The sequence below is a fragment of the Dioscorea cayenensis genome, chromosome 19 (assembly GCF_009730915.1).
Source record: "Dioscorea cayenensis subsp. rotundata cultivar TDr96_F1 chromosome 19, TDr96_F1_v2_PseudoChromosome.rev07_lg8_w22 25.fasta, whole genome shotgun sequence".
Taxonomy (NCBI): Eukaryota; Viridiplantae; Streptophyta; class Magnoliopsida; order Dioscoreales; family Dioscoreaceae; genus Dioscorea; species Dioscorea cayenensis.
Window position 1 is genome coordinate 23,885,505 of NC_052489.1, and position 67,798 is coordinate 23,953,302.

At 36.9% G+C, this 67,798-nt stretch overlaps 11 protein-coding genes and 1 pseudogene across 13 annotated transcripts; 7 read left to right on the forward strand and 5 right to left on the reverse strand.

The window, feature by feature from the left end:
* The first annotated feature begins 622 nt into the window (after positions 1–622).
* On the forward strand, positions 623–3,984 carry LOC120249416 (nascent polypeptide-associated complex subunit beta-like). The gene is made up of 6 exons (XM_039257913.1): positions 623–734; positions 2,539–2,606; positions 2,894–3,042; positions 3,124–3,180; positions 3,414–3,452; positions 3,562–3,984. Exons 2-6 carry the CDS (start codon positions 2,539–2,541, stop codon positions 3,723–3,725), a joined length of 477 nt encoding a protein of 158 aa, XP_039113847.1. The 5' UTR covers positions 623–734; the 3' UTR covers positions 3,726–3,984.
* On the forward strand, positions 3,938–6,054 carry LOC120284186 (annotated as a pseudogene).
* Positions 6,055–6,820: 766 nt separating this feature from the next.
* Positions 6,821–11,748, reverse strand: LOC120249415 (beta-glucosidase 31-like). Of its 3 annotated transcripts, none has more exons than XM_039257912.1 (14): positions 11,615–11,748; positions 10,961–11,083; positions 9,516–9,579; positions 9,353–9,411; positions 9,173–9,248; positions 9,006–9,077; positions 8,800–8,887; positions 8,459–8,714; positions 8,216–8,331; positions 7,903–8,123; positions 7,763–7,794; positions 7,573–7,690; positions 7,399–7,501; positions 6,821–7,324 (listed from the first exon to the last, which is right to left on the reverse strand). In XM_039257912.1, the coding sequence occupies exons 4-14, from the start codon at positions 9,401–9,403 to the stop codon at positions 6,985–6,987; spliced, it is 1,473 nt and encodes a 490-aa protein (XP_039113846.1). In that variant the 5' UTR covers positions 9,404–9,411; positions 9,516–9,579; positions 10,961–11,083; positions 11,615–11,748; the 3' UTR covers positions 6,821–6,984. The 3 variants fall into 3 exon arrangements, with proteins under 3 accessions (XP_039113846.1, XP_039113845.1, XP_039113844.1); XM_039257911.1 differs by having other exon boundaries at positions 10,961–11,057; positions 11,615–11,729; XM_039257910.1 differs by lacking the exons at positions 10,961–11,083; positions 11,615–11,748 and adding an exon at positions 9,776–10,108.
* Positions 11,639–16,077, forward strand: LOC120249414 (pentatricopeptide repeat-containing protein At5g18950). The gene is made up of 2 exons (XM_039257908.1): positions 11,639–13,386; positions 15,941–16,077. Exons 1-2 carry the CDS (start codon positions 11,674–11,676, stop codon positions 16,046–16,048), a joined length of 1,821 nt encoding a protein of 606 aa, XP_039113842.1. The 5' UTR covers positions 11,639–11,673; the 3' UTR covers positions 16,049–16,077.
* Positions 16,078–16,251: 174 nt separating this feature from the next.
* On the forward strand, positions 16,252–20,914 carry LOC120249413 (protein FRIGIDA). The gene is made up of 3 exons (XM_039257907.1): positions 16,252–17,212; positions 18,857–19,029; positions 19,867–20,914. Exons 1-3 carry the CDS (start codon positions 16,285–16,287, stop codon positions 20,665–20,667), a joined length of 1,902 nt encoding a protein of 633 aa, XP_039113841.1. The 5' UTR covers positions 16,252–16,284; the 3' UTR covers positions 20,668–20,914.
* Positions 20,915–22,005: 1,091 nt separating this feature from the next.
* LOC120250622 (DNA repair RAD52-like protein 2, chloroplastic) lies at positions 22,006–24,528 on the forward strand. Its single transcript, XM_039259447.1, has 4 exons — positions 22,006–22,522; positions 22,604–22,641; positions 23,134–23,225; positions 24,232–24,528. The coding sequence occupies exons 1-4, from the start codon at positions 22,212–22,214 to the stop codon at positions 24,376–24,378; spliced, it is 588 nt and encodes a 195-aa protein (XP_039115381.1). The 5' UTR covers positions 22,006–22,211; the 3' UTR covers positions 24,379–24,528.
* A 321-nt stretch (positions 24,529–24,849) lies between these two features.
* LOC120249762 (UPF0664 stress-induced protein C29B12.11c) lies at positions 24,850–27,331 on the forward strand. Its single transcript, XM_039258396.1, has 5 exons — positions 24,850–25,064; positions 25,448–25,559; positions 26,577–26,648; positions 26,776–26,999; positions 27,087–27,331. The coding sequence occupies exons 1-5, from the start codon at positions 24,955–24,957 to the stop codon at positions 27,193–27,195; spliced, it is 627 nt and encodes a 208-aa protein (XP_039114330.1). The 5' UTR covers positions 24,850–24,954; the 3' UTR covers positions 27,196–27,331.
* LOC120249760 (aminoacyl tRNA synthase complex-interacting multifunctional protein 1) lies at positions 27,300–30,576 on the reverse strand. The gene is made up of 3 exons (XM_039258395.1): positions 30,052–30,576; positions 28,264–28,470; positions 27,300–27,651 (listed from the first exon to the last, which is right to left on the reverse strand). The coding sequence occupies exons 1-3, from the start codon at positions 30,511–30,513 to the stop codon at positions 27,508–27,510; spliced, it is 813 nt and encodes a 270-aa protein (XP_039114329.1). The 5' UTR covers positions 30,514–30,576; the 3' UTR covers positions 27,300–27,507.
* Positions 30,577–31,795: 1,219 nt separating this feature from the next.
* LOC120284187 lies at positions 31,796–32,618 on the reverse strand. Its single transcript, XM_039257767.1, has one exon. It carries the CDS (start codon positions 32,609–32,611, stop codon positions 31,796–31,798), a length of 816 nt encoding a protein of 271 aa, XP_039113701.1. The 5' UTR covers positions 32,612–32,618.
* A 1,071-nt stretch (positions 32,619–33,689) lies between these two features.
* LOC120249656 (eukaryotic translation initiation factor 4B3) lies at positions 33,690–38,661 on the reverse strand. The gene is made up of 2 exons (XM_039258236.1): positions 37,515–38,661; positions 33,690–34,113 (listed from the first exon to the last, which is right to left on the reverse strand). Exons 1-2 carry the CDS (start codon positions 38,600–38,602, stop codon positions 34,077–34,079), a joined length of 1,125 nt encoding a protein of 374 aa, XP_039114170.1. The 5' UTR covers positions 38,603–38,661; the 3' UTR covers positions 33,690–34,076.
* Positions 38,662–45,852: 7,191 nt separating this feature from the next.
* Positions 45,853–49,495, forward strand: LOC120249260 (monocopper oxidase-like protein SKS1). Its single transcript, XM_039257768.1, has 8 exons — positions 45,853–46,017; positions 46,089–46,198; positions 46,270–46,540; positions 46,640–46,742; positions 47,891–48,248; positions 48,312–48,677; positions 48,772–48,850; positions 49,277–49,495. Exons 1-8 carry the CDS (start codon positions 45,853–45,855, stop codon positions 49,481–49,483), a joined length of 1,659 nt encoding a protein of 552 aa, XP_039113702.1. The 3' UTR covers positions 49,484–49,495.
* A 1,562-nt stretch (positions 49,496–51,057) lies between these two features.
* LOC120249673 (truncated FRIGIDA-like protein 1) lies at positions 51,058–54,959 on the reverse strand. The gene is made up of 3 exons (XM_039258262.1): positions 54,107–54,959; positions 52,129–52,304; positions 51,058–52,038 (listed from the first exon to the last, which is right to left on the reverse strand). Exons 1-3 carry the CDS (start codon positions 54,897–54,899, stop codon positions 51,475–51,477), a joined length of 1,533 nt encoding a protein of 510 aa, XP_039114196.1. The 5' UTR covers positions 54,900–54,959; the 3' UTR covers positions 51,058–51,474.
* Positions 54,960–67,798: the final 12,839 nt, after the last annotated feature.

A 67,798-nucleotide genomic window follows, 5' to 3' on the forward strand; every position in this document is an offset into this window, starting at 1 on the left:
AATCTTTGAACCACTTGATTGTGTTATAATGCATGTATGGAATTTGATTATTTTATAAAGTTTCTTGATTTTTGGTGAATCCTGCTTTTGTGGTTATAAATGTTGTATTTTGAGTTAATTTGGTATGTACTACTGATTGGTGGAATGATATCTTAATTAGGTATAATCTTTGAATCACTTGATTGTGTTATAATGCATGTATGGAATTTGATTATTTTATAAAGCCTACTGATTGGTGGAATGATATGTTAACAGAACTCCAGGATCTATTGGCTGCTCTCTTGAGTTAATTAGGTATTAGCATTATTTCATGTGTGAATTTCACTTCATCTTTAATATATAATATTCCGAATGTTCATATTTTGTGTTTATACGAGTAATATGAGTGAGTTCTAAAATCAGAACCTTTACCATAAATGGTTGTAATTTATCAAAGAAACACCTGATTCTTCGATTGTGGTCAATGTTCGTTTTTACTGTATGGTTGTTAATTAAATTATAAGGTTTTTTTTTTTTAATGCAACTATTAAATTAACAAATTAATAATGCCTTTTTAAGTTATATTTATAAAATAAAAAAATGGAACTGGGCTCAATCCTTTGTAAGCCAGGCCCATAAACATCCCTATATATAAGGCAAGAGCGTATGTCCTTACTACCGCTGATCGAAACCCTAGCGGCCACCAAAGCCCTAGCTGGCTCTGCTTTCCTCTTCCCTTCGCTCGATTTATCAAGGTGAGATCCTCGTTATATCGTCTTTTTCTTTGAGTTTTGTTCAATCTTGATGTCAGATTGCTGTCTTTTTTTGTTGATTCTTAGGATATTTCATATGTTTCATTGATGTTTAGTACGCGTTTGTTCCATTTCATGCTGTGTCTATCTATAATCAATCGATTTAGTTGTTTTTCTCGTGGAATTGCGAATTTCAAGTTGATTGCTGTCGTGTCCGAGTGCTATACTTGTGGTCATGGTTTTCATTTATTTGTATTGCTTGGTCGAGTTGCATTTTTATGTATTTACATTGGATCTTTTTGTTTTGTGTGATTAGATTCTGTAGAAAAGTCATATTTTTGTATGCTAGTTCTGCACGTCTACTAGAGTTGTTGAATCTCCTGGCTGAATTAATCTTTCACTAGCTAATTTTGCCATTGTCAAAGAAGTCTTATTTAATTTCCTACGATTGATTTGAGCTAGTACGCCATTTGCTCGTGAAATCAGTGTATTAAGAATAGGGCCGGTAATGGGGCGGGGTCTCCCCGTTCCCATCCCTGTGAGAGTCTCGGGGACGAGGATTCCCCGTCCTCGACTCCCCATCGGGGAGAAGTTATCTCCCCGTCCCCGTCCCCATCCCCGTCCCCGTCCCCGTCCCCATGGGGATCCCCGTATACCTATAAGTTTTGATTGTATTAAAAAATTCTAATACTAATACACACTAACACACATGAAAACCATAAAAATCATTCAAAATAAAGCTCAACAAACCAACATATAAAAAGTTACAAAAACAAAATACTCCAAATGTTTATCAAGCAAAACATGGAATTTAGAATTCATATAAGTATAATACTACAATCTAATACAAGTCCGATACTCAAAATGTAGAATATAAACTATAATGCCTTCTTAAGTTAGGGTTTGGAAAATTGGAATTGGGATTTCTCATATCATGTTAGTTAAAATAATAAGATTATATTATATATTATAAATTATAAAATGACAAAACTGTAAATAATTAAAATTATATATATATATATATATTATTATTATTATTAACCGGGGACGGGGATCCCCACGGGGTGGGGATAGCAATCCCCGCCCCCGCCCCATTTACTAAACGGGGACGGGTTTGCCCCCATCCCCGCCCCCACGGGGGGAATGAACCGAGGAATCCTCGTCCCCGTCGTGTCGGGTCCCCGCTGGGATCGGGGATTCCCCGCCCCGTTACCAGCCCTAATTAAGAATAGGAAGAAATTTTTAATGTGATCTGCTACAGTCATACTTGGGCTCTGTCTAGTTCTATTAAATTATCATTGGTGGAAGAATGCACCCAAAAATTTCTGTATATATGCCGTAATAGAATATGTTAAAATGAGCCTTTATTTTAGCAATTATTGCTTGTGTGTTCGCATTTTGATTTAAGCAATATTTGATCCGTAAACCATAATGTAAGTTCTGTAATCTGAGTAGACATGACAAACATTAGCTAGTGAACAAGGGCTTTGGTTCTGTACTTGGCCTGTTCTATATATCACAGGTTCAGTAAGACAATTATTGAGCAATGTATGTTCACTTCACTTTTGGTTTTAAATATTCCACTTGTTTTAAAATGTACAAGCTGTATATTGAAAATCTACCATATAATTATCTAAATATGTATGCTTATGTCTGGCTTGTTTTGGAGGAGTTTCTACCATCTTTGAATGTAACATGTATATTTCTCTTTCTGCTTATGGTAATTCTCAGTGTCGTGTAAGTCATTCATTATTGTTAAAAGAGTGTTGTTTCCCTTTATGCACTATGCATTTTTTCCCCTTGACAGATGGATGTTGAGAAGCTCAGGAAGATGGCAGGTGCCGTTCGCACTGGTGGGAAGGGCAGTGTGAGGAGGTAGTTTTGACTTCCATAGACAGTCTGATGAACTTGGAATCTGATTTGTTCTATTCAAACTGTTTATAGTTTTGTTTTTGCAATATTTTTAGGTAGCTGTACCTTTTTTTCCCTTTGTGTTGCTGGAGAATGCTGGGTAAAAATTAATTGTTTTCTTTTGTTCACTTGGATTTAGGATTTGTATATTGGTACATGCAAGTGGTGGTGTTTGAAATTTTGGATCTACTTTATGACCAATGTGATGTTTGATTTAATTTATCTGGATTGGCATTTTGTCTGTCTACCAGGAAGAAGAAGGCTGTTCACAAGACCACAACAACAGATGATAAAAGGCTTCAGAGCACTTTGAAACGGGTTGGCGTAAATGCTATCCCCGCTATTGAGGAGGTCAACTTTTTTAAAGATGATTATGTTATTCAGTTTTTCAACCCCAAAGGTATTTATTTCCTAAGAGCTTCAGTCATATGAAGTTATCATTCCACTTTTACATACTAATTTTTTCATCTTCATCTTTCAGTTCAAGCTTCAATTGGGGCCAATACCTGGGTTGTTAGCGGTTCCCCTCAGACGAAGAGTATGTTATCTTATTACTTTCTATTAAAACACGTTGTCAAATTTGCTCATATTCCTTTAAAGGATCGATCACTTGGGTCCTATGGATCTAAATGGTTATTGAACTGACATGGGTCTTTATGACTTCTTCCTTTGGAGTTAGAAGTCTAGGGATTTTCATACATTGTAATTCCTGTCTACTTAACATGGTTTTTTCCTCAATGCCTACTGATTTCTGAAATAAACTGTTCACAGAACTTTCGGATCTGTTGCCATCTCTCTTGAATCAACTTGGTAGGCACTTACATTCTTTCTTGTGATAAATTTTTATGTGTACTGTATTCATTTGGATTTTTTTTGTCAACCCTACTTACAAATGTTTTCACTGGATTTATCTTTCCAGGACCTGATAACGCGGACAATCTAAGGAAGCTCACCGAGCAATTCCAAAAGCACGCCCAAAGCGCCGGAGCTAGCAAACCAGAGAATGACGATGACGATGATGTCCCTGAGCTTGTTGCCGGAGCAACATTTGAAGGTGTAGCTGATGAGAAGCCGTCTTCGTGAAAAGATAAAGATCTGTAATCGATCAAATTTAGATTTGATTCCTTCTGATGTTCAATGTGTTAATATATCTCCCAACATATAGCTAAGAGCAACAAGAAGCTGTTTAGACATGACAGACATAATTTTGCTCTGGTTGTGTTTAATTTGGACGTTTCTTCGGAGTGAACTTTTTTTCTGCAATTTTTATTTGCTGTCATGAATATCCAATTAAGATGGCTGCGGTGTTTTGGAAAGTAATATGAGGCTTCTGGATTGTCAATGCTGTGATTTTCCTTTAAGAACAGAGTGTCTTCTCCTCGATGGAGAAAAGTTCTTGTATTTGTTTATGTCACATAGATTTTTGTAGCTCATTTTCCTATTATACACTGTTTGCTGGTTAAGAGATACCTTTTTCTTGTATGTATGGTAAATGATTATGAATGACAGGCTTTTTCTGGAGGTCCCTTGATATAAGCTCTCAATTTTGCTGTCATGACTGGTGTGAACGCAGGTATAAGTTGTTCCTTGAAAAGAATAAGAGGTGTGGAAGACTTACGAAGTTGGTAAGCAGCAGCAGTATCCCTTTGGTGTTCTTTTTCATTGCATGTATCTATTTTCAACTGATATGCCTCGATGGTGGAAGAAAAAGGAATCTAAATGTTCAAAAAATAAGCAATTTATTGGTAATGCGAGTGTTTTATTCCAAATTTTTAGTTTTGGATGCTACTGTTATTTAGCACATCTGTATGCAATGATGACTGCTTGATCATGAACTCTATTAGATTATTGATGCATGCCTGCTACGTAAAACTCGGTTATCACATATGACAATGATGAGTATGTGTGGCTGACATTATATGCATATCCTCATTGTCATTTAGTGCAATGGTTGTTAAAACATTATAACATGAACAGGGGTTCTGTCAAACTGACTTTCCTAAATGGAAGTTTCCATCAAAGGTTTTCTTTTGCTAATAGTTATTCTAGTAGTAGAAACTGGAAAGAGCGGTTTTAATAGACTATAGTGGTTTTATGATTTTGAATGACAGTATCATTTCATTGTTACTTCAAAAACTTGTTTTACAAGTGTGGTGGCAGCTTTTGGTTCTGGAGCAACGTTTTCACTGGTTAGTGGATGAGAGGTCCAAATCAAGCAGGCAATGCAATAGTGTCTGGTCGTTTCTTGGCACTTGTTAATGGTGGCATTTTTAAGGTACAAGCAAAAAGTATCACAGCTCTTCAACTTTCAACATTTTAGGATGATGAGAGATGAGAAATCATTTGTTTTCTTGGTCTGGACTTGAATGTTGAACACTGTGCTTGTATGATTCTTGATCTTTACAAAGTAAAGCCATATGTTATGACTAATGAAATTTATACGATTTCCTTACTTGAGTACTACCAGACATATCAAGCATAGTCACTAGTTATTAAATTTGTTCAAATACATAATTTTCTTTTCATGAAAGTAAAGTTGATATATTTTTTTTGTCCACCAAAATTTGCAGTTCAGCCAGAAGTTTTCACAGCCACCGGCAGATGATATGTTTTACACCTGAACAAGGAGCATGCTATCAAGCCTCGACCTTCAAAAATATGAAAAGAACTTTAAGAAAGGCTTGCTCACTGACAGCACTTTGCCTCTTCTCACAGACAGGTTAGAGTTTCACACAATTTATGTGTTCATAATCAATGGTCATCTCAAAATATGCCACCGGACTTAAAACTCAAACAAATTCCTCTGTTTACTTTTAACATTGCACTCAGAGATGTTAAGATTCCTCCTGGACCTAGACTGCTTATTCTTGATCATATTCATAGGTACCGTATGCCAATTTCTTTCTTTTATATGTTACATGCTTCTTGCCGATTACCTTTTCCTGTTTGGGAATATGCAGGGATGATGAGTTTTGGAAGGTAAAGTGCCGAATGTAGTAACTCTTCCATAATTAGTTTCTCCTGCAAATTTCCTTAAGACTGTCTTGCCAGGAAACTCTTTGATAGATAATATGAGATAAGTGTGTTTATTCATTAGGGCAGAAGGCCAATAAATAGATACAGGTGTACATATGTTGGTATATATGAACGGAATATGTACAAAGTATATATATGTATATTTGATACATATACTCTAGTACTGTAACACGCTCCTTCAAACTCACGGTGGGTCATTAACTTAGAGTTTGCCAACTAAGAGACAACGTAAGGAATAAAAATACTGCCAGCAAGGCGACATACTGAAGTTCGGCGGGAATCTGGCGAGGTTGACTGTCGTCTGAGACCATGATAGATAATATGAGAGAACATGAGAGAAGTGAGTGGACATTAGGGCAGAAGCCCAATAAATAGATACGGGTGTACATATGTTAGTATGTATGAACATAATATGTACAAAGTATATATATATATATATGTATATTTGATACGTATACTTTAGTACTCTTCAGCATTTGACTGCATTTCCATGATTTCCCAGAGATGGATAATAAGCTCTATTTTTGTTTGTTAGCTTTGGTTATATGTCAATTTTTTTGTTTCTATGTGAATATTCTGCTGAAATTCTAATGTGTGTGATCAGATTATATGCCATGGTTTGTGTAGTAAAACACAGCAGGTGAAGCATAGTCTAAAAAAATAAAAGCATATATGCATGCCATGGTGGAATATCCCTAAAGCTGGTTGGATTGATTTTAATAACTTGATATAAATACTTACACTAGTGCATGTTTGAGGCTTGGATTGTTGACATTTATTATAAATAAATAAATAATTCCACTTTTTCTTTAACTAGTTAAAAGTAAGTCTTTGTTTATTTTTTCCTTTTTGCCATTTTTTTTTTTTGGGTAAGGTGCAAAACGTTAGGTTCTTTTATTATGAGCAATCTTGGTATAAAATTAGATGGAGATAATTCATAGAGATAACATGGTATCTTCCAAAATTATTTTGATTAAACCTAATAGACATGGACAAGTACAGGATATATTACTCTTTATTTTTACCTATGAATAAATAGGGTTGAAAATGTAATTAACACTCGTACGGACCTATCTTTTATCCAATATATTTAAATTATTTTCTTTTAATTTAATTACATGCTCATGCCACATAAGAGAATATCATGCTAAACAACATATCAATTTTATCCAAAACCAAACAATTATACCTGCAGTCAAAACCAAATAGATGGATTCAAAACCCAAAAAACTTACAGCACCAGTAAACCTATAACCCTTATCAGTTAATTTCTTAAGGTAGGAAGTGCAATGAACAATCAGAGGGATTACATTACGGCGCGAACAACATGAAAAACTAATGCACTTAGAAAAGTGGATGTGTTCATGAAGATTTGTTTCAGAAGCCGTTTTCTTTTGTATTGTCGACAAATCTTTGGGTCTAAATACTTGGTCTCATTTCGCTGGATATCAATTTGATTTGATGTCTGCATTGTGGTATTTTTGAGGAACTGAGAATACCAATGAGCAGAAAGCCTGGGGAATCTTGTTCTGTCTTCTGAATTAAAATCAACTCCATAAAGACCATATCGAGCAGTGTAACCGTATGCGAGCTCGAAACAATCCAAAAAAGACCATACGAAATACCCTTTAGTGTTCGATCCATTTCTGCATTGTATTCAACAAATAGATAATGTGAACTCAATTAATATTTCATCAATTCAGAGACATGCATTATTTACCTTATTGCTAGAAGCAAGGCTTCTATATATTGTTCTATGTAGTATGCCCTGTAAGTATCATTTTGGTTCTGAGTGGTCGAGTTGATATCAAATTCCGCGTAGCCTATATGAAAGCAATGCACATCAGTAAATCCGCGTAATAACCGTGCTTGAAAAGCTCTTTTTTTTTCCTACCGTTTTCATGAATTATAATTGAAGGATTCTCATATCGTAGCTTGACGTGCTCGAGTATCTTTTGAAAAGCCCATGGTTTTGCAGCAACTGGTGGCAGTTGTTGTTTCTTGACAAAATCCTGATCAAATTTGTACATTATCAGACAATGTGTAAAAACATACATACTTCACCATAACAGGTTGCATATTACCTTCGATGACAGCTCCTTGGAATCTTGATCAACTGCAACAGAAAGAAAAAAAAAAGAAAAAACTAGTTATTGATAAATTCACTCAATTGTGCTTATTACATAAACATGCACTGGCGTGCGCTCAAGTATAATTGACTTACACAATAATTTTACAGATGTATCTCTGACATAGTCCCTCCTTTTGCTATCCAAAGCTTGGGGGTAGGCTTTCACATAGAATACATTGTAGTGATTGAGTCCAATGTAGTCAAATGATCCTCTCAGCATTTTAGATTCTTCTGCAGTGAAGGATGGTAGTCTTGAGCCCGCAATCTCTTTCATGACAGCAGGGTAAGAGCCAAACACTAGAGGGTCCATGAGCCTGTTCTAATTAAATTACTGAATCTATAAGACCCTTTCTTTCTTCTCTGTTATCTTTTTGAAACAACTAGCTAAATGTGAAGAGGCACACACCATCCAATGTGAAAATCAAGCAATCTCTTTGTTGCAGCAATATCCTCTTTGGAGTCTGTATATGGCTCAAACCAGAATCCTAGGACGTCCAATCCTATATAGCCTCTTTGTGATACCTATGTGCATACAGGTTAAATCCCATGCCAAGTCTAGAAATTCTAATTCACTAAATTTATTTATATTCATTGGATCCGAATGCCGAAGTTTTTAAGAAGATTAGTGTGCCGTAAAGTTGAAAGTAACCTGATACTTTTGCTTGTACAAGGAGACTGCTGAGGCATGTGCAAGCAAGATGTTATGAACTGCAATGTATGGTTCTGTTGTGGAGTCACCCTCTGAACAACTGATACCAAAAGGATAAGAGCAACGACCAGGTGCCAATAGCCCGACATCGAAGCCTCCAACTGCTTCAATGTTGGGCTCATTGAAAGTGCCCCAGTATTTCACTCTGTCGCCAAATTCTCTGAAGCAAACGTCAGCGTAAGCTGTGAAATCCTCTCTGCATCAAAACATAGAACCGAGTTTCTCTCTGTATACTAAGAAAGAAGAAGCTGGAGGTAATTAAGGAGGTTGTAAGTAAGTACACTATGCGTCTGCTCACATGTCCACCGTATTCATCCTCCAAGGCTTGAGGAAGATCGAAGTGCTGAAGAGTAACGTGAGGCTCGATTCCTGTCATTCATATATATATATATACATCAACAATTTCCTCAAGTGATAAGGTATCCTACATCATGTCATGTTTTTTCAAAGACAAAGCAATGGAAAATTGACTGATGATTACTAATACCATGGATAAGGAGCTCATTGATGAAATTGTTATAGTATTGCAAGCCTTTGGGATTAACAGGTCCTCTCCCATCTACGTACACAAGATATAGAACACAGTTGCACATCACATGTTATTGTCACTCAGATGATAAAGACATTGCTATATGATATAACACAGATCATTACCAGGAATAAGCCTAGACCAAGAGATAGAAAACCTGTAAGCATCCAAGCCCATCTCATGCATCAACTTCACATCCTCCTGTTACAAAACAAGTAAAAAAGAGAAAGAGAAGAAAAATTTTCACTGCTTAAGAATATCCTCTCTGTGTGATTGGTAAGCAAATCAGCCTAAAGTGAACCTGCCTTGTATTTGTGATACTGATCTGCTGTTGTATCTGCTGTGCTCTTATCCATATTTTTTCCTGTGGAACAACTCAGAGCTTCTTCTCAATGGGAACCCCTAATAGATTATAAAATATATATATATATATATATGATAAGCTCTTAGATTTTCCAATAAACTGACCTGCATGTGCATAGGTATCCCAGATGCTGGGTTTTCTACCATCTTCTGCAACTGCACCTTCAGCCTGAAATATAATATAGCCAAAAAAAGTTAATAATGAATCAGAGCTTACACATACTGATTCAGGAGAGCGTTTCTTCTGGCTTAAAAAGATGATCTGTTACAAGCTTGCTTTGATAATTAATTGGCTTAACAGTCATTTAATCACTAAATCAGCAACTTGATGCATATACAGGAAGCTGCTGTATCCACAGCCAAACCTGGTAAGCAGAGGTACCAGCACCAAAGATGAAGCCTGGTGGAAAATCTTCTCTGGTGATTGCAAGAGCCAAAGTTAGTGATGCTAGCAGCAGGTAGAAAGAGAAGAAACATGCTTGCTTCATCTCTTGTGCAACCCTTCTCTGTTTCTATGTATAGTGCTACAATTTTTATTGGATACTCAATTCCAACTTGCCGGCATATGAATCTAGTTCTTGAATCATTTCCCCTGCCAATGTTACCATTATGTATATATGCATCCAGTTATATATTCATTGATATTGGTGAGGCCTGAGCTAGAATTGGACATTGTTGTATCTTCTAGACTGGAATGATCAATAAACCATGCCAACAACCCCTACTTTTGACAATAGTTTGTGACTCATATAACGTGGGGCCTATATTTTGGTATTGATTATTGTGATCAACATATGACAAAAGAGCGCATTTTTAGCACTTCTTTCAAATATCCAATCAAATGCATCCAAACAGTTATATTAAAAATTTGTGCCTTTCACTTTCTTGAAAAACAAATCAAATCTCCATCATCTGTGCAGAGCTTTTTGCTTGATGATGATCTACTTGTCTGAGTTCTAATGCAAGCCGTCCTCAATATGAGTTGTTTATTTAATGAATGATGCCAAAGAAAATATAGAATCTTTCAAATTCTCGATTGTAGAAAATGCTAGAAAGTCATATTTGTCTTCCACCTCAGGAGTAATACAGCATGTAAGGTGATTGATTATATGGAGCACTTTCAAAGTTCTACGTGTTACTTGTTATGTATATTTATGAGTATGTTCTTTCCTAGAAAAGTTACAAAAACATGAATATCACTTCTAGGCCATTAAATATTTCATGGCGTAACAGATGGCGTAGTGCCAAGCAGCATAGTCAAGATCATGATGCCTACTTATTTCTTTTGTCAATCTGGATCCTTTATTTTTTCCACCATGGTTTCTCCTTGTAGGGACAGTGATTGCCTTCTCCTTTAATAATCTGATCTAATAATAAACAGCAAGGGATTTTCATTCAGTCACAAACAATGAATAGCTATCAGCAAAAACAAGACAACAGCAAATTCAAATTTAAAATTTATCAACTAGAACAAAAGCAACCAAGACTCAAAAAACAACCAATCTAATTCTTCTTAAAATAATAATACAACTAAATCAAAGTTGGCTTACTATTCATTGTTGCAACTTGTAAGCATCTCCCAATCATCTTCTAGTTTCGACCGCCCCAGACAGCAAGCCTTTGGAAGAACTTGTTATGCACTTCTCCCTGTCATCTATCTTTCAAATTCACTACTACATGGTTCATGAAAAAAAAAGACAAGCAAAAGTTATGAGCAAATAACAATGGTGGGTCCAAATGATAGAGGTTTGGATTGTTTAACTAAATAATTTTATGTTTGAATTCTGTATATAACACTCATTAGGAATATTTTATTTTAATTTTATGTTTAAGTAATCACACTATCATTTGCCTTTTGCGGTGATGGTGGCATTCCGTGTGTTTTATTTTTGGTGAATGCGACAAGTTTAGTGGGCTTGTGCAGCGGCCAGACTTCATCGTCTAGCACTCACGACTCTCCATGTTATGAACAAGCTTGACAGATCATTGGAGTTAGAGGACACTAATCAAGATAGAAAGACAGATCATTGGAGTTAAAAGGACACTAATCAAGATAGCAAGACAGATCATTGGAGTTAAAGTACACTAATCCAAGATAGCAAGACAGATAGCAAGACAAGAGACTAGTAGGATCTTCTTGCCAATCTTTGTTTGTCAAGGAAGCAAGAATTATGAAGTCAAAGGGCGGCACTAAGATAAAATACCTTGTTTCCAATGGTTGACATAATTCAAGAGTCAGCGCCAAACCAGTGGCACTAGCACAATGTCGCTGGTGAGGAGTGGTGCTCTAAGACGGTATTCATCGTGCGCGCACGAAGGCGAGCAGCAAGCAATGCTGGCCGAGACGGCGAAGCGTGTTTGCGAGACCATCCGGACAACGCCGCGCTGGGAGTCTCGCTTGCTTTCGCTCTTCCCCTCCGCCCAAATCTTCCACCCTGACTGCATCCGCCTCGTCCTCTCCTCCTCCAATCCTCTCCTCTCTCTCCGTTACTTCCTCTGGCTTTCGTCGTCGTCGTCGTCGTCGTCCTCACCGCTGGATCCCACCCCTCTCATTGATTCCCTTGCCCGCGCCAAGGCCTGGAAGCCAGCATTGCACGCAATCCGTTCGACAAAATGCCTCCCCGAGACACAAGTGCTCCACTCCCTCCTCCTCCTCCTACTCGACGACGCTGCCGGCATAGACCACGCATTCGACGTTCTCTCCCTTCTCGACGCGCAATCCCTCCCCCTTCCCACCTGGAACGCTGCCCTCTCTGGTTCCCTGCGAGCTGGGAAGACGGACCTCTTCTGGCTCTTCTACCAGTCCATGATGCAGTCCGGCGCATCGGGAGGTGATGCATCCACTGCCAGCCTCCTCATCCAGGCCTTGTGCAAAGAGAAGAAGCTGTTCGAAGCTTGCGGGCTTCTCCGAGAGGCTTGCAGGAATGGAATCATGCCTGATGTGGCCTCCATCACCCAATTGATCTCCGGCTTTTCCAGAGCTGGGAACTACGGCAAAGTCTCCGAGCTCCTCCACCTGATGATCGCCGGAGGCCGCCCGCCCGACATCGTCACTTACCAAACCATCATTCACGGCTTGTGCGCAAATGGCATGGGGGACGAGGCATTCCGCATCTTCAACGACCTTAAACTCAGAGGCTACGCACCAGACACCGTCACATACACCTCCATGATCGATGGGCTGTGCAAAATGAGGAGAATGGAGGAGGCCAAGACGCTGTGGTGCGAGATGGCAAGCAAGGGAATGAAACCAAATCACTACACATACGGTGCTTTGCTCAATGGTTACTGCAAGTCTGGTGATTTCCACCATGCACGCAAGGTATATGATGAAATGCTCAGTCATGGTTATAAAGAAAGTATCATCACCTGCAACATGATGATCGCTGGGCTGTGTCTGCATGGAAGAATGGCCGAGGCTGTGGATATGTTTGAGGGAATGACAAAGAAGCGCATTGTGCCGGATGTAATTACTTACAATACACTCATCCAAGGATTCTGCAAGAATGGCAGCAGCATTACTCATGCAAAGGATCTTTACAAACAATTGCTAGCAAAAGGTCTACAACCGAGTGTTTCAACTTACACACCGATAATTCGGGCCCTTTGTGAAGAAGGCAGCATGGCAGATGCTGTCACAATGATGACTGACATGGTGGAGATCAGGGGTTTGGAGCCACTGATTCGCACGTATGATTATATCATAGTCGGTTTCTGCAAGTTGGGTGAGGCTAGGGAGGCATTGTCATGGTTGCACCGGATGATGAAAGGCAAGCTCAAACCACGAAATGATACATTGATATTGCTAGTTGAATGCCTTAGCTCAGTTGGGCAAGTGGATGATGCACTGTCCGTGTCCAATTTACTGCTTGAACTCGGTTATTCTCTAGGAGGATCAGCTTGCCATCAACTTGTTAGCGCACTCTGCTGCAAGACCGATAAACATACCACAAAAGAATGGTTAGAGGAGATCAAAGTAGGTAACTGAACTTGTGTTGCTTCTGCCTTGTTGTTCAGCTACTTTTATGGCGAATGTTGATCATTCTTTCTTCTTGATATCTAATGATGCTGAGAACACAAATAAGCTCCAATGTTATTTGATCATCGATTCGTCGTAGAATAAATTCAGTCAGGCAATGCAAATTTCCTCCATTCCTTGATATTTCATGAATTTCGTGCTCCGCACTATTATTGCAGTAAATTTTAGATTCTAGACTAACTTCCCAAGTTCTGTGAATTCAACTGCATCAACACTCTCATGCAAGCATGATCTTCATCATTACTGTACCTCTCATTCTAAGTCTCTGTTGTTCTTTCAGCTTGAGCATGTCTGGCTGCCTGACACTAGTGTTAAGAAATTATAAATTCATGATGAATTGATGATTCTGCTTAGTGAGCCACATCCTCTGAGTTCTGGCAAAACTGCCACATTTTAGATCCTGCAGGATGATGAGAAGAAAGTTTAAAAATCCACTGCAAGATAAATATGAGCAAAATGCAAGTTCTTCTCAACTTCTTCAAATGTTTAAGGCCTGGGCATTTATATGAATGAGTGTTGATAAAAATTACATCTAATGAAGAATACATCTAACTAATATGTGTGTGCGTGCATGTGTCCCACCAAGATCTCAAAGAAAGTCAAGGGAAAAATAATTTGACATTGTGGCGTTCGTATTTAGTTCTGGCATGAGTGCAGCTAGCTGCAAGACTTTTGTCTTTGGAGGCTCTTTTAAGACCTCTCCTCTTTTGCCTCCTAATTTGCAAACAGGCCTTATGCTTCAATCCTTTCCTGTCTATCAAGATAAGATTGCTCACGGCTAAATATAAATATGAATTGAGACGGGAACAATTTTAGATGTACAAGCAACATATCCATGGACTGCATATTACAGAAGTGAATATACAATCACAAACAGAATGGTATATGGTTAGCAATAGTACTTTCTCCCGAAGAGCAAACAATCTTTAGAACAGGAAAGGGCAAGCGGGGGAAATATAGATACAGTGGTTTATATTGACAGTGATCAACCAAAGTACGCCTCAACAGAAATTTGATTAGGACATAAATGAATGAATATTTTTCTGTGTTTGATGTAACCCAATAAAAACCACCTCAGTCTGCATAGCTTTAACCCATGAAATGTTGAGGGAGGTATTCAGCAAGGCAATACTCAATCACACAGATGTTAGCAATATAGTTCCTAGTGTAGTCACGTAGACTGCCACAGGTTACTCTTGGTTAAAAATCAGGAAAAAAAAAGGTTTGCATTTTGCAACAAATGAGGATCAATGCCCATATTTACATATGAGCATGTGAAGCTGATTCTAATTACAACAGAGTGTAGATTATTTAGACTGCTAACAAAACACTTAATTTCTTTGCATAAATAAATATAGTTGGAAATAGAATTCATATTTTGAATTTAGGCACTTTGCTAGTATTATACAAACTGACAAACATATTCTATATCAAAATTGAATTACAGGAGAGATTGTTAGGACGTAAAGATCGAAACATAGAAATCAAGATGTTAGAAGGATATGATAAGAAACAACTGCAGAAAACTATGGTAAAATTATACAGAACTAACCAGAAAATCCAAGTAATCTTGTCTACCAGACACCACGAAAGTGGAAATAATTCTTTTTTCACTTGTACAATTAGTCCCCACTTTTTTATGGTTATCTCTAGCTCCTTACTTCTCCATTAGTTAGTGAAATATCACATCTTTATGTTCTAAGTCCTACAATCTCAAATCTGTATGCAGCCTGTGTTTACAATCCGAGCAACCTTATACCTACTTCTTCTTAGAAGCAATGGAATGAACACCAATGTGCATGATGTTGTCTTTCAATAGTTCATCTATTGGTAATGTTCTTGTTTAGCAAGATGATTAGTTGTAGCTTTGGGAGAGATGCAACAAGATGGTCAATTCACAATGCAGGTAGAAATTTCCTGTGTTGAAAGCCAAGAAATAAGAATATCATTAATTAGTTAGCTAGTTCCATGGATTCTCCCCTCCATCATTAGGATCGATTTGAGTAATTCTATTATTATTGATTACCAGAGTGCAAAGAAAATTTAAGTAGGGAAATTTAAACTTCTCAAGCTTAGCAGACTGCAGTCACTAGCAACAAACTACAAACCTATTAAACACTTGCAATGCCGATAAATATAGCAAATCCACAACATATTCCTGATAAATATAGCAAATCCACAACATATTCCTGAGCATTCCTCTGCCGAAAAATGCACATCCATTAAGAGAGCTACAGAAATTACAGAGAGAAGTAAAGATTACACATAGTCAAGATATCATTTTTTTTTTCACAAATTCTTCAACAAGGATCTATATCAACTGTAGACATTATAGAGTTATCAGAAAGCAATGTTTTCATGTGGCATTCAGTGTAGAAACACAGCAATTCAAGCATAGTTCAGTAACATCATACTTACACAATGATCATAATGAAGTAGAGAACAAGAAAAATTACTGACCTGGAAATTAAATCTCTGAATCCATTCACAGAGACAGAGCCAGAGCCAGAGAGAGAGAGAGAGAGAGAGATGGAAAAAGAAGACTATATACCAGCGCTCATCCGGGGATGTTTTTGCAGGGATTGCAAAGAGTTTTTGAGATTCGTGCATTGCAAGCAGACTCAAAAGATGATTTGATCACGAATCTTGGAAAGCAGATGTACGGCTGTGATTGAGGGTAAAGATGTACACGATGGATTTTTGAGATGCTCGGTGGTATGTCATAAGTCGCGGCGCTGTTCATTGTCTCCGCAGAACGAGACCCCGACTCGCTGCTGCGGCTGCTTCGCTCTCTTTCTCTTTTTCGTTTCTTGGTTAGGGTTCGTGTTCTCCACCATGGCGCCTCGGAAGACCAGCGAGGCTTCATCGCCATTATCGTTAACCTCGGAAGAAAAAGAAGGTGAAGAACCAGAAGAGTATGAGGAAGAAGAGGTAGAAGAAGAAGTGATAGTAGAGGAAGAAGTCGAAGAAGAAGAAGAAGTAGGAAGTTTAGAGAAAGAGGAAGCCTTGGATGGAGGGAGTGTCGCATCGATCGCTGGATCGCTGAACAATCTACGAAGTGTGAACGATGCGACGTCTGAATTCTTCCGGCAATACGATGGGCTGCAGCATGCCCTTGAAGTTATCCGGACCTCCATTGAGGAGAAGATCGAGAAATTCAATGCTTTCCGACCTCAAACCCAGCAGGTAAATCAGGCATCAGATCCCCAAATGGAAGAGAAGCCAGTGGTGCAGGAGGACGATCGTCGCTCAGAATTGGAGATCATTTGTGATGCTATGGGGAGCAGGGCACTTCGCAGATACGTGGCCTCACGCCTCTCTGATGTTGAACGCCTCCGAGAGGAGGTCCCTGCCGCGCTGCAGCGGGCTCCCAACCCGCCTAAGCTGGTGCTTGGCTGTATGGGGAGGTTCTACCTTCAGGGAAGCAAGGCCTACACTCGCGAGTCTGATATGGTCTCCTCGCGCCGCTCCTGCGTCCTTATCCTTGAGTTCTACCTCCTTTCTGGTTGCGCCTCCATGAAAGAGGAAATCTTTGAGGAGGCCAGGGTCGGAGCCCTCGCCTGGAAGGCCAGAATCCTCAGCGAGGGTGGGTACTTATTTGCTAGTGAAATTGATGCACTCGGTCTCATCCTTTTCCTTGCCTCATTTGGCATTCCACGGGATTTTGGTACCAAGGATTTCTATGCCCTGCTTCAGCGCTGTAACCTGAATAGCAAAGTCAATATCCTCCGCCGCTCAACTATCCTCATTGACAAGATGCCTGGTAAGATGAACTCATTGTTTATCACTCACTTTTCTCCTTCTTATCCTTGGTTTTTATTCTTAGAGGTATTGCTCTTATATCTGTGTGCATCTGTAAAGTGCAAGAATAGAATATGAAATCAATGTGGAAGCTAGAGTAATCAACTAGTTTCATGCTTGTCTAAAATGTAGAAATGAATATGAAGTTCTAAATTCTCATTGATGTTGTGAATTGGCTTGGATGGGTTAAAGGTCTTGTCTTAAGATGCTAAGTTCAGAATGAAGTGTTATCCCTGTAGGGTTCATATATTTTGTTACCAAGTGGTAAATCTGGTGATTTAACATAGTTACTCTTGGCCTCGAGACCAAACAAATGAGATGGCATACAATGTTGAAGATGTTTATAGAAAAAGTTCAGGGCATTCTTAGTATTTAACAAATGGATCATGTTTGCAGTGCTTGGAACAATAAATCAATTCATGGACCCAACTAAAAAAAACAAAAATCTTGAATTGACTTGCAGAAGATATACCCACATGCACAATTAAAATTACAGGTTCATGGTTCTATTCTCCTACATTGGGACCAGAAAAAATTAGCTCAGCTTATCAAATGGATACCTCATTATCTTGCCAGCTTTTGACACTCTTCCTGTGATTTTTCTAGTAGTATAACTCTTAGAAGAAATTTTTAATTTTGAACACCTTCTAAAGGACTTTGTATTAAATTCACACAATGTCAGGATACAGGCTGGGTTGGAAGCCTTTTCTTGTTGTTTCTTGGTATAGGTTTGTCCTGCCAGGGCTATCACAAATGAATGTAGAGCTTGGGATATTACAGTAGTCATTTATGTAATTCACCATCTGATAATTGGGTGAAGATTCTGATAGGATTGAAGGTGTTTGTGTTTCAAGAAACTCCACTAGTGGCTATCTAATTGGCGTGGTTATGGAATACGCGTGACAGAGGCTTATAACTTCTTTATAGATTAGGAGGCATTTTTCTTGCAAAATGCTTGATGCTGATCTTGTCAAGCAACTTTATACTTCTAATTCATTGGTATTTGTTAAATATCCACAGGCCGCCACTGTGGAGTTCTCATTTTTGTTAAACCATTGGAGCCCGTTATTTAAAATTTCTGTCTATACTCAGAATACATTCAAGCAAGATGAACAATATGGTAATGCTGCAAAATATCTAGATTTTGGGCTAAATATATTTTAGCTGTGCATTGGGATATATGCTGCACTTGATTCCCTTAAAGCATTTATCAGGTGTTTACATCACCTGTTTACTGTTATCATGTCTTTCTCTTTCTGAAATAAGGTAATTCCTCTCTGAGCTTAGTTTTGATCTTTGAATTTGCCTTTTACTTGGCCACTTGCTCTACAATTTTTCTGTGCAGGATCAATTCCTGATAATCTGCTTTATAAAATGTCCCTTTACGATACTTCATGACCTTGAACAAACAGGCTCTTCTCAGGATTTTCTTGCACATGTAGTCCAAGTTCTAGGTGGTCACTATAGCCTTTATGTTTCTTGGAATGCTAGCTATGTTTTACTTACCTTCCTGGACTGATCCATATCATTTGCATAGTAGGATGTGTTTTTACTTCCATTTCTTGTACAATCATGATGCATCTTACATCTCATTAATTTGTTTCAGAAATCCTTAAAGATATGTTAAGCAACAAAATGGATGTTCAAGCTGTTGACCTTGCTTGTTCTTTTGGGTTTGAGAAAGAATTCCCCCCTATCCCTTTGTTGTCATCTTTTCTTGATAAACACCTCCAGGCGGCAACTGGAGATCGGAGAGGGCAGAGTTCTCTTAAATCACAGGTATGATTGACTGTTTGTACTGCTATTTTTAATATTAGCAGATAACGAATGCCTTCTGAACTTAAATAGATTGACTCTGAAATGTCCAATCTAGAATTTGTTGTCATAAGTTCATGATCTAATAAATAACAGAGGATGGAGCACTTATGTTGTTGTTATATTTCTGTGATGGGTTCTTCCATTGAGTATAAACGTCTGAATCTCCCACATACAGTAGACTTGTAACGCATATGAAATACTGTAAGTTAACTTAGAATTGATATTGCCATGACATAAGTTCATCTTTTATATCTGAGATGAAAATTCTCATCCTAAAATGTAACGGGAACATGTGGTTCCAAGTCAAGTGGAAAGTTATGCACTGGGCACCTAAAAGGGTTCAATTTACCAATTGAGATTTGTTTTACCTAAATTCTGACTTGTTTGAATGATCTGCTCTTGTTATTTATTGTTATTGATGTTGGAGATGTGCCACTGATTTTCTGCAGTCCCTTGTTAGAGGCATATCAATTAGCAGGAACTCGATTATATATACTGGATGCAGCTCTGACCAAATCAAAATTGGCAACATTAACATCTGACTGTTGCTATAAAAAATTCCCAATTTATATCTGAGCAAACAAAATCAAGTTTTTCAATCTGCAACATTCTTCTAGTTTCAATATAGAAAATAGTTTGAACTCTTCTATTCACCACCTCGGATCATCGTTAAACCTATTTGAGTGAAATGAGAAAGCCAAAATCCTCGTAGACTACTATATTGGTGCATGCGTAAGTTCAACTTGTTTACTGTTAACTTTTTATTGCTTCACGCTGATTTACTTTGTTTTGGTACAGAAAGAACTCAATGCGAAGGAATTGGCGGTATTGGAATCTGTAGTCAAATGCTTGGAGGACCACAAGCTTAATCAATCTCAGCTAGCTCATTTTGAAATATATAAGAAAATTGCCAAGTTAGAGAAGGATATCTCATATGCAGAGAGAAAGCTAAAAGAGAGAAACTTAAAGAGAAAAGCTGCAGTGGGTGGATCATTGCATGCAACTGAAACTCAAACTAAACGTCCTTGGCCTGTTACTGCCAATGTTCCGCATGGGTTACCTCTTCATCTGGATCACGGAACCACTGTTCCATCTGAATCCAGGGGACAATATAACGATCTGTTTTCTGGAAACAAACCCTACCAACATCGCACTGAGCCATTGGGGCCAAACATCCACGGGCCTGCAGCTGTCGGTAGCAGTCTGCCTGCAGTTGCGATAGGTGGTCCTGGGCATCCTGATGGGAGCAACATAGGATCATTGATGCATACCATCGGACATCTATTTGGTCATACAGACACACCATATACTACTGCAAATACGGCAAACCAGGATTTAAGCGGGATGCCATATACAGCTGGAAATGATTTCCCCCGGCCATACGGTGAGAAAAGCTTCCCAGGCCCATCAGCAGCAGCAGGACAAAATATACACCATTATCAATCACATTTGTATGGATACGGAACCCATGGCTCAAGTTTAAATATGTATCAGTTTCCAGATACTGCAACGGAACAGCAGGCATACTATGACCAGGTCACTCACTCTGCCCAGCAGATAGGTGCCAACTCTACTTATCCACCATCTTATCAGACTTGAGATAGCATGCACTCTGATTTCTTTAAAATTTCAGAGCCTCTCCAAATATCAGGTAAAAAAAGCTCCATATTACTTAGCTTCTGCGCAAGTTTTGGGTTGATTGTAATTTTCATATTTAAAGATTCTGAAGTCTATCAGTTGTTACTGTGAATCCAAATGGTTCTGGTCACCAAATTAAACAAGTAAATCAGAGCAGTGAAAGCTTTAACATATATCTTGATATATTTATTGTCAGTCATTGGTTTTAGTAAGCTTGGAATGTGGTTTCATCCTTTCATAATTTCATTCTCTTCTTTATAAAATACTAATGGGAATGTGCCATCCTTTTAATATGCAAGTTTCCTGCTGCTCCTTTATAATCTCATGTTATTTAAATGTTGTTTTAATATGCAGCTTATTGGTCCAGTCAGTAGCATGTGTGAGCATTATGGCGTTCAATGTGAATAATTTATTAATTTTGTAGGAAGCGTTCAACAACCAAGAGTTTGGCACGCTAAACGTGTACCAAACTGGCGAGGTTGGTTGGTTTGAATAGAAGCCTTAGAAGGGTTAGGTGCGATCGAGTCATAACATCCATATTCCATACATGCAAAGGCCAGATCAAGTCAAATATAATAATTATCTATGGTCTATGATATTAGATTAGTTAATTTTATTATTTATAAAATTTAAAAAAAAAATAAAAATTTTTGGTATTTTCTCATTCTAAACTAAAGATAAATTTATTTGAGGGTTTTTTTTTATCTGATATGGACTCAATTTATTACACATAAATCAAAACTCAAAATGAATATATTTTTATGTAAAATATTAAAACAAACAAATATTTAATTTTGCTAATAATTCTTTGGTTTATTAGTACCAAATCTAAATATTAGGCATAGTTTTTTTTTTACATAATTTATCTATTTTGTTAAAAAAAATAATAATTACTTAACTTTAACAATGTAAGTAAAACCCAAAACCCATATTTTTATTCAAGATTGAGGTCCAACCGTCCAAGTAACCCAAAATAACTAATTATGGTTGAAAAATAAGTTCTTTTTGATATCGAGTTCGAGCCTTTTAGATTATAATTCACTTTCTCGGGTGTTTTGTGTGAGAAATGTCTCTCGTTTTTCTTTATAGATTTTATCACTGGTAGACTTTTGTAATCCACATATCTCGTCTCAGGCTTGGGCACCACACCAAACCATTAAATGAATATTTTTAGACCATTAAAATGTTATTATTATACAACAACTATGAGGTCAGGTGGCATTTGATGAGTGTGGTGGGGACCTTGCATTGATAATTTGAGATGCATAATAACAACTTGAAGCCCTGCATTTGAGCTTCGTGAAACCAGTGAAAACGAATAGTTGACCTTCTTGGTGGCCCGGCCCTTCTTCAGAAAACTCTCTCTCTCTCTCTCTCTCTTGCTCGAGGTGGGTGGTTGGTGGGCGTGGTTGGTGGGCGAGCTCTGCCAGCGATTCCCTTCTCCTCTTTGCATCTCTCTCTCTCTTCCTCAAGACTCCTTTGCATCTCTGACTCTACGATCAGCGATGGAGAGCGTAGCATTCATCTCCAGATCTTCGCCGCTGTTGCCTTCTCGGGAGCTGCGGCTCTTCTCTGGCGGAGCTGGGAGCACCATCATCGGAAAAAGATCTCGCCTTGGCCTCGTGATCGCCGCCTCTTCTGCTGATAAGAACGGGGCTAATGGCAAGAAGGGAGTGTCTGGTGTTCCTAACACCAACTATGTTGTTCCTTTTGATAAGGCCTCTACGCTCACCCGTCCCCTTGCTGAGATCCTCAGGGATCTCAATAAACGTGTCCCTGATAAGATCATCAATCCTGATGACAATTCCATCGCTTGGTAATTGATCTGATAATTCTCTCTTCTTGCCTTCATAGATCGATGATCTTTTCTCTTGTTGATCTCTTTGTTTTTTTCTAGGTACCATGTCAATCGGATGCTGAGTTTCTATGCTCCAGGTGAATCTCTTCTTCTTATGCTGGAATTGTTTTGTTTTTAAATGAAAATTCATGTCTTCTTGTACAAATTTGTTTGTGGGATTTGAAGAAAATTTAGCCAATGAGTTGGATGCGGAAAGCTATAATTTTTTTTTTGTTTTCTCTCTTTGCCATTTGTGAGATGAACTTGTGGGTTCCATTTGGATTAATTCAGTTAGCTGCAATTCCTTAATTTCATTAGTACTTCTTTCTCCATTTCTTATTGATAGAACGCTTGCTATCTACTGCACTTCGTTGTCTGGTTGTTCATCTCTATCTTGTGTCCTTTGAGGTGTTTGGAACTTTGATCTAAGGATATGAAACCAGGATAATGCTAATGCATATAAGTTCTCTTCCCACTTTTAGCATTAAATAGTTTGTTCCTTTGTCAGTGAACCATAGGGAAGAAGCTTGTTGTTGCCGTTTATTTACCTTAGAATATTTGATTACTATTGAGTTTTGTCTTCCTGCTAGGTTGGTGTGGGGAAATACGGGATGTTATATTCTCAGAGAATGGAAGTGTGACTGTCTTGTATCGTGTGACAATTCGTGGATCTGATGGAGAGGTATCTTAATCCTTACAACTTTTTTTTTTCTGAATAGTTGCTGTTTCTTCTTGTTATTTGACTTTAATCATGAGGCAGATTGTGTTTTGAAGCTTTGGTTGTTCATTTTCTTAGTTATATAACTGAATCATGTTCCAAGTGTTATTCAATAAAAAGATGTTTGGTTGGTCTCCATATTGCACTTGATAACTTTTGTGTAGTCACACAAATGATTCCTGTTTTGGTTGAAATCCACTTTTTCCCAGTGGAGTTGCCAAGCTGTAAGCATAGCAAGCTTGTTAGGCATGTTAGGTTGTGCTCCATATCATTCCATGAGAATTATTGCTCATATTGATTTAGGCCGCTTCCTTGTCCCCTCCCAAAGATACTGACATTGCATAATTTGTTTTCTTCTCATTTATGTTGTACGGGTTTATCTATAATGACTAAGAAGGACCACATTATGACCAATATTGCACTGCTTAAACCTTCTAACCTGCCTGTCATGCCCTTCATGATAACAACCTCTGAAGTAGCTATTGTTTACCCATGTTAATCCATGTTCCCCTCCTCAGTTTTGGTTAATATTACACGGATAGAATAATGCCATCAGTATAATGTCTCATAAGATTTATATCCTTGGTCTTTTGCACAAAGAGATAAATTTCATTTCCCTCAAACCTATTGAAGTGATATTGCGAATGAGCAATTGGTGCACCAAAACATATTTTACAAGATTTGTAGATCCTATTGTTAAGGTTTAATTCTGTCATTCACTTGCATCAATCATCTATATTGTTGATTTGCTTCTCCATCAGACATCCTTATCAAGTAGGGTGTCATTCACTTGACTAATTGCCAATATTGCTTGTTGCCTGTGCTATATAATTAATCTTTAGAAATATGAGCATGAATTGTAAATTTATTGTTATTCCTTCACCAAGTCAACAAAATTTCTGTATTCTATTTGCTTAGGTAACAGCTGAAATGAAATTCATAATTCTGATATACGAAATTCTGTATGCAGGCTCATAGAGAGTCCACAGGAACAGTTTCTTCAAACGATACTCGGTTTAATGACCACGTCGCGGCAGCCGAACAAGTCGCCTTCTGCAGGGCCTGTGCTCGATTTGGTTTTGGCTTGTACTTGTACCATGAAGATGAAGTGCTGTAATTCAGAATTGTGTACCTTTGTTTGCGCACACCAACATTTCTCAGTTAGAATTTTTGTAATTTAAATGTAGAACTTCTTGTTTATGTTTTGCTCCTTTGCTTCTAGAAACAAGCTATATTTATAAATTAAATTAAAAAAATTACTTTAGAATTTGGCAGATATTTGATCCATCTTTCATCTATTACTGATAATGGTTCTTAAGAAGAAGGTGAAGTAATTTTTTTCATGTTCAATATGATAACAGTGATAAAAAGTCTATAGATATTTTTTTCACTGTGGTGATTAAAAAAAATTAAATTAAATTTGTTCATAAGTATATATAATTAAGCCTGATTGAGTGTCCTATTCGAACTTATCAATTGGGGAGGACATCGTGGTCCGTCCGATCAGAAAAGGAATCCAACGCTGTAACTTGACGGATGGGTGACACGTGGCTTCGTTGCTACATTGATCTGGAATTCTCCAACCGCGTTTGCCAGCGAGTTCTAAAAAAGTCCATCGCTCTCTCTTCCCGATTTCGATTTCTTCTTCTTCTTCTTCTTCGTCGACGTCGCTGAGCTCTCGTGTCGTGAAGAGATGGCCTTAAATCCTCAGCTTTTCCCCAATGGGATGCCAGTCCCCTTCCTCAACGAGATGTTCGTTCTCGCCCGCGATGGAGTTGAGTTCCAGATTGACAAAATCCCTGGGTTTGTCTCTCCTTCTTTCTTCTCCTTAATTTTTTTTTTGTTGGATTTGATTGTGGATGCGGATGTGGATTTGGATGTTAATTTGGGTTCAGATCGATTATCAACCCTTCCATGATTTGGTTTCTGACATCAATTATAATTAAAATGCGGATTTGATTTGTGATTTATGTGTGCCTTGTTTCCTTGAGGAATTGTGTTAATAATTCATGGAATTCATGATAAAATAGCCTTGTTCTTGGCTAAAGGATGAAGAACTCTTGCTGATTTTGCAGTGTCAAGCATGTAGCTTGATGATTTCTTCTATGTTTTTTGTTGCAATATTATGCAATGTGCTATAGTTTTAATGTTTTGATAAAGGGTGCTGAAACACATACTCAAAACAGGGCTGAAGGTGGCCAAGTAAAAGCAAAGGGGATTATTTACTTGTCCAACATTCGGATGGTTTTTGTTGCTAGTAAACCCGTTGGAGGCTTTGTGGCTTTTGATATGCCTCTGGTATAAAATTTTCAACTTCTCTTTTTGTTCTTCAGGTTTAATTCTAGCGTGTTTTAACCAATATTTAATGATTGCTTAGTTTTTTTTTTTCTTCTTCTTTCTTGTCTGAAATTATTGAGGACACAAGGAATCATCCATACTTCGATAGCATTTATCATGAATTATGGAAATCCTCTGTTGAATCAATTTGTTCTATGATAATCAAGAGGTGCACCTAAAGTAGTAGCATATTATCCTGTGCAATTTCGATGATATAGCGTTGGGAACTCAAGGTTCAATGAGGATTTATTTTAAATCTGGATATCTATTTATTTTTAGGAATAGATGTTGGAGGTTCATCTAAATCTTTTTATTGAAAGTAGAAAAAACAGAACATAACAGCTAACAATTCATCTGAATCTTCCATCTGCATACTTTCTGATGGCATGAGAACTATTGCTATTCTTATCATTATAGTTAATGGAAAAATTTTGTAATCATATGTGGAGGATAATACTGTGTCAGATATACCTGGCTTGGCTATATCAGATCATTTTTGGCATTCATTCAAGTTTTACTCAATGTCTATTTTCATTTTCTTTTGGATCACATCAATGTTTCTTTTGAAGACCTTGCCTTTGCAACAACTTGTTTGTTTCTTATGTATTATTGTCCACTGGCATGAGATCTGTACTCTCTAATGCATGCACACTTGTATGGACACAATCCTTTCATTCCCATAAAATTATTATCATTTCATCACTAGATAACTCATTAGACAGAAAAAATGGATGTATATTGCTTATATCTGGATATTTCGCCTAGTGATATTTCCATTGGAACACACACACACACACACACACACACACACACACATACATATATATACAGCTGAAATTGGACTTTTAATGTTTGCTGATCTGTCTGTGTGCATCATGACCCCAGAATAGTCGAAGTCCCTGCATTTTTATTTCTTGACTGTAATAATATGTGTATGTCATTGAGTTTATACTGAATTAAAATTGTTTTATCCTGCAGCTGTATGTTCATCATGAAAAGTTCAACCAGCCAATCTTTTTCTGCAACAACATATCTGGTCAAGTGGAACCTGTGAGTATGAAAGAAGCGAAGAAACTATATATATATATATATATATATTATTTTACTTCTTTTACTTCTTTATGCTGAGGATGTTGATGGCCTATTAAATATTCCATCCCAATGTAAAATACCTCAGGTGGTACCGGACAACCAGCATGGGGCTCTGTATTCGACCCATTCATTCAAGATCTTATTCAAAGAAGGTGGATGTGGAACCTTTGTTCCTCTTTTCATGAATCTGATTTCATCAGTGAGACAATACAATCAGCAAGCGGTACATCCATCAGCTACTGAAGCCAGACCACGCGTGGATCCATTGCAAGCTGCGCAGACTCCAGTTGATGAAATGATGAGACATGCGTAAGTAACTGAATGTCAAATGCCACATCTCCAACTTGATTTATTTGTGGACCATAACCAACTACATTTGTATTTATTATTCCACAGATACGTTGATCCGAATGATCCTACTCGAATCTTCTTGCAACAGCCCACGCCAGAATCCGAGTTAAGACGCAGAACATATCATGCCCAGCCGGGTGACAATGCCTACTGATATGAACATATGCTGCTCTAGAACATGAATAAGAACTCTTTTATAAGCTGTATATGAATAACACTGCATTTTATATCTTATATTTGGATTTGTGAACAGATATATTTGCAAAAATGAGAGCGCGCCTTTCATTAAACATGAATTCCTTGAATTACAGTTGTTCTCTGAATGATGGACAGGATGAAAGGTTCTTCTTGTATCTTTGGTTACAATGCATGTTCAAGATAAAAAAAATGAACATAATTTTCTCAAAAATTAACACATCCATCTTGGTATTTTTTTTTTCTAAAGCACCGCTTAGATGCAAAATTGTTAGGAGATGTTTGCTTTCTTCAAAGAGCTGCAGACAACCACACCAGCGCTAGTTCTCATTGGACGCTCACCAAGCACAGCAACACATGCATCTGTTGTCTTTAGATGGGGCTGAACACTTTCCCATAGTTTTTTCTTTTGAACCTGAGATTGAAAAAAAGTTGGATTCAGGATTAAAGTTTACCATGAATAAGGAGTAACAACCTAACAAGTACTATGAGTGATGACTGGATTGAAGGATAATACCCTAACAAGTTGATTTGAGATCTCTCAAGTGAAAATTAAGAACATAAAATATGTGGAGATATAGCAGAAATAAACAACAAATCTCGGAAAAGTAAACTAAATGGCCAATCCAAAGCTTGATGATGCTTCTCCTCTTAGATGTTTTTGGGGCTTTTCTTAATGCCATTCTTTTGAGTATGACCATCTAATTTCAAGCTTTCTTTTTAAGTTAAAAATAATTATTAGAAAAAGGATTAAATATTTTCACCACTAGAAAAGCTAGAATTCATGGTTCTCCTATTATATAATGTTAACACCTCGTATGAAATAATATACAATCAGAAGGATCAGTCTAGGATAGTGAACAAAATTGGATCACATGTTCCAGCCAAACCACAAGACATTAAGATAATAAAAATATTTTCTTTCTTAAATAATGTAACATTTTCTTGGTAGAAAAATTTTATTTCCACAGACATGAAGAAAAATTAAGAAAAGAAAATTCTGTTGTTTGGAATCCAGAAAAGTTACCTGATTTGGAGTGGCTGCATCTGGTTGTTGCTCCTTTTCCTCTTCAGAACCAAACCAAATTCTTTCACCAGGGACTGAACCTTCAGGAGGTATGAGAAGCTCAACCGTTTCATGAGGCGCATCAGAAGCAGCCATCAACATTCCATAAGATTTGATTCCACGCATGTTCCTTGGCTTTAGATTAGCCAAGACGATGACTTTAATATCCTGATGTTTTGTGAATTAGCATTGGCTCATAAGTGATTTGTTTCTGATTGAAAGTAGCCATGCATGACAACAGAAGAATCTAGAACCATCTTAAAATAAATTAATGGAAAAACAAGTGCTAATACCTATGATTTAATGCGTATAATATTCTATATATGAAACATGAAATTTTCCATGAAGTAAAACAAAATGGGGAAGAAAAACAGCTAAAACGGATGGCATTTTATCTATAGGAATTCCTAGGAAACAAAATAATAATCATTGAAAAATATCCCACTAAGGTCAATGTCTGGCATTATCTCAATCCTAAGCTGACAATGATAGTCGTTAATCCCAACATTAGTCATTTAGCTTGAAAGTCTATAGCATTCAACTCCTAAATAGATAGCACAAGCAGTGCAAGCCATTGTGAATGTGCCAATCACCTTCATTGTAAAAGCATAATTCCAAAAAATATAACATATATATATATATATATATGATTCATGTTTGGACGCTTGCATAAGATATCAACAGATACCTATGCTCATTAACAAATGATGGAGATATGCAGTTCAAAGCTGGCTTTAGATGGATTTTTCAAAGTAACACAAGCATAAATGCATAGTCTTTTTCTTCAATAAAGAAAAAGTGATCCACTTGAAACCAATACTTAATACAAAATATTAAAAACACCCTGTTTCTAGTCACCATCAAATTCTATGCTCATTTCTCAATTTACAAAAGCATATCAGGGCATAACATCTAATACCAGATGGATATCATAAAGCTGTTATAAAATCCTAAACTATCATCTAAACACTGTTTATGCCATGGAGTATACGGGAACACTTGACAGGATGATATAGTAAAGAGTATATAGCATACAACTCAGACTAAAACTCATGAAGACCCATAATACATCAAGCCACAAAATCAACTCCATTGAATACCATCATGCCACACATTTTCCTTTGTTTTTAAGAAATCAAATTCAATTGAAACTTGAAGAGATACCATGACAAACTAATACCAATTCTCTACCATCCCTTGGCAAATTTAGCTACATTGAATTACAGCATTGTTTTAGCACAGGTCATTAAAGAGTGCCAAACAAACAGGTGAACTCGTAGATAGTCAAAGATAAGTTGTTTTCATCTATAACACAAATATACCCTTGTTTCCTGAACTAATCACCTTCAGTCAATTAGGTCCCAAACTCAAAAATATGTCATTTTGGTCTCTAAACTAAAAGAGAAGAGAGTAATTTTTGTCCCTCTTTACCCTTAATTTCTTTTTTTTAAAATTCAAGGATCAAATTTACACACTTTTCACTTTAGAGAGCTAATTAACTAAAGGCATTTGCTGCATGGAGTAATGTATAAGCTAATTACGTAGGAAAAATATACATCATTTTAATAAAAAATTAAAAAAAACTTATCAATATAAAAGATTGTTGCCTGAAGCTTGCAATGAAAGCATAAATCTCCAGTAATTCAAAAAATGGGCAAGAAAGCTCAAATTAAAGCAGGGACAATCATTCCAAACTAATGCTTGACCTAACAATCAAGCAAAGCAATGAATTTTAGGGAGAGAAAGAACCTGGAGATTATCTAGTAGTATGTAGTTAACGAGGCCGCTGCAAATGGTCCGAGGCTCCTCCTCCCCCACATCCACCTCCTCAACGTAGAGGGAATCAGCCTCGGGATGCCTCCAGGCCTTGATGATTCGCCCCACCCTGATGTCCAGGCCATCCGCAGCATCCTTTATCGGATCGGAGGAGGGTGATGGCGATTCCAATGTCGATGAAGGCGCAGGAGAGGTTATGGCTTCTGGTGACGCCGCCATGCCAGTGGGAGGTACGCATGAGCACCAAGGTCGCCGTCTCAGGGACGAGGGAGGCTGCAAGGGCAGGACAACAGAGAGGAAGCGTCCTCCAGCATTGGATTGAAGACCAAGGCATCGTAGGAAAGGGATTCGAGGAGGATGACGACGGTGAGCTGCGAGAAAGGCGGAGGAGGAGGAGGAGATGAGGAGGGCGCCGCCTCTCGTCACTGTTGCCATGCCGGATTGCCGATGAGCTCCACCAAGTCTCTCACTTCTCTCTATCTTTTAAAATTAAAAATCAAAAGGTCTACATTTAAAGCACTATTTGTTAAAATAGACAGCGTGATAAAACTATGATTTTTTTTTTTTAATTTATGATGTTATTATTTCACTACACGTATTGATTATATATCATTTAGTAGTATGAGCAGTAAAATAAACAATTTTATTTATCAACAGTACAATCAGATGTTCTCTTTTACTTTTCATTATTTGTGGATGTCTACTTATTTTTTTTTATCAACTACACATTTAAATATTGTTTAATATATGTCTATATATATTATGGAAATATAGGGTAATATTTTGATGGGTTTATAAAATTGAAATCACTAAAATAACATGTATATTTTATAGATATTTTCCTTCTGCATGTGTGTATATATATATATACACCTCTCCCTGATCACTAGGTTGACCAGTAATTAAAAATAAAATTAATTTTTTATAATTAAATTTATGAAAAAATAAATATAGACTTTGAGGAGGATGGATGGATGGAGGACAAATGTATGTTAATTTATTTATTTTTAATTAATTAATTATTGATTGAGGAGACATGGACACATAAAAACAAATTACTTTCAAGACTACAGGTGCACAAGTAAAAATGCTCTTTTTAATTAATTATTATTTTTTTATTAAATTTATTAATTTTATCATTTGTGTGTATATATATATATATGTGTAACATCACCTATGGTATGTAGTCAATTGTCGCACCGGTAGTAGACCAAATTGTGAAGGTGATCTCCTGACTCCTGAGTTGAGAAATTACTTTTAATAAGACAATAATAGTGTTTTTACCCTTTCACATCAGCTTTTTTTTTTTAACCATTTAGGCACTATAACAATCAAAATATTTGGATTACATTCCTAAAAGTTCAGTCCATCCAAATACACACACACACGCCATGTATAATATAATGGCTGTACCATATATATGTATTTCCCTCTTACATATGTTAATTATCACCTCAGTCATTATATGGAAATCATCTTTTCATTATGTATATGTAATCATCTTTAAAGACCAAGCACAAACACTAACAATAAATTAATCTTAATCATTTTCATGAAAAATTAAACATCAGTAAGAATTTCTTTTCAATACAATTGAAAACGTACAACATGACAAGAAGTTGCAAGTTGAAACACAACTTAGCTCAATAAAACCACAAACCAACTAATCATCAGAAAACAACACCACAAAGATCACACTAGACCTTCATATATAAAACTAAACATGACCATGAACCATCACCACCACCACCATAATAACCAAACCCAAACCAACACCTAAAAACCCTCCCAAAACCCTTCTTGAACACCCACTTTCAAATGCAGTGTTATCCACCAATGGTTGCTGCTGCTGCTGCTGTTCCTGTTGTCCATTAAACCCTAAACCAAGACTTGGGTTTGGAATAGCACTCCCCCCACCCTGTTGTGAACCTTGTCCAAAAGGCAGGTTACTAACATCTCCACCCAAAGGTTTAGCAAATGGTGGAGACTCTGGAGCCAAACCTGCTGAACCTGGCAACCCACAACCCTGGTTTGAACGAGGATCATCACTAGCCTTCCATGCAAGCTCACCATCTCTATCAATAATTCTCATGTCACCTTCATCAACTATCTGCAAAGTCTCCAAAAAATCATTATCTGCTCCAGTGTCCCACACCGGATTGCTGCCGTCGAAGACATCGAGACCATTGTCATCGAAAACAAGAGAGCAGGTGTTGGCTGTGCTTACAGGAGCACATTCAGATTCCCAGAGGCTTTGTCCTGAGCTAGTTTCTTGGACTTGGATGTAGCAAAAGTCATTGCCGAAGCCACCGGCGGCTGGTGCCGTCTCTCGCCGGAGAAGGAGGGCTGTGTATTTGCCGGAAGGAGAGGTGAGGAAGGGTTGGGAGTTGTCTGGTGAGGATGGAGGAATGCTTGCAAGGATTTGTTGTTTGGTGGTTCTTTGAATTGTGCCTGAAGGGGTGGTGGTGGTTGTTGTGGTGAGTGAGATTGTGAGAGATGATAAGAAGAAAATGAGGACTGTTAAGGAGTTCATTTTTTGGTGTTTGGATTGGGAGTGTGTGAGGGTTTTGTGGGATGTTGCATGGGTTTATATAGGGTTTAATTAAGAGGGTTTGGAATGAGAGGGTGGTGGTTTAGGAGTTGGGATTTTGATGTTGACTTGAAGTGATGGAGTTGGAGGGCAGATCAGTTGTGATAAGAGTGGCCTATGAATAACTGTTCCATTAACTAATAAGAGGATTAGGAGTATTTATCATCTATGTTTCTTTTATATATATATATATATATACATGTGAAAGTGGAGTCAACTTCAGATGAGTTTTGGTAAGACATATTTTATTCATTTAAGGAGGAATTGAGAAAGAAAGATCTTGAGGATGAATGTCTAGACAAAGGTAAAATATAATGAAATTTTCAGTTGTATCTTGAGGGCAACATATATAATTAACTGTGAATTTTGTTTTGTAGGTTTATGCACAACGATATTGAGTAGATCATTTGGAGGATTAAGTATGAATGTTGATACAGGTTACATGTTTATTTTAGTGTTACAACTTACGACAGGAATAGATTTTTTTCTAACATACTCTTAATTTAAAGATTTTTAATGTATATTTTTTTAATTAATTTTCACTATAAAGACTATATATATCTTGACAAATGCTAAGCACCAACTTCAATGTGTACATACAATCAGGAGTTTTCAGAGGAAAAGAAAATCTTGAAAACATGTAGATAGAAATTGGATACCAAGCCAACCAAAAACAAACACAAGTCAATCCAAAAATATTTCGAAGGGAATAATAGCCTATAACTCCAAGTAAAAAAATAAAATAAAATAATAATAATAATAAACAAATGCATTTGCATGCATTTTCTTAGTCAGAAAACAGGTTCAAAACAAGAATTGAATCCAATTCGAGTCTGTACAAGTGCATACTTTTGAGTGAGGGGAACAAAAAAATAAGAAAAGCAAATGACTGATCAAACCATCCCCCTAAACTCCAAGTAAAAAGATCTGCTTCACCAGCCAGCATTCCTCAATGTTCATTGCTTCGCAACACATTTATCAACCAAATAAAATCTTACAAAGCATCAAATAACATGAGAAATAATAAAAATGCAAGCAAATTGTCACAGTCAAATAGTGTACATTAACTGATACTGCAGTATTAGAATTCAAACACAACATAAGCTCAGAAACTCTTTTACATAAACTATATCAATAAACAACACTAGCCTGTAAACTCCACTAGAGTCCCTCAGAGAAATGTCTTACTGTGGAATAGAAATTGATTTGCCATACACAATCGACATCCTATGCAATTGATTACTATTACTACTACTCAGCCCTACCAAAACTGACTCTGGGAACAACAAGAGCAACAAAATACAAACTGCGGTTGAAAAGAATAAGTAACACAAGCACAGAGACAATTCTAACAAGGTGCAGATGCACCTAAATAACTAATAGTTCTGAAGCTCTTCCTGGCAACGGATCAGTTTTCAGGTAATTGTTCCTCTGCTTCCTCGGCCCTGCAATCAGCAATTGCTAGAAAGTGTCAGGTCATTCAAGTAAGCAAAATCACAATATCTCCCTGCCATGGCGACAATTTGGATCAAGGCAATGGAAATAAATGGCTAAATTCTTAATAAGGCAAGACTAACAGAAGAGTGTAAAATTAACAGAGCATGAGAAAACATTATACAAGATATACCAAGATGGATAAACAGAGCAAGTGAAAAATGTTAATATATTTCAACAAAACCAAGTACCACAAAACATGAAAAAGGACGCTTCTAAGCGATCATCAAAATCTCTTAAAAATTTGTTGCTTGGGTGTAGTAAATTTTCACATAATTTCTAGAATAATAACACAAGTTGCTCATAGCACTAGCCAAAGATAAAACCATAATATCAGTAATCTTGTAATAGCAGAACCTTTGAAGATGAGATCATCAAAAGCAAAGCCTAGTAACCCTTAAAAGCATGAGCACAAACCAGAACTTCTCCATGGAATTATTCCAATCAAAGCCATAAATTTCAAGTAAAATGTTCAATTCTCTAAATGACATTATATTGAACCAATTCAATATTCTTAAAAACATGATGCAACCCCATTCAACATTCAACACTCTCAAAAATAATTAGCTCTTGACTAGAACACCTCACAGGACAGATTAATTTAGGCCATAAAGGAAATTTTCAACGAAATCTTTGATGGTGAGATCATCTAACTGGAAGCCTAATAATTCGAGCAAGTTTTATTGCTGGCAAAAATTCATCACATCACGCTAGAATTTAAAAGGGTTGAACCAATCTTATTAATTTTTTTTTTTAAACAAAAACCCTAACTAGTATAGACCAAAAAGGTATCCACATTATTTGTGAAAAAAAATAAAAAAAATTACCATGGTAAGTGCGAGAAAATAGATGAAAGCTATTTACGACCAACAAGGCAGCCAATTTGTCTAAACAAGGGAATGAATCAGACTGTAACTGCAAATGTTCACATCACTTTAGCTCGGATGTTAAGATTGTTACACAATCCAATAACTACACAACTTGCAACACCATTCAATAAATCTAAATATTATATGAATACTGTAAGCCCACGTGTACAAGATACTCCATTCTCCAACAACATTATCTCAAAAAAGATCATGAGCAAAATCAATTAAATATATATTAAATTATCTTAATAAATAAAAGCATATCTAAATCTATTATCAAGTCATGAATTTACCTCTGTAGCATTACTTTCAGGACAAAAGATGACTCAAAATGCAAAGGCAACAGTGCTTTCAAGAAGCACCTAGGAGCTAAGACGCAACGTTTTCCATGATAAGCGCCTTAAGCTTGTTCAAGCAAGGCGCCTTCAGAGAGGCAAGTGTTTTTTCCACTTTAGGGGACTTTTACGCATTGAAAAGCTCAAAAAAAGGTATGCCCGATTGAAATTGACAATTGGATGTCCATTTTTTTTTTTTTTAAGATTAGTTTTGGGTAACGTAAAAAAAAAGGCATATATTTAATGTTGTTTTAAAAACATAGTAAACTTTTAAAAAAGTACCAGCCAACCGCCCATATGTAATTAGTCTTTTAAAATTTTAAAAATTTTAATCATTCGAAATGTGTTGGCATTAAAAAGTCAACTATTTCCAAGAACTTAGAACTAATTCGACATTAATCTTAAAACAAACTTTTGCATACATATTTACTTTAGAGTTTTAATACATAATATAATATATCACATATTATATTATATATAATTTTCTTTATATATTTATGTGCGCCTTACTCCAATCAGGTGAGTGCTTCTTTTGCGCCTTGCCCCTCAAGCAATATAAAGGTCCTAGCACCTAGGGTGTGCCTTGCACCCCTGACAACACTGAAAGGTAGTGCCTCGAACAATAAAATTTAAGTTCTAATTCTAAGATACCATTATAATAGGTTAGTATTTCAATAACCAAAAATGGTAGCCCACTATGCATTGCATCACATTGTTTTAGTTAAGTCACTGGTGATAAGCACCACAAATGAGCTTTCTACTTGGAGAGTGAGAACATGAGTACAACTCAACCTTCTACCGGTGTTCACTATGTAAGGGAGAAGAGGGTAATAGTAAAGTTTTATTTTAAAATAAAATTGACTTTTGACCGAAAGGGTACATCAATGGTTTGTGGGAAAACATAACCATGATTTTTACAGGACTACATAAGTGATTACCAAATTTTGTGCAGGTAAATCAGCAAAATCCTCTTTAGAACAAGTTATTATTTACCTATAGGAACAAAGTTAATGAGGAATTAAGCAGAATTAGAATTTCTAATAGATGGCATCAACTTGCAACTTCAAATTTCTGGCTTACTTTACTATCATGAGTTACAAGGTTGACAATACTTCACAAAAATTCTAGAGGAATATATAGCTAACGCATACAACATTATAGCAACAAAAGCATAGAATCTAAGCAAGGAAGAAGACTTAATCAAATGCATTTCACTGCCCCAAAAAACAGGAACGAAACATGTGGCCCATTGGCAACCCAATAGCAAAAACACCACATCCCACAAGCTTATCAGATGAAATATGACTTGTGGCATAGGATATTATTTATGAAATGGGCACTTTCAGTTAAGCCTTTCAAAAAGTGTGAGATATTCTCGAGATTCAGAACTCTTCCTTGGACCAATATATGAAAATAGTAAGAATGCTGTAAGGAGCAAGTATCATTACAATATTTATTTACTTGTCACTTTCCTCCAAAACTTTTCTACTCTAACATTTCATAAACCTTACATTCAATTTTGGATCAATGATAAGGTCTGATATATAAAAGACTATTAGAGGGGACAATCTACTCTACTGACAGCCGAGCCTCAACAAGGCATAGATTCATCTCGGTGAAACATCCCTAATTGACAACTGCAAAATAAGAGTACCAAATCCCCATAAAGTATCATAGGCGAGGAAACTAGCACTATTCAAACTCCCAATCATTATTGGAGTGCTTAATCAAGCTTATTGTGAAATTCAATTTTGTAAAAGTTTTAAAATTCTTTTGGCCTTCAGGATAACTGATGGGGATGAATGGATATCAATCATATAAAGGACTATATTTCAGACTAGAGATGGGAAACAATCACATTGACAGGCGTGACAAATAGAAGTACTCAAGAATAAACATTTATATATGTGGGAGCAAATCACGATCCCCCTTAGGAAGGTCAGGACTCAGGTCAGTGTTTTACAATGAAACGTTATCACGAGGAGACAAAAGAAGGCCAACTGACTAATCTGTGCTGAATAAGTTCAAATTTCAAATCAATGATCTTGCTCGGGTAATACATAGGAAGATTAGTGATTCTACTACCACAAAGATTACCAAACCAATCAATATTTATAAAATAAGATTAAAGAGTTTCAGGATTTAGACCTTGCAGGGGCAGTCATGGTTTCATTTTCAGTCTTTCTCCAGCTCCGCTCAGCACGATCCTCCAGAGCACCATTACCATTCCTAGAACCTTTTCTACCAAAGGTCTTTCCTTCTTGTGGTGCTTCACGGATCTTTGTCAGCTCGAGCTTCTCATCAATCTTCTTCCAGTCCTGTCCTTTTTCGGCGAGTACTTCCTCCCTAGGCCGGGCAGCTCCAAACGGATTCTCTCCCTTACCCTTCACTGGAGGGTCTCCACTACTCTCATTAACCAAAGGCAAAGTTCGAGGCTGCAGAACAATCCTAGGTCTCCCACCGCTGCTCGTCTCCTCCTTCTTCTTACCCCAGGTATCCGAATCAGCTCTATCGTTTGTTTCCCCCTTGCCGTATGCATCAAAACCTGCCCTCCTTTCTCGAGGGCCATCAAACCCACTCCCGTTGATCCTCCGGGAATTCGAAAGCTGGGGAGCAGTCTTATTTGATACCCAGCTTTCCGATTCATCCGCCCTCGACTGCGAATCAAAAAACCCCGATTCCCTCCTCCTCTCCGGCGCTGCAATCGATCTCTTCCCTGCACCCCAGTCATCAACTTCATCAGCCCTAGATGGCCCCAAATCACGATTAGATCCACCTCCACCACCACCACCACCAAAACCGTTCTTCCTAGGTTCATCCGAAACCCTAGACGACCCCGATCCCGATCCCCAACGAGGGTTCGCCTCATCTCGAGAGCCACCACGATTCCCATACGACGAATACCCAAAACCACGAGAAGAAGTCCGTTCAAGTTCCTCAGCGGTGCGCTCCCGTGGACCAGTGGGGAGCTGAAGCAACTCATCGGAGGAGAGTCCTCTAGACACAGATCTGTTGCCGGAGCCATAAGAAACGGCCTGACCGGTGGTGAACTCCGCGAGAGAAACAGGCTGGGCCTTCTTCTTCTTGGATGTCTTGGTGGCGAGGGCGGCAGCCAGTGAAGGGAACTCCGAGGTGTTCTTGGAGGAGTCCGCGGAGTCATAGCCTTTCTCCTTCTCCTCCTCCTCGACTGCCGCCGCCCAAGCGCCGGGTTTCGCCCATGCCGAAACCGCCGCCATCGCCGCCGCTTCCTTCCTGTGTTTCGATCTCGATCTCTTCTTCGATGCCTATCGCGAGTCGGTGCGGTCGAAGATGTAGGGCGTTGCTTTATATATATAGATATAGATAATGTTAATTTCCATATTTGCCCTTGCACTTGCTTGTAATTACGCAAGCGTTTTTGTCTAACATTGGGCTGGAATTGAGTGGGACCCAAGTTAGCGTGTGCCCAACGCAATCGTGTGAGTTAGGAATCATACTTGTTCTTCTCTTATTATTATTCTTTTTTTTTTCATATATTAAAATAAGATAATTAGTTTTTTCTTGAAGGGAAAGTAATGGATGGTTAGTTAGTTACATGAGACATTCCAATTTTATATATTTTTAAAAAAATAATTGTGAAAATTTATAATGAATAAGAATATAAATTAAAAAAATTCACAATGTTTATCTTAATGCTATATTTGAACTGAGGGTCAGTGAAGAAAAATAAAATAAAACGAATGTTTTGAAGGGTCAGAAAGAGTAATTCCCTCATTTGGATAGATATTTTTAAATTAACAAAGGGAAAAGAAAGGTTAATTCTACTGAAACCCCATTTTTTCTGGCCCTCCAATTTGGGGTGTCAGATGAAGAACTTCTTTAAAATTTTAAAATTTTTTAAAAGACCTTAATACATTCTTGTTTTTATTTTATTTTATTTTATTTTATTTTATTATTATTATTATTTTCTTTTTTTTTTTTGTTTGATTATGTTGTGTTTTTTATTTGTCAATTCATCTTTAGAAGAATTTAGCTTAATAGAATTCTTTGTTATCCAAATTTTATTCCAAGTACAAATAAAATTAAAATTTTCTTTGAATGAGAAAAAACTAATAATTATCTAATTCAACATGATTATTATGCTATGAATTAAAATATTAGAATAGATTTACTAATAATTTGATAAAGTGATATTGTGATGATCCAATAGAGCTATAGGAGAAATTGGTCTTTAAATAATGTATGATATATTTACTAAGGAAAAAATAAATAAATGACTGTATTTAAGAAAAGACAAAATTAAAGTATAAAAATATAAATCGTAATAATACTTATAATTATAATTATTTCAATATTTATTAAAAAATCTACTTAAAGTGTAAATTTATTTGAAATATTTATAATACATGTGTTTAAATAGAAATAATTAATTTTTTATTTAATTTTAAGGGTATAATTAGTAAATCATATTATTATATGTCATTTCCTTTCTTTCCCTTCTTTATCCAAATAAGGTTTATCACAAATTATCTAAACAAGGTTTATCACAAAACTTCTTTTTCTTTCATTTCATAAAATTTGTCTATCCACACAAGGGTTGAACCCTTCTTTTCCTTTCTCTTACTTTCCCTTTGACTTTTGAATCCAAATACTAAGTAAGAAAATTACAAGTAAACAATTTACTTAATTTTAAGATTAACATTTATTTTAGATATATATATATATATATATGGTCAAATATCACATTTGAAAGCTCTTACCCTATTATTATATTAGTAAAGGGGCTTGTTCTTTTTTTTTCTTGAGATTTTTAATTCTCTTTCCATCTTTATGCTCTAAACATATTTATAAGTTTGTTATCCACTAAATTAAACTCTATTTTTAACTGATCATCACTCTTTGACGTGATTGAGTGCAAACATTATCTATAATTCAAAACACAGCTTATAATCATTTTGTGGTGATAGACTTTTTTAAAATTATCATAAATGGTTATATCCATATTCTATTTCTTGTGTGGTCTTCTTGATCCATCAATATAAAGTCACAAATCAATCAAATGTATCTATCTTGCATGCCTTGTTTTTGTCCATTTTTCGAATACATGGTAAATGATAAAACGTCAAATCATTTAATTTGATCCACAATACTTCCTCGATCTCATTATAATTGTCTACGTTTAGAAATTTTTCATGTCTGAAATTATTTGTCTGCATAGACGATTTAAAAATTAATTTTTAAATTTAGTTTTATGAATCTATTTAAATGCATGGTTCTCCATTACTATAATTTTAAATGCACAAGGTAAGTTGATGGAGAGTGAAACGGACAAAATAGAAATGTTAAACTAAACGTTGTTAAAATTTTTAATTTTTAATTTTTTTTTAAATAATGTAGATAAACCATAATTTTATTAAAAAAGAAAGACAAATAGGATCTACGCAGGAAGGTAAACGACACAAAGTAAAAACCAACAGGAGTCTCCCAGAGGTGAGGCACTTAAAAAGCAAAGAGGAAAAAAAAAAACAACATAAACAAAAGAGAAAAGTGCCGCTAGACTGGTGAAAACCACCATCTGGTAACACAGACCTGCCCAAGCTGTTTGAGGGAGTAACCTACTTCAAGGCTAGGTTATGATCTGAATTGCTAGTATCATCCGAGACTCTTGCGTTCATGAAGTTGAGGGAGCGCTTAATCCACTGATATGCTTCATTAAGTGATTGCTATTGAGGGTCTAAGGCTATAGAACCCCAAGAAAGAAGCATATTAGTAATTTTAATGATCACAGTATAAAAAATGTAAAGCATGTAATTGAAAGATGCGATTATTTTGTTCCAGCCATATAATCCAAATAATAACTCTTGAGCTGAGGTCCGATGTCGGGAATTTAGCGACAGAAACCAGGTGGTCCATATTTTAGAAATGGTTGGTGGAGATGAATGTAGTTCGAAGATTTGGTTGAAGAAGCACCAGATTCGCTCTGAGAATTCATATTCAAGGAATAGGTGTTCCACAATTTTAGAAGCTTTGTGGTAGAGAACACATGTATTTGTGGAGTTTTAGAAGTTACACACTTACACCCTTTCTTGAATAGGTTTGTGAGAGTTAGTATTTTATGTTAGACAATTAATTTTGAATGGAATTTGAAAGGTTGATTTATGAATAGGTGTTTCGGAAATTGAAAAGACTTTGGCTTTAAGAATTCCAATAGTTTTGGAATTTGAAGAGTTTTCAACTTCATAGAATTTAATAGGTTTCAAACTTTTAGTGTGATACCTGGCTCGTCACTCTCCTTCCCGTTTTCTTTTCCTTGGCCATTAGCAGAGTAGCGGGTTTTCACGGTATTTATTGGGTTAGTTGGGGTCATTTGAGTAATTATCACCCAAGCTTACTCATCAATGTCTTTTCTTCAATGTACAAGGGCATTGTTAACTTTTGCCAAATGCTTATTTACTCTAGTTCTTGTTTCAAATGCATGAGGGTAAATTTTTCATTCATGGAGTTTCTTAGTATTTCGGTGATTATCTTCAAGTTGTAGGGGCAAAAGGGTCATTTCGCCTTTAAATGCAATGTTCCTTAGAGGCCTAACATCTGAAAAGCTTCTCTTCTTCATTCCAACGGCTGACCCTTTCTTCTTCTTGCCAAATTTTGTTTAGTTTGAATTTTAGAAGGTAATTATCCATTACTTTCATTTGGATAAGGTATGCATCTTCTATATTGTGCTTGTGTTTTTAACTCTTGAAATGATTATTTAACTCTCATGCTCTTCCTTTGAAACTTGTTCTCAAAATCTTTGTAATAGTTTGGCTATTTGAAGGTTGTTTGAGTTGTAAATCCCTTATATTGCACTTTTGTATCCGTGGAATTAGTATTCTTTTGAATTTCATGAGTGTTGATAGCATTCATGTAGAGTTTTTGGTGGAGAAAAAAAGGGTGTTTAAGAGCTCAAAATGATGCCATAGATTTGTTGATTCATGTGTCTTTTAGTTGGCAATTGTATAGTTGTTAGAACTTGGTGTCTTTTACCTTGGATTGTCGATGAGTTTGGTCTCGAGTATTGTAGCAATCCTGATTTTACTGTAGCACTGATAAGCTTTCGTTGTTTCTTTGATTTCTTTGGATTAGAGTGAAGCTCAAACCCTTAGGACTTCATTGGTAACCTTTATACCTAGCTTTGAGTCAACCCTAAGATCGATTTAGGGTTGTTTGGTAGAGGGAACCTAGGGTTTCTTTACTTGGATTTTTTTTGTACTAATCTTTGATGTTGTTTGTTGTGATTCGCAAGGAGGGGAACCGTTAGCTCGAGGTAAAGAGTTAGCCGAGGATTAGCTTCCGAGGAAGAAAAATCGTCAATTTAGTGAGTGGGACTATTAAGCATGACTATATTAGAAAATTACCCATATTTATATATTTATCTACTCTATCTTGTTTAATGAGTTTTTGTGGGTTATTATTATTGATTTTGAGAAGTTTTTAACCCTGTAATGAGTTTATTGCTTGGTGCTTCTTTATGCAAATTTGTGTCAAATGGAAATATTTTCCGGGTTGTCCCTTAAGTTGCTTATTGTGTAGTGATTCATGTTAAACTATTATGAGTTGTGTGTGCATCATTCCCTTGTGGAATGGATGGTGATTCTTGATTTTTTTTTTGAGTATTATGTTGGCTATTGTACGCCGTGTGGAGTTGTGTTTATTGTTGAATTTGTATGGTGATACCCTACTATAGTAGGCGGTCTCTACGGCCAGCCTTTTGAAGTGGTGTGGTAGACTGACTGATTACTACGAGAGTACGAGGGTCAATTCAGGTAGGAGTGTGGAATCCTGACTGGATATTCATCGGGTAAAGATTTAGGAAGGTTTGAGTACTTTGATGGCTCTAAACCTAGCTATGGTCGCGGTGAAGGTTTAGGAAGGTATGAGTGTTGGGTGTTGTTTTATTTTGGGTTTGAGATTCTCATTATTTCTTTTGTAATGTCATCTTGAATTTGTGGTGAGCGGGTGAAGTCCAGCTGTCGCTTTTAGAAGGACAGTCTCTCGTAAATTCGATTTGACACTAGTATTATGTTACTTATTGTAAAACTCATGTTATTTACTTTGTTATACTTATAAAAGGAACTATTTTGATTTACATGTTTATGGTGGAAGACTTACTTCATGATTAGCATGTTTTTCATATTTTTACACTTCGATATTCTAAAACACTAATTGAGGTAGAATGCCTTCTTATTCTATCTTTCTTGCTATTTTTTGTATTAAAGTTTGCTATTATATATATTTATGCTCTAAACTAGCCATTTTAATATTAAAGTATCATTTTGGAGTTTTATGTTATTATTGTGGTATATTACTATTAGAGTTGTGCTAACCTCCCCTCACTGAGTAACGTGTGCGGCTATGTGGCAACGTGCTGAGCATTTGCTGCTGTCTTATCTTCTGTGTATCTTTTCTGTTCATTTACGTTTATTTTTAGTCATGGGCATGTTGTTTGACTTATGGATCCACTAGTGTGTAGCAAACCTTGTTGCATGGTTTTATATCTAAAAAACTCTTAAACTCTTGGTGTATCAGCTGTGTGCTATTGTTATTGTTGCTTCCCTGTACATTTGTGAACCTCTCTATTTATGTTTTTCGTTGTTGTTGTTATTATTGTTGTTATTTCCGCTGTGTATCAATATACTTCTATATCTTGTAACAGTGTAAATATTGTTGTTTCCAGGTTGTTGGTTTGCCTTGTGGCGCCCTGAGAATTGAGTGGCGGAGTGTCCCTCCTCGGGATCTTTACGGCGGTTGTCGCATCCCATGGACCCACGGGTTGGGGTGTGACATTTAGAATTCTAGAATTAAGTTATAATTTGAAGAATTTTTCAGCTTCATAGAATTTAAAAGGTTTCAAACCTTTTGGATTTTTATAATTAAGTTTGAAAATCTAAGGGTTAGTCTCCAAGGCTATATAAAAGGTTTCAATGTTCAAGTTTAGATATAGAATAATACAAATATACAAAAAATACAATACAATAAAAAGACAATTCTAGAGGAGAAAGACACACTTCACTTCTTTCTTTTCACCTACTCTCTCATAGAAAGTTTAAGTTCCGTATGATGGAGCTTGTATAATTCCATTCGCCGGAGTTATAAAGTTGTGCTGCCTTACAACTGAAGATTGTTATATCTTGGGAAGCAGAAGCCAGTTCAAACCCAAGCACTAGAGGGTGGCGAATATGCTTTAAGAAGACTGTGTAATACACAACCCTCGGTTTTGTCTCTCCTCGTCTTTAGGATCAGGTTCTCTCATTTTTAATATAAATTTTTGTTTTACTTGTAAGTTTCTATTCACCAATATCTCACATAGCAAGGATCATTCGTATCCAACAATCAGGAAGCAAATCCTTTCAGTAATAAAGGTCTTCGTGTTAAATAGTCTTAAAGCATAGGTCCTCATTTTCATAACATTTTATCATCCCACGCTAGCCAACAGAATAATGAGATTTTGTTTAGACATCAAATTTTTCAAAATTGAGAGTATAACTGGTTATGCATGCCTCCATCTATTAGGAACTTGTAAAATGATTTGACTAAGAAAATTCCACTTTTTCAGTGCCCAGGTCAGTGTTGAAGCCATCCTGTCCTGGTCATTAGAGCAGTCTCGTATTGCAGCCAAGAGTAGAGATAGATCATTTATTGTAGCTGTGTGAAAAAGGCTCTCTCGAGAATTAAGCTGCTGATAGAATTATTTTATATATAGTTATCCAGGGGAGGTACTGTCATTGAAAAGAGAAGGCCAAAGATCTTTAAGAGATTTCCCCGAGTGCCATCTATTGAACCAGAGTGCAGTATTGGCTTAACAGTTTTGGAAATGCACGATCAAAAAGGGGATAGGGTGGTGTTAACTTCTGCTCAAAAGAAGTAATTGGCTTTGATAATTTTGGTCCAGTAACTATTTGAATTGGGTTAAAATGAGTGTGAATGAAGATTGATTCTTTTGTGAATGAAGATTGGTGAGGGCATCTACTATACCTTTTTTTTGTTTTTCTATTCTATACTACTCTTTGTTGTTCTCTTTTTAATAAATTTGTAGTTTATTCATTTTTATAAAAAAAAATTAATTCTTTTGTGAAATATAGGGATTAATAGAAGCTACCAAAGACATTAGAATTGAGGCATTTTAAAAGTACTCTGAAGAATGATAAATATGGAGGAATTGCAAATTAATCAATTCAATTCTTAGCATATAATCTATTCATTTTTATCTTTATAATATACATACAACAGGACATGCATGACATTAAAACTTCAGAAGGTAGGTAAGAAATAATATCAATTATCAGATACTAATTAAGGTTTTTAATCTAATTTTTCACATTAATTACTTCACTAATTAATTTCCCAACTAAAATATCATCTTGAGTAAACTTCACAACACTTGCCAAGCTTCTTACCTCCCTATAAAACCAACCCTCCAATCTCCATCTTCACCATCTCTTCACTCTCTTCTCTTAAACAAGTGGCCATGATCTCTTCTATTACAACACTAAGGCCTTCAATCCCTCTCATCCTAATAACTTCCTTTCTCCTTCTTTCTTCTCCCTTGTTAGTCTCTTCTGAAGACCCTTATGTGTTTGTTGATTGGGTTGTCACTTACTCTCATATCTCTCCATATGGAGTACAAAAACAGGTATATATATATATATTACTGCATGTATTCATATTCATATTTATTAACTTAACCAAAGTGGGAAAAAACAGGTGATCATGATCAATGATCAATTCCCAGGGCCATTACTCAACACTACAACTAATGATAACGTCTTTGTTAACGTCCACAACCAACTCTCTGAGCCATTCCTCTTAACATGGTACTGTTATATAAGTTTAGTGTTTAAGTTTTTTATTATATTTTTAATGGTTGTATTAATAAATTTTGTAGGAATGGAGTGCAAATGAGGAAGAACTCATGGAATGATGGAGTTGAAGGGACTAACTGTCCTATAGCTCCTGGAAAAAACTGGACTTATTCCTTCCAAATGAAGGACCAGATTGGTAGTTTCTTCTACTTTCCTTCGTTCGGCTTTCAAAAGGCGGCCGGAGGATATGGACCGATAAGAATAAATAACCGGGAAATCATACTGATCCCTTTTGATCAACCCGAAGGTGATTTTGATGTTTTGATTGGAGATTGGTACAATGCTGACTATAAGGTTGTATTTTCCTTTGATGTCTAGAAATACAAGCTTTTTGTTCTTGTTTCATTTTCATGTATGGAAGTTTTTAATTTGTTTGTTTAATTTGGTGATTAGGAGTTGAGGAGTTCACTTGATGATGGAGCTAAGTTGCCTGCTCCTGATGGAGTTCTTATCAATGGCCTGCCACAGTATAAAGCAAACTTCACCTTCCAACCAGGTTGATTTAAATTTTTAATTCTTTGTGGAAGCTAGTGTTACCAATGCGTGTTTAATTTGTGTTTGTTTAGGCGGGTATATGGAAAATGTCACTGATTTTTCATGTTTATTTTATTGAATTTTTCAAATAGATTTTTTTTAAATAAAAATTAATTAAACCAACTATTGCATATGATTTTAATCAAATTTTAGAATTTATATGTGCATACTTTGGATAAGGTTTTAGAATTAAATTAACAAAAGTTTAGATTTAGTTTTTTGGGATAAAATATGTGCAAGCCACATACTAAGAACTTATGCAAACATGAAGTTAATCCCTCAACACATCTATATTTTCACTTTACGTAAATTAAGGTTTGAACCCGTTTTCTCGGTAAAACACAAATACTCCATATAAAAGACCCAACGTTAATAGATCAAAGAGGTCGTTGACAGCTTAGATATAGTTAGTTTGTCAATAAATTGAATACCATTATTAATGTTTAAAATAAATTATTTTTGTGATTTCATTTGATAATAAGCATGCACCTCATGAGGTTAAATTAATATAAAGGAAAAAAAAGTTGGGAAACATTGGCTTTTTATAATATTATTTGATATCAAATGACAACTTTTCACCTTTCATAATATCAGAATGAACTTAATTATTCTACTTTTTCTTTTTTCTTTTTTTTAATAAATATTCTACTTTTCTTTGTTACTTCAGAAACAACGAATAAAAAAAATAATTAAAAAGTGACACATAGATCTATATCTCATGATCCAAAAATAAATATATAAATCTAACATTTAAGACCACATGGCCATTGATCCTTGCTATTAATTCTGGTAAACAAACTAAAATCTTGGGAACAAGTGAAACTTGGATCTCACTCAAGATAACATTAATAAAAACATGTAATAATGCTTATATTTAACTAAAAATTAAAAAGGACAATTTCATGGGGATCTATGTCTCTGGTTGACTTAGAAATTTTTCTTAAAACTTTTCTTAATTTTTCTTCAAAGAGATTCATCAAGCTAGAAACCCGATCAGGAAATTAATGTTTATTTCATCAATAATTCTTAATGTTAGACAAAGAATATTAATTGTAGTTCTTTTACATGATAACAAAATAATAAAACAAAGCATTGTGATTGTGTTTGTAGGGGCAACATACAGGCTAAGGATCTCCAATGTTGGACTTAAAGCAACACTCAATTTCCAAATTCAAGGCCATAAGTTACTACTGATAGAAACTGAAGGCTCATACACAATACAACAGTACTATGACACATTAGACATCCATGTTGGCCAATCATACTCCGTCCTCATCACCGCCGACCAGCCGGGGATTGCCACATACTACATGATCGCCAAGTCTCGCTTCTCCGACGGAGATATTCCGGTCACTGGAGTCGCATTTGTGCATTACTCCGGATCAAATGGACAACCTGTAGGATCACTCCCTCAAAGTCCTTGCTCTAATGACTACACCTACTCTATGAAACAAGCACTTTCCATTAGGTATAAATCTCGTATTTTTTTTTATCAACTTAAGCTTTTAGATTGAATCGAATCCAATGATAGGAGAAACTTGACCGCTGGAGCAGCGAGACCAAATCCACAAGGATCATATCACTATGAAAGAATCAACATAACTCGAACAATTATACTTGAAAATGGTGCGGCACTTATTAGTAGCATTACGCATTACACCGTTAATGGTGTCTCATTCGTCTACCCTGATACACCACTGAAACTCGCTGACTACTACCACATTCCCGACGTCTTCACTCTCAACGGCATCCCTGACACTCCAGACGGCCGGGTACCCGTCTTTGGCACACCGGTCATCGATGCGCTTTACAAAGATTTTGTACAGATTGTGTTCCAGAACAACCAGCCTATCATCCAAACATGGCATTTAGATGGCTATAGCTTCTTTGTTGTTGGGTAACTCATTAAGTATTTGTTTAATTATACATACACTTTAAACACATGCTCTGTGTTCATAATAATGACTATTTGTTTCTGTTTGATGTCTTAGGATGGATGGGGGTAACTGGGATGAAAGCAAGAAGCAGGGATACAACATGATGGATGCTGTTTCTCGTTCAACAATTCAGGTAAATTGTTCATATGTCACTAAAGATAACAAGTAGCACATTATAAATCTAAGTCATTCAGAAGGCTAGACTGTCTGCATCTATGCATGTCATCTTAATTACATAATTAATAAGTGGAAGTAAAGACACCGTACCTCCGGTCATAGTAATATTTTAAACAAAAGCAATGGCCTTTTTAAGAAACTACCGCAGTTCTTCCAATCTATGCCGTTCTCTTCCATTAAAAAAAAAGGTATTCATAGGAATGATAAACTGAGACTTTTGGTGCTTGTCTATATATAATCCTTAAATCATTATCAACAGTATTAGTTACCGTTAAGATAGCAAGGAATCTAATGATAAAAGTTAAATCAAATTAACATAGACTACTTAACTTTTGCTATGTTTAAACTTTACAGAAATAGTGGTATGATTGACACTTGACAGGTATATCCATTCTCATGGAGTGCTGTTTTGGTGGCGTTGGACAATCTTGGAATGTGGAACATTAGATCACAAGATGAGGAAAAGAGATACCTGGGACAAGAAGTGTACATGAGAGTTAGGGGAGTTGATACTTCTGTTATTCCTAATCCTAGAGATGAGAATCCAATCCCCAGCAACATCATCAAGTGTGGCAGAGCAGCCAATTGATTATTTCCTTCATGAAACCAGCTGATTTAATCTTTGTCATAATAAAATGTTATTGAATCCTCTCTGTGTTGTTGTTTTGTTGTTACATTGACCTGCTAAATTCTTCAAAGGACAAGATGTACCTGGATTTTCACAATAAGAAAATTGTGTCTCAGGTTTTGGATATTTCGATGAATTTCTGAGTTTTATTATATGTGTGTGTGTATATATATATTATGTTGCTGAGATCAGGGAGAAATTAAAATATGTGCCTTCCAAGAGCTCTAGAGAGAAGTGTGAAGATTCCATCTTTACCAGTTTTGGGCCGTCATTCAGAGATGATTAATTTTGGGCCATCGTTCGGAGACGATTAGTGATGATATGCCAACCGAGGAGGCGAGAGATCAGATCACAGGCTAGTTCGTGTCTTGTTGGCGTTCGGGGTTAGGTGATAGCCCTTAATTAATTTTTTTTTTTTTTTGTTTGGTTGTTATACCACATCTAATAGATTTTTTTTGTTGTTCCTTTTCATTTAATTGAAGAGGTTTATCCATTTTTTAAAAAAATAAATAAATAAAATAAAATTTGTGATTTTCTGTGATTTTTCTTATATAGACTTTCATTATAAGCCTATTTTTATTTTCGCCGATGAATATATAAAACTTTAAAAAAATTACGGGGTAAAACCAAAATGATCGTTAGTAAATTCAATATTTGTCAAGGGGTGGTAAGTAATTTTTTTTTCTCCATGTTAATGTAGAGGAAAAATGTTAGTAATTAGTACAATTACTAACATTACTAACAATCCGTGTGATCAAAAATCTTTTTTTTTTTTTAACGATTTTTGATCATTTGTGCTTCTCAATACCTGTTTTCATCACTAGTAATTAAATGCCAAACTGTAAGATAAAAAATTATCAAATCTTCAACAATTCCATCAGACAAAATTATCAATGAACCATCACATACGTGCTTGAATAAGATAAAACAATTTCAAGGAAAAATATGTTCAAACTTTGAATCATCTCCAATTATAATTAAATGTTACACATCATTAAAGAATAGAAAATACACATCTTATAGTTACAAACAACCACAAGCTGATAATTCCCAAACTATTTGAAACAAAAGAATATTGACAACCTGAGTACTCATTCAGCGTGATGCTTAGCTAACATACGGCTATCTTCAAGCATTTGCAGTTCCAAACTCACCTTCACTACATATTAGCAACACTGGGCAAATAGCCTTGAGAGAAATACAAATAACTAAATACACAAACACATGAACACAAGTCTACAGTAAAATATACTTTTGATCAACATTAGACATGAACAAAGCCATAGAAAAGCTTGATTGAACCAGTTAATTGTTACTAACTTACGCCATTAAATATGGACAATAACTGTCTCAGTTATTGTATTACAGTACTGATCTTTGATAAGTTAAAACCTTTGCACAAGGACACCTTGTGATGACAAACAAGGAACTCATACCTATTAGTCACAAGCTAGAATAAAATATCAGGTAAAGAAGCAAGATAAGGCATTTTGCTGATTAGATACCAGGTGACATAAAAGGTTTCGAACAATCTATAAAAGTCAAGTAACAGAAGCAAGAGCTTCCAACCATGAAATTCAATTAGCTAACATCATCTAGGATCATTTATCAATCCATAAAACAATCCTAGAATGATAGAATCCAATCAACTATATAATACAGACAATAAAATGTTGACTATAACAGATTAACAGTTTCTCAACTGATCAATCTATCACACACAGCATCGCCATGTAGGTTTTTGACATGTAGACAAATGTCACAAACAAAAAGAACTTTGGCTGACTGCATAACACATTAAGAGCAATATATATCTAATTTTGATATTAAATTTCACATCTTATATAAAAGCATTATGTTTATAGTCAGAGCTAAAAAGAACACGAACAGGATATTATACTTCTATAAACAAACATAGAGAAGGGTGTCATTGCGGTGAATAAATCCTAGGGTCAACGAGCAGGACCATAAGGAGTGGATAATCCAGATATGGAGTAACCACCATATGGCAAAGACCTATCATACAACCCAGAGCCTACAATGTGCTCTGAAGGATAAAGATAAGAGCTTGGTGGAGCAGCCAGTCCACCAAGTCCTGCAGTTGCTGGCAAAAGATTATGACCTGCATGGTGATAATGGGTAGAAGGTCCAGCTATGCCATAAGAGCCAGCTGAACCCATAAAAGATGCCCGTTCAGGCATCCCCAACTGAGGCTGATTTCGAACAAGTGGAGGGGGAGGATAGCTAGCAACTGTTGGTGTTGTTGAGGCAGTTAAAGGGCGAGGTCTCTTATTAGTTTGCTGATGTTGCTTGCGTTGTTGTTGTTGCTGCTGCATCTTCGAGTTTGAGGCAGCAGTGTCTGTAGCAGTTCGTTTCTTCTCTGCTGCTTTCTGCCGCTCCAATTGTGTGATACGTTTTTGAAGATGTTCACGTGGATACTCTGATTCTAACCCATATTCCTCAATTGCTCTCAGTACACTTTTCAGGGCACCAAGTTCTTTTACCATGGCATCATTCTGTGTCGGAGAATTAATGGAGCACGAGTATATTATGTGGAGCATTTGTGTGACTTAATATGGAACATGCACAAAGGATAAAACACCTACCATGTTCTGAGTGGAATAATTTCCCTTTAACCGAATTTCCTGGACAGCTTTTCGAGTTGCCTTTAGATATGACTTTAGAAGGGGTACAGGAGGATACTTGTCTATCAAATTGAAAGCTTGAATGTATTTGACAGCATCAAGCTGCTTCCCCTTGTTGATAAGTTTCTGAATAAGCTCTGCCACAGGTGATAAAATGCTTGCAAATCATAATTCTCAAAGAGGTCAGGCAAACTCAAATAGCATAAAGTCAAACTGCCAGAGTAAATTCAGATGTCTCAAAAGAGATATCCAGAAAACACAATTCACATGTGAATTGTGAAATTCCACATACAAGGCATAATAACCAAAAGGAATATTTACCCACCTCAAAATACTTAATAACATTCAAGGAAATGCATCACCAAATCACCGGAAAACTAGTTTTTCACTTATTTTGATCAATGCATGAGAATATTTATCCTTTCATATTCTCCCTCTATTCTAGCATAAAAAAATCCCCACACAGGAACATGAACAAGATTCATTAGGTGTAACGAATATCAAATCCAATTGCTTTTATTGAGCCTCAAGAAAACATATCAGCTAAAGACATGGAATGAATAAGACAGAGGGAAACATCATATCAATAAAAAGAAACATGGTAGTACAAATGCAAGAATGGCAACTGCAACAACAACAACAAAAAAACGTTAGCCCGAACTATTTGGGATTGGCTACATGAATCATTCCCTTCCACGTGGCGCTAATGCACTCGCAAGGGTCAAAAAACTAGATAAACCAAACGCTATCATATCATTACATAAAGTTTCTACTAAACACTTTTTACGTCTACCTTTCTTTCTTCTACGACTTTTCCACTTGTAAAGCTTCCACCTTTCTTATAAAGCATCCACAGTTTATTTAAGTGCATGTCCGTGCCATCTTAAATAATTCTCTCTTAACTTGCCAGTAATACGTACCACACCTAATCTTTATTGAATAAATTTATTATTTAATTAGTCCTTCATAATAACACCTGACATCCATCTCAACATTCTCATTTCAGCCATGTCTATCCTTTGAGTATATTGTTTCTTAATCACCCAACATTTCAACTTATACATCATAACTAGCCTAACAATCATTCTATGAATGGCAACTACTAAATAAAACATCATGGGTTTTTTTTATTTTTGGTAGAGAAAATATCAAATTCAACTGTTAATATTGATGCAACTTCTAGGACCACTTCTAGCACCACTTCTACAAAAGTCTCAAGAATTACATATAAAGTGTATGAGGTCAAAAAAACATGAGCTGAAGATCACCATTACAGAATGGTAAATGCAACACAAAAATAAAAAATAAAAAATCAAATCAAATCTTGTAGTTGCCAGAAAAGCAAAAGAAATGTTGTGTTCAACCTAGGATAATGAAAACATAAATTGTCAAGCAAAAAGAATATCCGGTTCATAAAGGTCACTGCTTCCAATAATTGTGCGCTCATGGTAAATTTGTGCTTATGATGATTATAAGTGTTCTCGTGGTAAATGTGCGCTCCCAGAGGTAATAATAGGCAGCCATAAAAGCAAGGAAACAATGTGGTGCAACAAAAAAAGAGCATCTTTACAGTTTCCATACAACCAAATGTTCTGTTGATTTAGGATATGAAAATGTAAAATGTCCACCATAAAGAATATCCATCTCATAAAGATTGCCACTTAACAAGAAATGTGTGTTCATGGTGGTAATCAAAGGCACCACCAACAAGCAATGGCAGTTGCCAAAAAACACAAATGTTCTATTTTGTGTACAATAAATAGCATCAATTCTATAAAGATTAACCCCTCTCAATGTATTTTACATGCACCATTCAATAAGAGCAGAGAAGGGCATGAACTCAGAACCACAAGAAATAATAAAAGATCCTCCTTCATAGAATAAACTGAATGTTAAAGCAAAGAGAACAACAACCAAAGAGCAATTCTTTGACACTTACCAGGAATATGCATCTCAACCCCCAAGACCTTGCAAAGTTCAATAGTTTGTTTTCTCCTCGCAACCAAAACCACAACATCCAAAACCTCATCCACCTTAAACTCGTCAACTAGTTTATAAGCCACCAGCAGCTGTAAGAAACCATGCGCCTCTAAATCATCGCCATCATCCGAGACCTTTGCCTTCCACTGGACCGCAACCTTCTTTGCCTTATCTTTGATGGGTTGTTTGATTTCAGGCCCCAATTCTTGAACCCGCTGCAACAGATTAATGCAAGTCCTCCGAATAGCCAGAATTTCACCATCCTTACCGTTACTCTTCATCTCATCCGAATAGAAACCATCCAAAGCGTCGAGCACAAGCGCGGCCGCATCGGGAGCAGCGCGCAGGGCCGGAATTAGCTCATCCCGATTAACAGGGTTGTCCTTGCGGTGCATGATTATGAAGGTGCAGAGGTTCTTTCCATCCATCTTAGTGCAAAGAAGCATGAGCTCAGACCTCGGCGATATCTCCGGCTCTACCGGAGGGTTCGGCTCCGATGGAACAGTAGCGGCGGTGGCAGCGGCAGAGGACTGCGAGGGAAGAGAGGACTCGAGGGATCGGAGGGCCTGGAAGCGAGACTCGATGGAGGATTGGACGGAGGAGAAATAGTCATCGAGTTGCTTCCATTGGAGGGTGAAGGAGACGAAGGCGGAGGAGAAAGACTGAAGGGATTCAAAAGCCTTCCGGAGCTCCTCCTTCTGCTTGGGGATCGATTGGATGGCCGCCTTGATCTCCTTCGTCTCCATCGCCATGCAAGGGAGAACCTTGAAACCCTAGCCAGGGCGCGAGAGAGTGAGAGGAATGTGTCCCTTCTCCAGTGTGAATAATAACTAAGAGAGCCATCTCATTGTCAGCCGTTGGATCTTAATCGGACAGACTTACAAATTTAGGTTTTTTTTTTTTAAGTTAATTTAGGTATTTATTTACCATATATATATAAGGGAAAATTACTGTTTACCCCTCGATAATTTCAAAACTTCCCAAACAGCCCCGTGAGTTTTTGCATACCCTCGATGACTCTTCCTTTATTGTTTTCACTTTTTTACCCCCTGCATTATGAAATTCCATCATCGTTCTTTAAACCTTTTGCATACATTTTTTTCATTCTTTTTCAGCATTCCCTTTTACATGTACTCATTTCTTAAACAGAGAGCTCATTTTTTTAAACAGAGAACTTATTTCTTAAACAGAGAGTTCATTTCTTAAACAAAAAACTCATTTCTTAAACAGAGAGTTCATTTCTTAAACAAAAAACTCATTTCTTAAACAGAAAACTCATTTCTTAAACAGAAACCTCATTTTTTTAAACATAAAACTCATTTTTTAAACTAAAACATTAATATTTAAATAGAAAAATAAATATTTACGTGATAAATTAATCCTGGATATAAAAACCAATTAATCTTGGCCACTCGTACATATTTAAATAGAAACAACGATATTTAAGCACTTTTTTAAACGTAAACGCAATATATTAAACAGAAAAATCGATAGTTAAACAAAGACAAACAAGCATATCAACAGATAACTCATTTCTTAAACAGAGAACTCATTTCTTAAACAGAGAGCTTATTTTTTAAACATAGACCTCATTTTTTTAAATAGAAACCTCATTGAGTAGGGACATTGAGTATCTCATCGTCACTGATCTCGCGCGAACGCTTGAGTGCTGAGCTCCAGATCTGGCGAGCGATCTCGAAGGTGGCCTGCTCGTGTGGGGTCTTAAAGGAGAAATCTTTATCGGCGTTAGCGATCCGGTTGGCCACGTTCCTCGGCGGTCGGAGTGGTGAGGTCTTCGGTGGCGACGTCGAATAAGACGAGTGAACTCGAGCGGAACTATTCTCGATTGCGGAGACCGCAGACATGGATAGCAATAGAGTTAGGGTTAGGGATCATTCAGAGGTTTGGATCCATGGTGCCTAAGTCGGTGGACCCAGGGAGCGGAGGGAGGAAGCGGCCGATGAGGATTCGATCTTCGCAGTCTTCAGTCTTCGTCTTCATCGCTCTTCCCCCAGTCAGTCGACCTCATCTCTTTTCATCTTCTTCGCTTTGTCGACCTCGGGGAAGACCGCATGCTCCTCGTCGTCGAGCGAAGGCATCGAAAGGTTGCACTCGTACATATTTAAATAGAAACAACGATATTTAAGCACTTTTTAAAGCGTAAAGCGCAATATATTAAAGCGAAACATCGATAGTTAAACAAAGACGAAACAAGCGTATAAACAGAGAACTCATTTCTTAAGCAGAGAGCTTATTTTTTTAAGCAGAGACCTCATTTTTAAGCGAAAACCTCATTGAGTAGGGACATTGGGTATCTCATCGTCAGTCGATCTCATGCGAACGCTGAGTCTTTGTGCTCCGGATCGGCGAGCGATCTCGAAGGTGGCTCTGCTCGTGTGGGGTCTTAAAAGAGAAATCTTTGTCGGCGTTGGCGATCCGGTTGGCGACGTTCCTCGGAGGTCGGAGTGGTGAGGTCTTCGGTGTCGACGTCGGATAAGAGCCGAACTTTGAGCAAGCGGAACCATTCTCGATTGCGGAGACCGCATGACATGGATAGCGATAGGGTTAGGGGTTAGGGATCGTTCAGGGGTTTGGATCCATGGTGCCTAAGTCGGTGGCGAGGAGCGGAGGGAGGAAGCGGCCTTGATGAGGGGTTCGATCTGCCTGTCTTCGTCTTCGTCTTCATCGTCTTCCCTGTCGTCGACCTTGTCACACCCACCCCTTCTACCGAGGTAAATGTGGCACCCATCGGTTAAAAATTCCCTTTTAGCTGAAGCCCGCCACCATGTTTTTAAAACAAAATCGGACCTCAAATCACGATTTACAATTTTTTCACCAAGATACATGTTCAAATACATAAATCTGATAAATATAATCACTCTAATTTACTGATACTAACCGCTCTACAAGATCATGACACTGATAACAAAGAAAGAAAGAAAGAGGGACCCATGCAGGGTCTTGGACTCGACCCGCGACTAGCTCTATACTCGATCGAGCGATCTAGGGTCCCGCTCCTGCTATTCTGACACATTCGGGTTGGTCGGGTAGTGGCTTAATAATTTCAAATATTAAAATACAGTGTATATAAAGTATATAAATACCAACTTCTCAAATAATTTTCCCAATTTTCCCAAATACTGAGAATTCTAGCAAACTACATCTTTAAATAACTTTTGAAACATAAATTCATCATAAATCAATGTCAAAATAACATATAATATAAAACCATTCTCAAATCCATAGCTGAAAACTCTCCCCGACTTAGCTGGCCGTCGCTGGGTTGGGGAGGCCCGTCAAGGTCTTCGTGCCTCGGCGTTGACCCATCGGTCCCGTGTGGTGACCCGGGATCCCGATGTATCATCCAATCGAGGGCTCTACGCTCCGCTCGATCCGGACCAATCAACACTCGGTCCACCACGCCACCTCTAAAGGCGGCGCGTGGGGACCCACTATCGCAGATGAGTCGGGACGCTTAGCCGCAGTCACCATCCAAACCAACATGTAGATGCGGCAATAATACAAATCTGTATAAATCATATCACATGGTCCTTATCCGAGACATTCAGCGATGACGATACATGCGATAATACCGAGTAAAGTCAAATCAAAATACCATTCCTATGCCGGGAATGAAAACCGATCCCACAAATATTGCTCGGTGAAAACATTTTTAATACACGCACATGATTTCACAAATCATTCCAAATCAAAGCATATATAACCATCCAAAAAATAAATTCATGAACCGAATAATTAAATCACATATACATGTATTTATACTATTTATAAATACGTATAATTATACAAAATCGATGTATCAATACGATTGTCGTGAACATCAACTAGCAAATAAATATACGTATACCCTCAACATTATACGCCAAATTAAACATGATAAAAAGAAATACTTAAACAATTATTTTCAAAAATACTAGCCATTAAATAATTATTTCAAAAATAATAATAATTAATCAATTATTTAAAATAATAGCCACTCACCAACTCACTCGGTGTCCTTGGGTTCCTCACTGAGCCCGGAACTCCCTCCCAAGAGCGAACAACACCTAACGTAATAATATAATAAAAAAATAAATAATATATTTAAACTCAAAAGAAAAATACAAAAAAATAATAATCAACTCTCTATTGGGCCCACTCACTCCAATCGGTTAAAATTCGACCTTGCATAATCCAACTGGCTTTCAATTGCAATTAAACCAACTCAATTTAGACTAAACACAGTTAAACCAATCTGAACCAATCTCAATTCCATTGAACCAAGCTCAATTGCACTGAACCAAGCTTAATTGCACTGAACCAAACTCAATCAAACTGAACCAGCTTGAACCAACTCAATTCTTATTCAAAATCCATTGAACCAACTTGGTTCAGTCCAAAACCCTTAACCCAAATCAACTGAACCAAACCCAAACCATCTCAACTTGATTTGATCAAACCCAACTCAACCAAATCAATTCAACTCAATCAATTCAATCCAACTTGGTTTGATCCAACCAAATCAACTTGGCTAACTCAACCCATTTCAATCTAACCATTATCATCATTAACACCTTAATCATCATCATCAACAATTTAATTAATCAAACCAAACCCTAATCTCGGTGCTACAGTAATTACTACAGTAAACCCGAAAATATCATCCTCCATTCAAGCTTGATTTATCATGGATACAAGGTTTTTCAACACAAAAATTATTTCACAACAATTACTTTGTCATCCTCATCAATACACATTCAAATCCATAATCATTTTCATCCAATCCAACCAAAAATACATATTTATACATACATGCATACACTTGCCAAAAACAATACAAGGAAGCTTCTTACCATAGCTGATCGTCCTCCCGTAGCTCCTCCAAGACGATCTCCAAGTCCTCTCCTTAAAACCTCAAATTTCTTCCCATTTCTTCATATAACTCTCAGATTCATGTAGCAAAATGGTGGGTAGAAGAAGATGAACAACACTCAAGCTCTAGATTTTTCTCCAAATTTAACTTTCAGCCAGAAATTTACATTTAGTCCCTCAAAACATAATTCCTTACAAAAACAGTCCCTGAAAAACTCATGAATGGTCCCTGAATTACAAAATAGTATTCTCAAAAGATCCTTTTAAATTATCCAATGGTCCTTGGATTATAGGACAACATTTCAAAAAGATCCCTTCCATCTTACCTTTCAGTCCTTAGATGCCAGAAATATTTTATATCAATCCTTTTTCTATTACTCTTTAACCCAAAATCTTTTATAAACTTTTACACTTAGGTCCTTATTATTTCCACTTGGGGTTTCTCAACAAGATTACTCTGTAGAAAAATTCTCATCAGTATGCGTAGTAATACCTACGAATATATTTTCCAACGGTATCCAGAGGTTCGGTATTATAGATCCTTTCCTTAAGAAAATTTCGTCCTCGAAATTTCCTTAGTATCGTCAACTCGATATCACTCGAATTTCATTACTTGTTCCAAGACCCGTTCTCTTGTTCCAAATGCATTCAGCGATGAAATAACAATCATCTGTATTAGGATGTCCAAGTATCTGCTGATGATCAAAGTGAACCTGATTCCTCTTATACGGTGTTATACACGGTATACGACACTCTTCCCGATGTGTTATACGCTTCCTCACTTCCAAAACTCATCTGATAAAATAATCTTGTATTTTCCACAATCCAGGAAGAAAAAGCAACTTCTTATTCACAAGTAGGAATACGTCATACTGCGAAATACTGCAGGGTAGAATACAAAACATCTCAAGCACATAGACGATAATACAAACAGATTATTCTACTATTCACAAGTCCTCATACGTCTACTGAACCTCATCCCTTGTCTACGGTTTTCAGCGGTTCGACCTTTCCGGTTCCGTTTGCTCATTCTGTTGCGCGTAGTTAAGACTGCGTGAGGCGTCATCATCATGGGTTGCAAACTCCTCAAACTCCAGTACCTCATCTCGATTACGCATATGACTCTCGTCCCAGGTGAAAAGCGTTCCATGTAGATATTCCTCGGCTTTGAAGCGACTATGAGAGCTAAAATCTCGGTATTCAGTGGTTTACCACATAGTGAGCTTGTGGGACATAAACATCGGTCATTGCTTGCTCTTGGTTACCGAGTCGCGATAATAGAACTAGAAGATGCTCTGAGGCAACAAGAGTAGAGCTAGATGGTACTTGAAGCGGCAGATATGGGTTTTCCATCTCTTCTTCCCTCATTCGTTCCTCCTCTGCTCCTTCTCTTGTTCCTCCTACTCTCTCTGTTCTTCTTCCTCTTTTCTTTGCTGTCTTCGGAAATATCTCTCTACTCTCTTTCTATTATACCTTGGAAGAGGTCTCTCGTCTCGATCTCCAAAGCGCCTTGGTTCCATTACTCAAAAATCCTTAAGGCAGCTCGAAATTCGCGATGAAAAATGCGAGTCGATCTTATCCTCTGTTTAAACACAACTAAACTACACTTAGAGGAGCTGGCCATGAGTCATCAAAGTCAAATAGATCGAAACTCGAATCGATGTCACATCATAACGCACACCTTTTAAGAATCAATGAAAGGTGATAAAGAAGACGAGTTACTTTCAGGGCTAATCTCCATATTCTTAGCCTTGGTATGTCAAAAGTATCTTTCAAATCAAAGCTGCGAAAATCGCTTTGTGTGCGGTCAGCCAAAGAGAATGCCAAATACCGCTTCTTTAGCGACTTTTAAGTTTACTTTTTGGATAAAACCAATTCCATAATTATCTCAACCGGTGATCATGATCGCGGTCTTGCTTTTGCCTCAACTCTCGCCTCGAAATGTCAAAACCTACTGTCATCTCTCGTTCGAAAATATGCAACTTAGGTTTTTAACTCTGATTGGAGAGTCTTAATACTTCTCTTGGGTACTTAACTGCATCGTCAATGCACACTAAACCTCTAAGTCTAGACATGACTTACTAAGCTTAGGCTGGATCGCGGCTCAGTGATCTACTCAACCGAGGATATCTCGAGCCTCGACTCGATACAAAAGATGTCACATCCCGCTTTTCTACGAGTAAATGTGGTACGTCGAGTTAAAATTCACTAAGCTGGAAAGTGACACCATGTTTTTAAACAAAATCGAGGACCTACAAAATCATGATTTGCAATTTTTCACCAAGTACGTGTTCAAATACATCATCTGATAAATATAATCACTCTACAATTTACGAATTACAATGGCAAACGCTCTGAGATCGTGACACCGATAACAGAAAGAAAGAAGAGGACCCTTTGCGGGTCTTGGACTCGACTCACGACTAGCTACATGCTTTTCGATCGAGCGATCTAGGGGTCCGCAGCTCACTGCGACTCATGACGCGTTTCGGTTGGTCGGTGGTGGCTTACATAATTTCAAATATTAAAAATGCGATTATTATATAAAGGTATATAAATACCAACCTACTCGAAATAATTTTTCGATTTTCCCAAATACTGAGAATTACAGCAAAATGCATCTTTTAAATAACTTTTGAAACATAAATTAAATCATAAATCGATGTCAAAAATAACATATAATATAAAAGTTCTCAAAATCCATGCGAAAACTCTCACGAAGCTTATGCAGTCAGCGACTGGGTTGGGGCCGTCAGAGATCTTCCGTACCCTTGGCGTTGACTACCGCTCGGTCCCGGTGTGGTGACCCGGGATCGATGTATCATCAATCGAGGGCTCTACGGCTCCGCTGATCTGGGACGATCAACCTTTTCGGGTCCGCACGCCTAGCCTCTGGTGGCGGGTGGGGACCCACTCTTCTGATGAGTCGGGCCTTGGCCAGCCCGTCGCATCAGAACCCGACATGTAGATGCGATGATAATACCATGTTTGTATAAATCGTATCGCGTGGTCATATCCGGGGACATTCGCGGTGCGATCGTCAGTAATGCGTGAAAGTCCGAATCAATCTGCATTCCTATACCGGGGAATGAAACCGATCCACTGAATATTGTCGGTAAAAACATTTTAATACACGCATGCGATTTCACAAATCATTCCAAATCAAAGCATATATAACCATCCAAAAATAAATTCATGAACCGAATAATTAAATCACATATACATGTATTTATACTATTTATAAATACGTATAATTATACAAAATTGATGTATCAATACGATTGTCAGGAACATCAACGGCAAATAAATATACGTATACCTCAACATTATACGCCAATTAAACATGATAAAAAGAAATACTTAAACAATTATTTTCAAAATACTAGCCATTAAATAATTATTTCAAAATAATAATAATTAATCAATTATTTAAAATAATAGCCACTACCAACTCACCTGGTGTCCTTGGGTTCCTTGCTGAGACTCGGAACTCCCTCCGAGACCGAACAACACCTATGAGAATAATATAATAAAAATAAATAATATATTTAAACTCAAAAAGAAAAATACAAAAATAATAATCAACTCTCTATTGGGCCCACTCACTCGATCGGTTAAAAATTCGGCCTCTGCATAATCCAACCCGGCTTTCAATTGCAATTAAACCAACTCAATTTAGACTAAAACACGGTTAAACCAATCTCGAACCAATCTCAATTCCATTGAACCAAGTCTCAGTCACTGAACCAAGCTTAATTGCGACTGAACCAAACTCAATCAAACTGGAACCAGCTTGAACCAACTCAATTCTTATTCAAAATCCATTGAACCAACTTGGTTCAGTCCAAAACCCTTAACCCAAATCAACTGAACCAAACCCAAACCATCTCAACTTGATTTGATCAAACCCAACTCAACCAAATCAATTCAACTCAATCAATTCAATCCAACTTGGTTTGATCCAACCAAATCAACTCAAGCTAACTCAACCCATTTCAATCTAACCATTATCATCATTAACACCTTAATCATCATCATCAACAATTTAATTAATCAAACCAAACCCTAATCTCGGTGCTACAGTAATTACTACAGTAAACCCGAAAATATCATCCTCCATTCAAGCTTGATTTATCATGGATACGAGCGTTTTCTACACAAAATTATTTCATACAATTCTATTATCGTCATCACATACAGTCATTCAAATCCATAATCATTTTTCATCCAATCCAAATCCAAAAAAATACATATTTATACATACATGCATACACTATACAAAGCAATATGAGGAACTTCTTACCAAAAGTCAAAGTCGTCCCTCCCATGACAATACTTCATCTCCAAGTCCCTCTCCTTATACCTCACTTACCCATTTCTTCAGTTTCTTGTTTTTATTTTTAACTCCTAAGCATCAGAAGCAAAATGCGGTGGGAAGATGACAACACTAGCTTCGATTTTTCTCCAAATTTAACTTTCAGCTCGAAATTTACATTTAGTCCCTCAAAACATAATTCCTTACAAAAACAGTCCCTGAAAAACTCATGAATGGTCCCTGAATTACAAAAATAGTATTCTCAAAAAGATCCTTTTAAATTATCCAATGGTCCTTAGATTATAGGACAACATTTCAAAAAGATCCCTTCCATCTTACCTTTCAGTCCTTAGATGCCGAAACATTTTTATATCAATCCTTTTTCTATTACTCTTTAACCCAAAAATCTTTTTATAAACTTTTACACTTAGGTCCTTGTTATTTCCACTGGGGTTTCTCAACAAGATTACTCAGAAAAATTTTCACCGTGAATCGTAGTAATACCATCAATATATTTTCCATCATGTATCCAGCGTTTTCGCAGACAATAAATCCTCCTATCCGTTGAGGATTTTGCTAATGCCGTTAACTGATTGACTAGGTTAATTCAAGCCTCGCTTCAGCGAGGATGAAAATTTGGAAGCTATCTCGCAAATGGGGCCTTCAAGGGCTAAATTATTCTATAATTTTCTCGAATGATGGGGTATAAGATGTGGCTGAACTCCACTGTTCAAAAGGACATCGCTCAAGAGGAAACCTGCTTAACCGGTTAGCTCGTGATAATAAATCTTAACATTGGAAAATCTAGCGCCATCACGTATGTAACCTCTTACATCTCGACCATGTGTGTTTTGCGTCACACCGATGTTGAGTCGGTTGATCACCCCTATCCAACGCCCATCACACATTTGGAATTTTTAGCCACCCTGGATCTTAGGAGTGCCCAGGATGCTTTGTGAGTTGTGCGTAAACTTAGAGGCCTGTAAAAGCCGCTTATTTATCTCTCGACTTACAAAGAAGCAAATCACCAAAACATTGGGCTTGAAAGAAACGCAGCATTTTCAATTTAACCGCTCAATTTAAGCTTCCATTAATATTAAAATTGAGCACATATGCTTCTTCTATGGTTTTCTCAGCCTCCCGAGTCGTGGAAGGAAGGCTGAAAGTTTAGAGGAGCCTTGGCAAAGGCCGTAAGCTGTAGGCCTTGAGTTTCCTCCCTCCAGGGAGCCTGGCCCGAGTGTCCCCCGAGCACATCCCAACCCCAGCGAGCTTGTTTTGTTGTGCGGTTAGGTCTCGTCCTCAGAGGACTCCTCCAGTTGTTTGGTCTGCTTTTCGGCCAGACTGCTCCCCGGTGGTTCTTTACTTTTTCACCTCGGGGTTGTGTGTTTTTGTATTTGTTCAATTTGTACTTCTCCTCTAATGAATTAGCCATCCCACTTTCAAAAAAAAAAAAGCTTCAAGACAAGACTTGCAAATGTGAAGTAGAGGCTATCAACCCCGACCAATAACGAAACATATGGTTGCTAAAATTGGGGAATGGGGCACCCCGAACCTAATCAAGACTCCTAAAGAATAGGAATCCTTTCCCGACAATTGACAACATTCTTAGAGAATTAAATGGTGTTGTGGATGAAGCTGCTATATATAATGGAGGACAAATCCTAGGGTCAGTCACTATATCAACATGATAGAGATTTCTAGATGCATTGAGGAGTAAGATCATTCAGCGCCGGACTTTCTTTTATCCTGATATCTACTTACCAAGTCTTTGATTTTTTCTCATTAGCTTTATAGTTTATATCTTGTAAAAAGAAAAAAAAATGTGTTTTGAAGCACAATGCTACAAAGTAAAGAAGAAGATTACTGGCAATGCTTATACATGATATTGAGTCGCTAAACCATGTGAGAATATTCAAGTCCATTTATCAGGGCGATATCTCTATCTATATTACCTAAACCAGCATTTATATCCTGTGAATCACCACTTAAATCGGATAAGTTCTTGTAATGGAGGGCAACAATTTAGACTCCACATCGAGAAAAATTCTACCATTGTAAAAAATAGAGTACTACCTAGCTAGTTTTAGTATTGTCAATCTATAAGTTTTGAGTAATATCAATATTTTCTATTTTGGTGGCTAATTATAGGTTGAACTATATTTATTATAAGGTCCTTTTATTATTTTTTTACAAAATGAATAAACCACAACTTATTAAAAGGAAAACAACCAAACACAAGTAAACAGTACAGAACTATCGAAAATCTCTCACCGTAGGTGAGTAAACAATTAACATAAGATGAAACAATAGAAACAAAACAACAATAATCTGTGTGTGGATAATAAAATTAATTGGCTAAAAGCCTCCCGAGAGCATAGGCCACAAAGGACGACGAGCAAAACCCCACTCCAATGCCCCGACAAGGTCCCGACGCCTGCTTGATTCGGAAACCCCAATGGCTTAGTTGATGGAACGCTGATCCTCGAGTAGCTTCTCCCGCTAAGAGAGTGCACAGGACCATAAATATAGAAAACTGGCCAGAAAGAAGTAAGGTATTAGTAATTTTAACCATTAGCAGGTGGAAGGTGACGAAGAGATTGAATCAGCATCGTTTCTTTCAAATTAAACACACCATAACAGCTCTGCAATAAGATCCTAAAGTGTTCAACTTGAGAATGAAGAGATGGGAGCCAGCAACCCGGGATCAGACAATGAATTAGGTAGAGTCAAGTTCAAGAGTTTGGGGTCAAGAAAGACCAAATTCTTTTCGAGTAAACGCTAGCCGATGAATAGATGTCTGACAGCTTCAAAATCCTCAAGTGAGGACACATGTATCTCATAGTATTTTGTATATTACAATCTCTATGGTAATAGATTTGATAGAGTAAGACTTGTCCTACCAAGAAGCTAAATAAACAAAGAGATTTTATTTAGGGCAATTAATTTTCCGTAATTGTAGAAAGTTATGCTTATAAATTCCACCATCAATGAGAAACTTGTAAAAAGGAGTTGACCCAGAAAGTCCTCTTTATTACTTCCCAGTATTATTATGGTAAATATTCTTTGTTATCTTCGACATGAAGGGACTGGAGTTTTTTCACAATTGGAGAATGGTAGTCGGAAGATTTCATAAACCTTCAATTTTTTAAATTTCAATGTATGTGTGAAAACGTCTTTTTTACACTCTCACCACCCTCAAAGGCCTAATTAATAAGTTCTAGATAAATATTTCCTTTGAAAATGTCTCACATTGGAAAAATTCTAAAGTAGATGTTGTCTTGATTTTTCAAACAAAAATTTCCGTAACTTGATTTTTTTGGAGGTCTTGTATCAGCTAGGTGGCGGTGGCGGTGCTCGTGAGTGACTTCTACGAGTCTTGTTCCTGTACTCCATGTCCATTTATCATAATTTAGCCTTTGAATTTTAATTACATCAGGAGGATCTCCACAGAGTTTGACCCTATCTCCAAGTAAATTAGGAGAAAACAAAATCCTTGTATCAGCCAGCTCAACAGTTTGATCAAACCCCCGATCACACGTCATTAATTTGTTTCATTGTTTTTTTTCCAACTCTCTCAAGTCTTCCAAGAAGACTGATCATCTCCCTTTTTTTTGAGCAATTTTCTTTCTTTTCTTTTATTTTTTAATTTTTACCAAAAGCAATAAAAACTAGTTTAGATGCACATGAATGTGAGTATAATGTAACTTATGTGAGTTCATTTCTCCAACGAATATTCAAACTCAATTAGCGACCTGCCTACTCTGCACTTGAAACAAGTACACGCTGAGAATAGATTAAATTAATGTACAATCAAAAGGAACAACCAAAACAGCACAGTATATTCAAGTCAAGAAAGGAATCCAAGAAGTAACGGAATTATTACAGCCAAGCAGTACAGTGCATTAGAATCCAGAACATCCGGCCCTGTGCATGCATGGCTACCATTCCCAATTCCGCTAATCACTCCTCCCCACAATGACTCCCTCTGCATCTGCACTCCATTACAGCTCTCTCATCCTGTCTCCATTCTGGATCAATCCTTCCCATCTCATTGCTGCAACAACAACTACAAAACAATCCAACTCCTTCTCCAACCTGACAGACGACATACAGGCTCCTCATCTCTTCAAAACACCTCCTCTACAATTCATCAGCCCATATCTTTGTCCTCATGGAACACTACTAGTGATTCCTCATCCTTCCACAGTAACCACCACTGTCAATGGCGTGCGAGTCACCTGCGGCCGTCGTCACCCCAGGGTTATCAGCCTTGATCCTTTGGGCTCACTGAATTTAACCGAACCTCTGTCACCATTCATAGCTGTCTCACCTTCAGAAGACTTCACCTCAGATGCAACCAACTCTGGGGCCAAGGTTCCCACTGGAGTCTCGTTTTAAACTGCGTCGAATTACCTGCAATTCTTGATCTCATAGCTTCAACTCTTTTGAAGGCCAACACCAACC

Excerpts from the sequence above, each read along its gene's own strand:
- LOC120249260 (XM_039257768.1), top strand. The coding sequence starts at position 45,853 with ATGATCTCTTCTATTACAACACTAAGGCCTTCAATCCCTCTCATCCTA. Across the intron at positions 46,018-46,088 it reads CATATGGAGTACAAAAACAG|GTGATCATGATCAATGATCA; the intron begins GTATATATATAT and ends GGGAAAAAACAG. Across the intron at positions 46,743-47,890 it reads AAACTTCACCTTCCAACCAG|GGGCAACATACAGGCTAAGG; the intron begins GTTGATTTAAAT and ends TTGTGTTTGTAG.
- LOC120249416 (XM_039257913.1), top strand. The coding sequence starts at position 2,539 with ATGGATGTTGAGAAGCTCAGGAAGATGGCAGGTGCCGTTCGCACTGGT. Across the intron at positions 3,181-3,413 it reads CGGTTCCCCTCAGACGAAGA|AACTTTCGGATCTGTTGCCA; the intron begins GTATGTTATCTT and ends AACTGTTCACAG. Across the intron at positions 3,453-3,561 it reads ATCTCTCTTGAATCAACTTG|GACCTGATAACGCGGACAAT; the intron begins GTAGGCACTTAC and ends TTATCTTTCCAG.
- LOC120250622 (XM_039259447.1), top strand. The coding sequence starts at position 22,212 with ATGGAGAGCGTAGCATTCATCTCCAGATCTTCGCCGCTGTTGCCTTCT. Across the intron at positions 22,642-23,133 it reads GCTGAGTTTCTATGCTCCAG|GTTGGTGTGGGGAAATACGG; the intron begins GTGAATCTCTTC and ends TCTTCCTGCTAG. Across the intron at positions 23,226-24,231 it reads TTCGTGGATCTGATGGAGAG|GCTCATAGAGAGTCCACAGG; the intron begins GTATCTTAATCC and ends TTCTGTATGCAG.
- LOC120249762 (XM_039258396.1), top strand. The coding sequence starts at position 24,955 with ATGGCCTTAAATCCTCAGCTTTTCCCCAATGGGATGCCAGTCCCCTTC. Across the intron at positions 25,065-25,447 it reads CAGATTGACAAAATCCCTGG|GGCTGAAGGTGGCCAAGTAA; the intron begins GTTTGTCTCTCC and ends TACTCAAAACAG. Across the intron at positions 26,649-26,775 it reads TATCTGGTCAAGTGGAACCT|GTGGTACCGGACAACCAGCA; the intron begins GTGAGTATGAAA and ends AAAATACCTCAG.
- LOC120249415 (XM_039257910.1), bottom strand. The coding sequence starts at position 9,898 with ATGAAGCAAGCATGTTTCTTCTCTTTCTACCTGCTGCTAGCATCACTA. Across the intron at positions 8,332-8,458 it reads TGTACAAGCAAAAGTATCAG|GTATCACAAAGAGGCTATAT; the intron begins GTTACTTTCAAC and ends GTATGCACATAG. Across the intron at positions 7,691-7,762 it reads CCAAGGAGCTGTCATCGAAG|GATTTTGTCAAGAAACAACA; the intron begins GTAATATGCAAC and ends AAATTTGATCAG.
- LOC120249656 (XM_039258236.1), bottom strand. The coding sequence starts at position 38,602 with ATGGCGGCGGTTTCGGCATGGGCGAAACCCGGCGCTTGGGCGGCGGCA. Across the intron at positions 34,114-37,514 it reads ACCATGACTGCCCCTGCAAG|GGCCGAGGAAGCAGAGGAAC; the intron begins GTCTAAATCCTG and ends TGCTGATTGCAG.
- LOC120249760 (XM_039258395.1), bottom strand. The coding sequence starts at position 30,513 with ATGGCAACAGTGACGAGAGGCGGCGCCCTCCTCATCTCCTCCTCCTCC. Across the intron at positions 28,471-30,051 it reads TACTACTAGATAATCTCCAG|GATATTAAAGTCATCGTCTT; the intron begins GTTCTTTCTCTC and ends ACAAAACATCAG. Across the intron at positions 27,652-28,263 it reads ATGCAGCCACTCCAAATCAG|GTTCAAAAGAAAAAACTATG; the intron begins GTAACTTTTCTG and ends TTTCAATCTCAG.
- LOC120249414 (XM_039257908.1), top strand. The coding sequence starts at position 11,674 with ATGTCGCTGGTGAGGAGTGGTGCTCTAAGACGGTATTCATCGTGCGCG. Across the intron at positions 13,387-15,940 it reads AATGGTTAGAGGAGATCAAA|AGACAGAGCCAGAGCCAGAG; the intron begins GTAGGTAACTGA and ends ATCCATTCACAG.
- LOC120284187 (XM_039257767.1), bottom strand. The coding sequence starts at position 32,611 with ATGAACTCCTTAACAGTCCTCATTTTCTTCTTATCATCTCTCACAATC.
- LOC120249413 (XM_039257907.1), top strand. The coding sequence starts at position 16,285 with ATGGCGCCTCGGAAGACCAGCGAGGCTTCATCGCCATTATCGTTAACC. Across the intron at positions 17,213-18,856 it reads CCTCATTGACAAGATGCCTG|AAATCCTTAAAGATATGTTA; the intron begins GTAAGATGAACT and ends AATTTGTTTCAG. Across the intron at positions 19,030-19,866 it reads AGAGTTCTCTTAAATCACAG|AAAGAACTCAATGCGAAGGA; the intron begins GTATGATTGACT and ends GTTTTGGTACAG.
- LOC120249673 (XM_039258262.1), bottom strand. The coding sequence starts at position 54,899 with ATGGCGATGGAGACGAAGGAGATCAAGGCGGCCATCCAATCGATCCCC. Across the intron at positions 52,305-54,106 it reads GGTTGAGATGCATATTCCTG|AGCTTATTCAGAAACTTATC; the intron begins GTAAGTGTCAAA and ends CACCTGTGGCAG. Across the intron at positions 52,039-52,128 it reads ATTATTCCACTCAGAACATG|AATGATGCCATGGTAAAAGA; the intron begins GTAGGTGTTTTA and ends TCTCCGACACAG.